Source organism: Biomphalaria glabrata, chromosome 16 (genome assembly GCF_947242115.1).
Source record: "Biomphalaria glabrata chromosome 16, xgBioGlab47.1, whole genome shotgun sequence".
In the NCBI taxonomy this organism is placed as follows: Eukaryota; Metazoa; Mollusca; class Gastropoda; family Planorbidae; genus Biomphalaria; species Biomphalaria glabrata.
In genome coordinates, this window is record NC_074726.1 from 31,035,167 (window position 1) to 31,107,255 (window position 72,089).

Sequence of the window (72,089 nt, forward strand, 5' to 3'; positions counted from 1 at the left end):
AAAAATGTTTTGCCAAGAAGAAAGACAAATGAAGACAGGAATGATGACTCTGAGGTAGAGAAACTGAAGGAGGCTGAACAGAAAAAATGTGACAATGAAAGTGGTGATAAAGTTTCTGACAGCCTTGTTGAGTAGGGAATGAAGATTGTCCTGCTGGTTGCCTTACAAGAAACAAAGGCACTCTTTAGGTTCTATGTAAACAAATGAAGATTGTCCTGCTGGTTGCCTTACAAGAAACAAAGGCACTCTTTAGGTTCTATGTGAACAATGCCATCAGTGGTGGCACACTTGTTGCACAACAGTCCCTCAGAATGCAGAAGAAGGATTAGAAAAATTCAACCTTCTGTGTTCCGCCTGTTGCCCCGATCAATATCGTTAGTTCACATAAAACTTTTAAAAAAAATGTTATCATATATAACTCTTTACATTTCTATATTAAATACTTTCATTATTTCATGCTATATTATAGCATTCATAATTATTGTTATTGTGATATTATTGTTAAAAAGTTAAAGATGGTCACTTTAATTTTATTTTTATTTATTTTCACCAATTGTGAATAATATTGAAATTGTAAATATATAAATTTGAATACAGCTGTATATAAATCTTTCTAAGCCTGTAAAAAAAATAAAATAAACTACAAATTAATATAGGCTACAATCTTCATCATTTAACTCTATTCAGTCATACAATATAAACTGATTTTAGTATGACAAAACTACTTTGAAATTAAAAATAAATCTATATTGTCTTATTGGAAATGCATGGGGTATCTTAGAATTAAGTTAATATTAATATAAAATTAAAATCTGAGTTTATTGAAGCCTGAAATAAATTATGGTGTCCGAAATCAAATAAACTGTGACAAATCTGTCCGAATTAAATAATGACACATGGTCTCTTTGACCTTAAATATAATAAAAAATATAGGATAGGGGTACAAAAATAAGTAGACAACCTTTTCTTCTTAAATTAAAGAACATTTTGGTACTTCATTTTCGTTTCTATGTCAAACAATTATCAAATAATGCGCTGTCAAAGTCAAACTTTGAAATTTTGGCCTCTGGTGTCCAAAAAGCATAAACTATTCTAATAATTTTTAACGTTTACTCCAATTTTTGGCTGAGTCTTACTCTGCAAGTGACTGGTCTAAAATGTTTTTGTTATGAAATGGCTGTTATTTATTAACGTTTTGTTTTCTCTACCTACAGATCTTTAAATCAGCTTGTTGACTTTAAAATCATTCTGTATAAATAAATATAGAAATACTGTAAAATGTTTGACATTATTGTTCTAACAGAAGGTTACACCCAGCTGGACTCACAAGGTATAGACTTTATTTTTTTTCTTTGTTTTCTTGAAATCATTTTTTTTTATTCAAGAATACTTAAGGACTTAATGGTATTAATCATTTATAACTTTTAACCCATTGACATTTTTTTAATGTTTAAATATTACTGAAACCCTTGGATTTAAAGGTTCTGTTTTTTTGTTTTTTAAAACCTATTCTGTATTTGCCAATAGATGGTAAAACTTTTAATTTAGAGACCATGGCTTCTCAGCTCAATAAGTTGGCAGTTATCTATCCTTACATATTCTGACATACTATTGGGACCTACATGCACTCTCTCTCTCTCTCTGTCCTAGTTGATCTAGATCTAACTGCAAGATCTATATGTGATATAATGACTTCAATGATTTATTCTGGGTTTGATTTGACCCCCCCCCTCTCTTTCCCTTTTACCCCCCCCCCCCCCAATCATCACATAAGCTATTGTAATTAAGCTAGATGTCAAATCATTATAATTGCATACAAATGGTGTTATTATTGATAATTAGTGCTATTGTATTCTATAATCTACTTTTAAAAGGCTTCATCATAAATAAAGTTCATAATTTGATTCAGTTTGAAAAGATGTGGTAACACATATTTTTTTTTTATACTAGAGCAACATTTAAAAAAACAACAACCAATGAATAAGAAAATATTCATTCCTTTGATTTATAAAATTTTAGACCAATTTATTCTCCTACTTTAATATTATGAAATTTGCTGTATAATACATATTTTTTTTTTTTTCAAAATCTACAATGATGTTAATTAATATATTGTTTACTTTGAAGGAACTGTTAGATCATGTAGCACTGTCACACTTACTAAAAGGTCCCCACCGCAACATTATTGTTAATACCGGGAACCCTTGGGGAAAGGGACTTACTTCTCAAAGGTAAACTTTAATTTTACTTTCATTTTTTATTTTCCCTTTTTTAGGATATATTTACCTCTAGATGATCCGCACATCTTTGTGAATAGATTTGTGTCCGAACCTTATATAGGCCAGACTAGATTTGTATCCGAACTTTATATAGGCCAGACTAGATTTGTATCCGAACTTCTTTGGTCACCTACTGAATACATGTAGGATTGCTTAGATCCAATATTTTCCATCTAAATAGCTTTGTATTGCTAATTGTCTATAAATCTGTCTTTCATCCAGTAAAATCTTTTCTTATATAATACTGATACTTGGACTCATGCATTTCTTAACATTTTTACAGATGTTTAGTTTTTCATTTTGGCTAATTCAGACAGATATTTTATGTCTATTTGAACTATTTCTCAGAAAGAAAGGCACTTAAAGTATTAGACCATAATTGGAAAAAATGATTAACATGCTTTAATCTTTCACTAGTTCCTGTTTCGAACCTTGCAATCTATTGTGCAGATGATTATGTGGCCAGCACAATGACCAACTGCCTTTACTTTTCCCAACTAAGTTAGGTACCCTACCTATTTCTTCTTGGGACTGTGGGTCACACTAGAATTCTTGCTTAGCCTTTAAGATTAGTTTTCATCTCCAAACCAAGTATTTCTCAAATATTTGCTGGTTGAAAACAATAAGAATTTCATTTGTGCTGCCTTAAGTTGGAGAAATTTTTAGCGCTGTAGGCTTTTACAATGAAGGCTTTTAGAATGTAATGAAAAAAAAGACATATTATTATAAAACAATATTCTGATTTTATTTATCATAAATATTTACAATATGTATAGAATCCAAATTTATGTATTGGTATAAAATGTTCATTGACTCATTTTTTCAAATTGTCACTCCCCACAGTTTGAGAAATACTGTCCTAGCCAAAGCCTCTTGCAGGGATAGAAGCAGTCTGGTTGTAACTTTGGACCATAGTGGTGACATTCTAAAACACATACCAAAATAACTAGGCAGCCATCTCTTCTGTTTCCTAGTTGCTTGCATCCCTCTCTGCACTCAGAATGACAGTCACAGAGTCAGTTCTGTCCACTCCTTGCTTGATTCTTTCCCCCTTTATAATTCACCAGATGAAGGACAAATGATGTTGTAACATGACCATACATTGTTTATGGTTTTATCAGTAGTCAATAGGGCACCATGAGAAGGAATCAACTTCAAAACATTTGTCACAGTACAAATAATGTTGTTTTTTTTAAACTAAAACAGATGTTTAGACACAATTTATATTTGCCTTCATATTGTTACTACTTTAAAACATTTAAATACTGTACTCTTCCCTTTGAGGCCACATACTTTTTTTTCTTTAAGGTTAAGTGCATTTGTCTTTGAGGCCAAGTACCCTTTTCTTTTTAGGCCAAGTACTCTTTAGTTTAAGACAAGTACTCTTCTCTTTGAGGCCAAGCCATTCATGAGACAATTCCAGTACATCATTTTCTTGCGACTAGTCATCTGGCCTGCATTTTGACAACCTAAAATAACTTTCTCCAACATAATTCACATACATAAGATCTAACTTACATAAAATAAGAGTTAAGATCTTTTTTTACTATTTAGAATCTGTGTATGCTCTGCAGCTTTGAGTGACCAGGGTTTGAAACCTGAAGACATCCACTATGTTATTTGCTTGAATGGACACATAAAACAGATTGGCAACCTCAACCTCTTCTCTGGAGCTGTCCATTGTGTAGGCTATGATATTTGTCGACATGATCAGTACTTACTGCATGAGTTGAAAGAGGTATCTACAGACTAAAATTTTTTGTTTTTAGTGTTTTGTGCAGGCACAGTTTAAATTCTTTGTATTGCTCCCTGTGAAGAAACAAGTCCTTTTACGTTTAAAGTGTTTTTTTTAATTGTGGAACATTTTAACAAATACATATATATACATGGCAACGTTATGTACAGATCTCCTGCTTCACTCGCTGACCTTTCTCTCTCTCGTGTTTACACACTAGTCACTTCCCCCAAGTCCCCTAACTCTCGATACTCAACACTTGACCGTGTGTCACGGTTGACCACACAGCAACCGTGTCACCACAGTCCTCCCAGGGCAGAGAAAAATTTTGATCGTATCAAAATTTCATGAACCGAATAGTTTGGGTGTACATTAATAATGTTTAACATCGACAAGAAAAAAAAACAATGACATGTAATACAATGGCATCTTCAATTATGAGAGAACTGATAATGCCTATGACGACAAATAAATTTTCAATAATATGTTATTGCAAGGGACATTTCCAATTGAACTATCGTAGAAAGCTTTCCTGTTATATTATACAATCTTATATACAAAAAAAAATACACGCATTTAGTTTTTTCTCTGTAACAATAATCTTTTGAATGCCAACATTGTCAGGTGAAAAATGCACAATTAGTTCATACTTTATGTTACATCAAAATATCTTCCAAATTAAGGGAATTGTTTACTTTGTGTTTCTTTCATATCAGTTCCTACATGGACATCTATGACTACAATCAATGCAACAAACTTAAAAACTAAATTGTAGTACAACTTTCACATCTATGAATGAAATAAAAAAAAATTCAGAAGTGTAATGTTCATTCAATTTTGACAAGACAAATTTTAAAGTTATCATACAAGTTATTTGTTAATTTTCTCATCATCTGATTAATGAATTAACCTAAGTCGAGCGTCCCTAGACATCACCTGCTTCCTCTATTGGTTCTATCACCATTACTCTACAACTGTCTTGCGTGTCTTGATTAGCGTTTGTTGAAAGAGTAAATGGTCTGGGCATGTACAGCTTCAGCATATTGATGTGAAATACTTTGTCTCGGCCTCTGATGTTTATGCTGTAGTCGACCTTCGAAATCACCTTTGTGACTTGGAATGGGCCCTGCTATTTTATAAATAGCTGGTTATTTCTGTCAGGCAGCAGAACCATGACATTATCACCAACTTGTAGTGTTCTCAACTTTCGCCCCTGATTTAACTTTCTCAATAGTTCTGGTTTCTCTCTGTTTGTTTGCTTTTGGACAGTTTCGCATGCTTTGATTATATTTTGTCTTGTCTTGATGACAAGATCATATCCTGTGTGTACGTCATGTTCTATGTTCCTATTTACTAGAAAGTCTCTGTATAGTGACATGGGTCCCCTAACAGGTGAGCCATAGAGCATCTCGAATGGTGAGAAGCCCGTTGTTGTGTGTGTTACTTCTCTGTAGGCGAACAGTATGGGGTTGATCAGCTTGTCCCAGTCTGTTGGGTTGTCCTGTGCTACTTTGTTCAGCATTGTTTTCAGCGTTGAATTCAGGAGTTCGCACATCCCATTTGCTTGGGGGTGAAAACGGGCAGCAAATTGTTGTTTAATATTCAGAGTTTTGCAAAACTGTGCGAATTCATTTGATTTAAACTGGGTGCCTTGATCACTCAGTATTATGCGAGGGTAACCTGTTCTTGCAAATATTGCTGTAAGTGCGTCTCCGACATCTTCGGAAGAAATTCTTTTCAATGGTATTGCTTCTGGAAACCGTGTGCACATGTCTACAACAGTCAATATGTAGCGATGGCCTCTTCCGGATATTACTGGCATTGGTCCAATAATATCTACGGCTATCTTTTCAAATGGCATTTCACTTAAGTCTGTTGTTTGTATTGGAGCTTGCATATATGTTCCCTTTGCTCCATGTATTTGGCAAATATGGCAAGATTTTATGTAGGCCTTGACTTCTTGTGTAATTCTAGGCCAAAAAAATTCATTCAAGATTCTATTCAATGTTCTCTTTACTCCCATATGTCCGGCAAACAGGGTGTCATGTGCAAGCTTTAAAATTGTTTCTCTATACTTCTTTGGAACTAGCAATTGTTGTGTCTTGCCTGCTTTCAGATGAATTTCTCTCACATAGGCACCATCTTCGCCTATCTTAATTAACCCTCGTCTTGGTGGAGCTTCACTTTCTATGAGTTTTATTAGATCTGGGTCATTTTTCTGTTCACTGACAAATTTTTCTGTTTTAATGTGTAGTGGGTCTTGACTTTCTGTGGAGATTTCATTCGGGTTGTTCACTTGATTATGGCTTCTCATATCGCTATTTTCTGTTTCTGTATTTTCATTTTCATTGCTATAAGGAACTTGTATGTTATCGTTTGTATTTAGCACTTCTTCTGCTTTCTTCTGAGCTCTTGTAGTAACCATGGAACATTTCTGTGTGTATTTTTCTTTCCACTTGTTCAATTCTTCTACTGTGCAAGGTTTAGAGCCTTTGATACAGCCAATGATAAGACCAATGTTGTCAGGCTTATTGTCTAGTACTAAAGCCTCATGCCAACCACTGATGAACGGTGTGTGTATGTTGATACGTGCTACCAGATGTGTAGTTACTTGACCCGTGTAACCAACACAGTCTTGTCTTCTTCCGGTGTACTCTTGTGGGTTGACGTATTCTTTTGCGACTAAAATTGCAGTTGCACCTGTATCGTACAGTACGTTGGTCATTTGTTCTCCCACAAAGCCCGGGTATACCTGCAGTTTATTAGCGTGTTTGGCAGCAAATGCTCTATCTCTGGGTCTGTTGTTCCAAACTCTATTGCGTCGGTTGTAGAAGCAAGTGTCTGTACTGTGGTTTGTTCTACCGCAAATTTGACATTGGAAACGAACCTTTTGCTGGTTACGTCGGTATTCTCGTTCCTTGTAGGTATATGTTGGGCTCTTATCTTCATCTTTCCCTCTTCTATATGTATATGTTGGGCTCTTAGCTGTGTCTTTCTTATATGTATATGTTGGGCTCCTATCTGCGTTCTCTCTTCGATCTCTATATGTTGGGCTTATTTCTTCATCTTTCTCTCTTTGATATCTATATGTTGGACTCATTTCTTCATCTTTCTCTCTTCGAGGTCTATATTTTGGGCTTATGTCGATATCTTTCTCTCTTCTTCCTGTATATGGTGGTCTCTTGTCAGCGTTCTCTCTTCTATATAGAGGGCTTGGAGTCCTCATTCTTGCAGCGTTGTTCACCATAAAAGCTGATGTCGCATTTGGGTTCTCTCTAGCTAACACTTCCATTGGGTGTGCGGCCTTATACTGCCTTAGTTGTGCTATCAGGCTGCTGATGGTCTTTGGCTCTCGCTCCGTGACGTATGTTTTCACATTATTATTGTAAGCTTCCATCACAGCGTCCATTATGATGTGTTCTCTGAGGGTTTCATATTTGTGATCCACTTTTGACAGGTCTACCCATCGATCGAAGTATATCGACATGTTGGTGACGAATGTTTGAGGATCGTCGTTCGCCAGAGGTGTCGACTCTTTCAATCTCCTTCTGTATTCGTAACTTGTGGAGCCAAACTGTCTCAGCAACGCCTCCTTCACGGCCACGTACTCTTTTCTTTCTTCATCTCTCATTTGAAGACAGATGTTGATGGCTCTACCTTTTAAGCGCCCCATGAGGCTTCTTGCCCATTCTGTCTGTGGGAGGTTGCATGATGTTGCTATATCCTCAAATCTAAGTAGATATGAGTCAATGCACTCATTCTGGCTCTCGTCAAATGGAGACATTCTGTCTAATTGTTTGTATTTGTCAAAGTGTTCCTCCTTTTCATTTTGCTGTTCTTTGTCTTTCTTTTCTTTAAGTTTTAGTTCTAGTTGTAAGATTTCCTTCCTTCTACTATCTTCTTCTTTCTTTTTGGATTCTTCTAGTTGTAAGATTTCCTTCCTTCTACTATCTTCTTCTTTCTTTTTGGCTTCTTCCCTATTAAATCTCCTTTCTTCCCTTTCTTCCTCCTGTGTTATTTTTAGTGTAATGAACTTTTCAAGTTCTTCGCCTTGTAGGCCATTTTCCTTGCCCGCTTCTCTAAATATTTTGTACATCGACATTTCCACTTACTTGTGCCTCGTCGTATCTCGTCGTGGTCGCCAGTTGTGAAGAAACAAGTCCTTTTACGTTTAAAGTGTCTTTTTAATTGTGGAACATTTTAACAAATACATATATATACACGGCAACGTTATGTACAGATCTCCTGCTTCACTCGCTGACCTTTCTCTCTCTCGTGTTTACACACTAGTCACTTCCCCCAAGTCCCCTAACTCTCGATACTCAACACTTGACCGTGTGTCACGGTTGACCACACAGCAACCGTGTCACCACACTCCCCTATGATTGTAGTAGTTGCATAGATAAAGATTTTGTAGACATAATAATGCAACTAGCGAAGCTTCCCTTTGCTATCTTAATATCCATATAGCTGGTGAAGTAAAAGTTCATCAGTCGCTGGGCCATTTGAAGAGCTCTTTGTCAAACTCAGAGATTATTCTAATCAGGTCTTAAATGTAACTTTTCTATGGGAAGATTGGACAGACCTCTTAATGTAGACAGAAAATGTGATTGTTCTACAAATTTATTCTTAAACACTCAAACATTCATAAATGTTCTCAAATCTTAAGGCATTTCTCAGACAGAATCGAACTATCCAACTCATCACATTCCATTTAAATTCCTCTTCTGCTATACCATGGCATTATGATGTAGCCTGATTTAGACATTTTTAGTTTTTGACATGCTGAAGTTGAAGTTTTGTTTGTTGACTGGCTTGCATTTTGAACATGTTTATGTATTTGTATTGATGATGTTTACTTTTGATATCCTTGAGTTAGTTTTGTGTCAAACAAGATAAGAAATAGAAAACTTCATTGTTACACTGACTGTTTAAATAGAGCTAAGTAATTTTTTCCCTATTTCATTCATTTGTTAGTAAATAAAGCCATTGGCTTGTTTTATCAACTACTTTTCATTTGTCATTAATAATTGCATACAATGTTTAATTTCTTTAAATATCTTTGCGTGCTGAACTACCTAGAATGTCATCATTATCCTTTCCTTTAAGTTCCGGGGCAACACAGAGTATGATGAATTTATATGTCAGATCCTTTCTATGTGCTAATTTCTTAGTATAAAAAAAAATAGAACTTAGTATAAAAAATCAGAACAAATTAATTTCTTAATAAATAAAAATACAAATCATTTTGTTTGAATAAAAACATCATTTCAATCTTGAAATAGCTTGAAGAAGCCATCAGTTAAGTGCATATCTCATGTTTACTTTTTTACAAATATCTTTCTGAGTCCTACCCTGCGTCACTGCACATTATGGATAAACTTTTCTTTATTTATTCTTGATACTGCAGGTCTTATTTGTTCTTCCTGCAGGGGATGCCCTTCAACATAGATGAGGATGTAGAAATAGGGCCAACACCTGGTCATACAGGAAATGATGTGTTGGTGGTGGTGAAGAAGGCTAATCTTGGAGTATTAGCAGGGGTTGGTTGGTTGTTTTTTTGTTGTTGTTGTTAGGTGGTGTAAGAAAAGTACAACCTTCTGCTTGACACAGAAAATCATGTTGAAGGATTGTACTATCCAGCTTTAAAAAGTATGGTTAAAGTTCCCTTTCCAACCTTGCAATCAAACGCAAGATGATGTAAAGGTCATATGTTTCTGTGGCCCCTGGTTCGGAAGCCAAGGGCTTTACTGTTCAGCCATTGGGCCTCCTGTTTATTTTCAAACTGATGTTTAATGTTTTTTCAATTTTGTTTTTCACAGGGGATTTATTTTATTGTTAAGGTGACCTTTTCTCCCCCTCACTTTGGCTAAAAAATAGTGAGCGACCACATCTCCAGGTGCAATCAAGATATACCATATTGGAAATGGCTGACTTTATCATACCAGGACATGGACCTACGTTTAAGGCGCATTTAAGTTGTTTTGTCTTTCCCTTTGGCATGAGTCTGTCTTATATGTTTACAGCATTGTCATTTTCCTCTTAAATGATGTGCATTCTTGAAAAGTTTATGTTTGATTTTAGTAGTATTTAAGTTGATTTAAAAAAAAACAGTTGGATATAAAACCATTTTTTAGATTGATAAGTGTATTGCCAGGCCTAAGGCATTATCTGTTGAGATTATGTGAGACTCCATGACCTGGTACATTACAGTTTGACCACTCACAATCTGTTGAGATTATGTGAGACTCCATGACCTGGTACATTACAGTTTGACCACTCACAATCTGTTGAGATTATGTGAGACTCCATGACCTGGTACATTACAGTTTGACCACTCACAATTGTGATTTGTTTTTAATCCAAAATGTAATATCTGCAACTTATAGAATGTATAAAAAAGTAGCCATTGGACAAATGTTCAAACTGAAATGTGCTTGTAAATAATAATAATATGGGATTAATACATAATATTAAAACCGTTTAGGCACCAGTATCCAACATTAAGTCTGATTTGAGCTGATCAGATTTTTAAAGACTGAATTAAGAGACAAAATAAACTAGTGTAAAAATTAATTTTTTTTATTCTGAAATTTTTTCCTTCTTTCAGGTCCCAAAAGGCTATAAAAGTCAGAGGATCTTGGACGAACATGAGGAACACATCAGCTCTCCACAGATGACAACATCCACTTCAGAATGTATTATTATTGAAACTGATTAATTGTTTTTTTGTGTGTTTTTTTTTGGACAAGTTCTAGATTTCTAGATTATGAAACAAGCAAATAACTATGCATACAAATATATTTTTTTTTTAAATATTAAAATTGATATTTCTTGATTTCAGAATCTAGAATGTAGTTGTATTTTAATCCAGAATGCTTTACTAAGCCACCTCTTAACATCTTTATGTTTCCTATAGTGGATGAAAAATTATACTGGACGAAAGGAACTGCTGAAATAGATGAAGGAAACAGAGGCGATGGAAACGAGGTAATCCTTTTTTTTTTTCCATTTACAAATATATTCTGTTATCAGATGTAAGGCTTGCTAAGAATACATCATATGGTCTATTTCTAGGGGTGCACCAGATAGTACTTTTTTATATTTGGCCAGAGCTGAATATTGTTGAATAGTAAAATATGATATTTGGCCGAATCTGGATACCTACATGTCTTGTAAATACCTTGTGTTGATGAAAATTTTGCAAAACTTAAATAACATACCTATATTATTTTTTTTCCTTGTATATACCTTATTGTTTTAAACTCTTGTTACTGGTTAGGGTTAGGGCCCTAACCCTACCCTGCCTAATTAACTAATCTGTGTAGCATGAGTGTCTGTGTATGTGCGACCAACTGTAGAGTGTGTGTGTGGGAGGGACAATGTAAAATATGTAACTAGTTACTAAAGTAAATTTTTCAAAAGTAAAATCTGGCTTGTATAGTGGGTAGATGTATGTATTCATGAATTTCAGACCAACAGCTGATCATCAGACTTTAAATTTAAAGTCCAAAGACCGCTTCTGGTTCTGGTTTCAAGGGATTTATACTGATAATAGCTGTTAGTTAATAGTTGGAATCTGAAGCATTGTAGATCAATATTTATTGTTTTAGATTAATCCATTTGATGTAAATGATATTAGGTTAACAGCGGGAGCATCAATAATACCTATTTATAGCTTGAACCTTAGATGGTGCCGAAACATAGTTTTAATTGTAGTCTTTAGGCCTATTATTGAGATCTGTTTAGATCTACAGTTTTATAGGTCTAAGAGCATTAGGAAAACCAAATATAGAAGAAAAAAAAAACTCTTCCACACCCTCCCTACCAAAAAAAAACCCATAAATAGACTGTATGTTTGACTGATTGTAACAACCTGGTCAGATAGATGTAGTGGGCTTACACATATAGTCCTAGTGTAGTTTGTATTGTTGATGGTGTTGACCATCACACGTTTTTTTACCTTGGGCATATGCAACAGTGTTGAGTGGTCGTCAGGCAAAAGGATTGGCCTGGTCAATCAAGCATGTAGACTTAGTATACCCGCACACTAATTACAGGGGTTAAGTATTTCTTAACACTCCAGTATATGTTTGTTATTTCTTTGCTAGATATAATTGTGTGCCGTAGATCAATTTCTTTTATGTGATTTTAAAATTTACTGTAAGCTTTTCCATTATAAAATAAGTCAATAGAATTAAACAATGAAATGAACTTTCTTCACATGCACATCTTTGTTTTATTTTATTGTGCAAAGAACCTATGCCTATGTAAAAAAACACATCTTCCTTAATTATTTCTGATTTTATTGTGGTTTCTGTAACTGTAACAAAATGGCACGGTAATAAGCCTATAGGTGTTAGGAAAATTAGATCAACCGTAATATTTATTTACAGTGTAGTATGCTTCCTTAGCACATTGTGTTTTTCCATTCTGGCTTAAAAATGGTCAATTCTATCAGTAAATTGAGTGAAATAAAATAGGCCTGGTCGTGTCTTTTACGCTAATATACACAAATCTGAGACTTGTACTTTTTCTACAAAATAATTAGTTACTGGATAACTGGGCTATGCTTTGAGTTTGTTCTGTGTAGCAAAAGGTCACTCATTTAGTTATTCCAGCTAACTGAGATTTATATCCAAGTAACTAGGCACACAGGAAGAGGTGTGGCCACTAGTACAGTCACATGATTGAGATTTTTCTACAAATAAGCAAACTTATTGTCCAGTTACTCGTGTAGAGGTGTGGCTCCCTAATTAAGATTTACTACCAAGTAAACAAACTCAGTTCCCCCATGTGCCCCTTTCCATCGTATCTGACTTGTGGTCACCTGTCAATCATTGAACTCAATGTGATGGACTAAAATAAAAGGGAGTGGGAGTTTTTCATCTCTACCCCTGAAGATATACCTGGTTACCCGTATAGAGGTGTGGCTTGAAGTCCACCCACCTACTAATGATTTACTACCAAGTAAACAAACTCTCTCGTAAGGTGTGACCTCTAGAGAGTGTCAATATGCTGGCATTAAACCTACATCCATCGTATTTGAATTGTTGTCACCTGTCTATCAATAGACTCAATGTGATGGACTAAACAAATAAAGAGAGGGGTGGGAGTTGTTCATTTCTACATCTGGAGATATACCCGCACAGCATGACGTAGTCAAGGGATATAACATCTTAACATGTTAACTAACCCCCTCAAAGGTCAAGACAAAATGAAATTGCATACCATTTGTTGCTCTATATGTAAAACACATATGTAATGTACAGTTTCATTTCTATTTATATTAACACACCTTGTCTTTATAATATTTGATGTTTGGTACATATTCATGTAGGCTCTATTTTTAGGCACATTATTATGTTTTAATATTAACATTAATACATTCTATAACAGACATTGATGGAAGGAGGTCCACTTTGTGCATATTAAATAGGTGTACTTTTTACTATTCGGCCAACTACCTGGCAGTGATATTCGACCGGAGCCAAATATGGCAGAATGGGGAAAAAAGGCCAAATATTCGACGAAAGCTGGAGCGACTATCCGGTGCACCCCTATAGGCTATCTATTACATTGCTATGAATTCAAGAAGAGGGTCTTTTACTTTGTGAAAGGTGAAAGGCTTTGTAATAGACTATAACAACAAGAGTCTCAATTAACACATTGAATTTTTTTAGTCTTCCATTTGTCTCCTTTACTCCAGCATCTTGTTATGAGTCTGACCCACTTTTACACACAGTCCTGACTTACACACTTTCTTTGCTGTTCACTCAACCATTTACAATGAAGATCAACTGGTCATTTCTTACACAGGCACACACACTGCACTACCAGCCACTCAAAACACATTCACTTACTATCACAGGTTTTTCTATGACCTTTCGCTTGTAGGCCTTCATTCAATTCTTTTTCTTGATTTTTCTATTGATTTTCATGTGAGCGAAGAGCTTTACCCTCTTTTAATACTCAAGGTAGCTTACACATATGATGTGCTAAATTGTAGAATGTAATTCTTATATTAAGGACTGCATCTTAATTTCTAGGCACCTCTTCTCTTTGTCTTGTATAGATAAGTCTAATCAAAGGAAACACTATAATAAGGAAATAACACAGGTGTAAGGCCAAAAATATTAAGGCAGTTAACGCTGATGAACAATGTCGAACAAGAAGTTTAATACGTAATGAAGGGAACTGTTGAATGTTGTATTATCTAAACATCTACTACTTCAGAAACTAAAGCCGACCTGACTCAAGAGCTGCAAAAAAAGTCTTCTATTAACCTTTTGCTCTACTTCCTAAATCTAGTCCTGGATAAAACACATATGAACTGTGTAAAAGTATATCTAGATTTATCCTTGACTATCAGATGTGTTATTTGTTTGCTAGACAACTCAACCCTATTATACACAAGGAAAAACACCTGGCAGTCTTTTCATCATTTAAAGCAAATAATCGACTAGACTAGAATCACTAGACCTATCTGACCAATAGACCAATACAACACACATTTATGGTCTACTGTCCAACATTTAGTGTTCTAGCCTGTTTATTTTAGGGCAGAGAGGGAGGGGTGTAGATGAAAGTGTTACTTTTTTTTTCTAGGGTTGATTACCCAGATGCTCTGAGCAGATAACTGTAAATGTGTAAGTCAAGAAATCTAGATCTCAGTACTGCAGACTATAGAATCTATTATATAGGCCAACGCCATCAACAATACAAACTACACTAGGACTATATGAACCATCTGTCAAATGTTTAACTATCTGTTTTAAGTTGAAACTATAAAAAAGATAAACATCTAAGTTCTCCTATTATAAACAAATTATAGTTTGGCACTAATTAATTAATTAAAACCACCAATTATTGTTCTAAAACACTTCAGCTTCCCACTGTAAATTAACAAAAGTAAGCAGAGCATGAGATGTAAACACAACCATGTGATGTAAACATAACCATGTGACTCAGAAGAAATTTGGAACAACCCCATTTGCCATCACTGTTCTAGATCAACAAATATTAGATTATAATTTAATCTAAATTTTATACTAATTACTAAATCTAGTAAATTTTAGGATCTAATCATTCTATCATTAATTTAGATCTAGTCATATAGACTAGCGTCACGATTACGCTAGATGTCTAGATCTGGAAAATCTAGATTACTCTAGATTTAGACTTAACATAGTGACAGAGTAGATGATATAAAAATTTGATAAAGATTTTTAGAATCTAGGTAAGATCTAAAACTATAAGAAGATCCAATACTATAAGAACTACTCTGAATTTAGATCTTAACTTGGTCAGAGTCTCTATATTCTATCATGGAGACTATCTAATTTAGTCTAGTAGTAGTAATCTAGATTAGTTTCTAGCTGTATTCTGTGTTTAATATATACTTTATAGACTTTTTTAGAATGGTAGAAATATTTAGTATATTATTATGGAATGTATACACACTTCTGGTTAGTGTGATTCCAGCCCCCACCTCATTGTGGTTGCCCTGGGGTGGTCAAGAAGAACTGTTTTTTTTTTTTTTGGTTGTGGTTTCATGGCCACGACCAATGTAAAATAGCCACGCAGCTCTGTCCCAGCTTGGAAATATGGCAAGCTTAGTAGCCACTGTACCTGACTCACCAGGTTCGGAATGAAGGCAAAAAGCTGGAGGTCAATGTGCTAGCTGAAGAAGACTTGAACAAGTGAGCCCAGCCAATTTCAACATTATAATACCATTGCACTGAAAGACTGCACAAAACAGGAAGAGTTGAAGATCACCTTAAGTTCCAGCTCCTAGAAGAGGAGACAGTAGAAAAGACATGGCAGAAACTGAAAAAAAAAAACCAGTAACCTTCACATGCCAAGAAGTACTGGGTCTCAAGTCATACACCCACAAGGAGTGGATTTCAGCAGAAACTCTTCAGAAGATCAAGGAAAGAAGAGAGAAGAAAGCAGGCATGAACAACAGTAAAACAAGAGCAGCAAAAGGAAAAGCACAAAAAAGAATATGCTGAAATAAATAGGAGTATCAAGCATAGCATCAGAACAGACAGGCAAAAATACATTGAAGCACTAGCAAAAGAAGCAGCTCTTCAGAACAGTACCAAAGAACTGTAACCAGTCATCAAAAATATATCTGGAAAATTTGCCATGTCAGAGAGGCCAGTAAAGGAAAAAAATGGTGACTTGATAACAGACGAAGAAGGACAAAAGAAGAGACTGGTCGATCATTTCCAAGAGCTTCTTTACAGACCTACTCCTGTCAACCCACCAAAGATACCGCCAGCTGTAAGAGACTTATCAAGTGCAGTGCACCCACTAAAGAAAAGTAAAGTAAAGTTCCCCTTTCAGACCGTGTGGTCTATAGGGCAGATGATGTAAATGTCATCTGTTTCTGTGGCCTACGGTTAACAAGGGTGTCATGTGTCCAGCACAACGACCAACCGCCTTTACATTTCCCTAACTAATGTCTGTCAGGTACCCATTAGAGCTGGGTGGACTCAGAGGCGCCCGAGGATCCCGAAATTAAAAATCCCAGTCTTCACCAGGATTCGAACCCCAGTCCCCAGTTCGGAAGCCAAGCACTTTACCGCTCAGCCACCGCGCCTCCACCCACTAAAGAGCTGACTATTTATTTGAAGAAGTAGTAGATAACAACACAAACCATATTCATCTATTGGAATCTGCAATAGAAAAATTTGATGTAAGATTCAAGCATATATTGTATTTGTCCTCACTGTCATGAGCTCTTTTGCAGAGTAGTATTGTCTCTATTCAATCACACTGAAGAAATCTAATTAGAATGTATCTTTCTTGAGTTTAATTTCTTCAAACTTGATTCAATCAAATAAGCTATCCAACAATAAAAAAATTAACATGAATCACTTTAATGAAATAGCTGGTTATCTTACAATATTGTCAAATAACTGAAGTATATAAACTACTAGTCGAATAATGACCACTGAACAATGACTCATCTAGGTAGCTTCGTGTCGCCTGGCCTTTCTTGCTACATAATTCTTAGTCTTCTACCTAATCCTGACTACTCATGCATGTTTACCTAAACATCTCTTCAAGGTCATCTAAAAGAATGACCTATTTACCTAGTCGTTCACTCACACACTCCACTTTTAGCCCACTTGACTAGTTAACTTATTCTTGGAATTAAGGCACTTAACATTATTTCCTGTACCATGAAAAATAAAAATTGTTTTCTTCCTACTTGAGCTATGATTGTACAGAATGTTACTGGTCTCTGCCCAGATTTTCAACTAGTAGTAGTATTCACAAAACTTTTTTTTTTCTAAAAGGCTTCCATTCTGTATTCTGTTTGTTCATTTGGCTTCAAACAATCTACAGAATGAATGTCTGTCCTTGTGTTACTTTCATCCCTAATAATTTCAAGATCTCCATCAAATATTTCACTTACACCACTCTTGACGATGTCTTGAATCGTTTCTGTGTTCTCCTCATTATCTTCTGTACTCTCTCTTCCACATCCACGCTCGCTTTATAAAGTCCGTTTAGTGCCACTCGGACAAATACACCGCCATGTCTCACAAAAAACTTTTCCATCTTGAAAGACCAGGTCCCAACCATCTTTCTTTGCCTTCACACTTGTAAAAAACTTTGTCACCATTTTGAAACACCTTCTCTGATGCTTGAACTTTAGAATGCAGGGCTCATTGTATTCTTTCACTTGAATCAAAAATGTTATTCTTAATTAGGAGAGAAAGTTAAGTCTAAAGTACACTTTTTTTCTTAAGTTTATTAGAGAATAGAAGTTGCTGTTTGTTTTGAAAGGTGCAACTAAAGGAGCTAAAAATAACTAAAGAAAACAGTAAGAGAATATATGAGGAAGAGGAAGAGTCAGCTAACAATCTGTGAGTCTTGAAAAATATATTTATTTAATTTTTTACCATGTTTTTATTAAATATATGAATATGTTTTTATACTTAAAAAGTGAGACAAATAAAACAGGGCTCTCAATTCTATATGAATAGAACAATGTCTTCATTCAAGAGCCTTTTTATTACCCTCTTTTTGTTCTGAATATTGTCTACCTTAAGATTTAAAATTACATGGCCCCCCCAGTAAATGTGCATTTTGGACATAAATTATAATAGGATGTCTAAATAAGATAACTTACTAAACTTATGAGTTGCAATTTCCTACTAATATCAATTGATGACACTCTTAGACATTGTTTATGTAAAAAATAATATCCTAGGATTAGCAAAAAACAAGAACACAATTTTTTCAATATTTACTTTCATTCTGAAACAGTAAAAGGAACATCATAATATATAAAGCAAAACATTTTAGCACATATTTTGTATAATGGTCAAGTCACTATGTATCCTCCTAGCTCATTCATCCCAAAAACAAACAAAATTTAGGCTATCATTTATTGACTTATTCAGATAGACTTAGCTTGAAATACATAAACAAGTGAAATTAAAATATTATTTTTTTTTAAAAAAAGCTTATCAGATGATGTAATCATTGTCAGCTGTTGTCAACTATAGTAGAATAATGTTGAAGATACTAGAAAAAGATTAGCATTGGCCTACTATAAACATATACACCTTAGTCAAGAGTGAGACCAACTCATGATCTTTTTAATGCCTATGAACATGTCTTAGAAGAAACTGCAACAATAGAAAAATTAGATTTTTGTTAAATATTTTAACAAGATTTGGACAATCAGTAGAGAGAATATAAAAGTACAACCTCCACATTTCTATATTTAAATTCCAGTGTTTCTCATACTGGGGAAGGAGGGAGGGGCTTAGAGGTCCTGACAAAGGGGGGTGGGGCAGTCAATTAATTTTTAGAAGCAAAATTCAATGTCATTATAGTTATCACTCCATGTTTGAATATTAACACACAAAAAAAAAATGTCATTCTTACCATTGCTTCAATAAATTAAAATACTTTAAATAAAAGGCATCCTTCATCTTTTAAGAAGGACCTTTTAAAAATGTATACTGTTTCGTGAGATGTGACCGAAAGAAGGCATTTCAAAGTAACTCAGCAAATGTGACTTTATGTCTGAGTGTTTGAAATTCTCTTGACTTTTGCGTGGCAAAAAAATAAGCTAGTGACATGACATCATAATTACCACGAAGATGATCTTATGACAATCATGCCTTAACATTAATAGTCTTTTTTATGCTTGAGGACAATTGTCTTATTTGTGTATCTGTGTTGATCTCAGAAGCTGTTTTTAACTTAAAAAAAAAAAGAAAAAAAAATTTAGTCTACATTCACTTTTGAATAGTTTCATTTCAGTTTTCTAAATGATTCAACTAAACACTTTATTTCAGTTTCTAATTAATTTTTTGATTGACAATGTTTAAAATGAAACCAGTATGTCCAAACTCTATACTTCACTGTAATAGGCTTGGCCAGAAATGTCAGCTAAAAGTTTATTGCATAGGCATCAGAAGTTTCTATTTAGTTTCAATTTTTTTCTTGATCTCAGGGTCAAGTCTCTAGAAAGTTCATTGAAAGAAAAAGAGCATGAGGTGAAACAGGAGCAGCAGAGAAACAGAGAGCTGGATGCCAAATTTAAGAATCTACTCCAGGAGAAAGAAAATATTGAAGCTCAGTGAGTGTTCTCATTATTTGTTGATGAACTTAGGTTGAAACAAATTCACTTTGAAGAGGACTGATTCTAGATTGGCCTTGAGGGATTGTCAGCTGTAGATGGAAATGTTTTCATTGTCGCTGAACTCTGCAGTAACTTATATAACCTATATATAAGAACATTAGTTACATGCTAGGAAAATATTTTAACTTTCTGCAACATCTTATTTTAAGTCGCTGCTACAGGCCAGTTTACAAAAGGGGGGGGGGGAATAGGACCAAAATTTCCTAAAATTTTTGTAAAGTCTATTCCCATCACTGGTATGTGTAACCACATATAAAACCACACTCCAACATAATCGTTCAGAGACAATACTATATTACTATATTGATTGTAAAGTATTTTATTTAACATTATGTAAAGGATCAATGAAAACAAGGCAGTTGAATCCTTGTTACATAATTCCCAAAATGTTTGCATGATAGAAGTGTGCTTATTATATAAAAAAGTGAAAAAAAAAGGTTGATGATGGATCTAGATTTTTATAACTCTTGTGATTCACTAGGAATGTTAACTTTTCTTTTCTTTCAGGCTTCAAAAAATACTTGATAATCATTACACAGAGAAGTCAGAGTTGAGTTCTAAGATTAAAAGTCTTCAAGAAGAGAAAAAAAAACTCAAAGATGTAAGAATTTAGTAAACTAGAAATAACTTTTATTTTTTTGTCTTTGTCAAATCTATGACTACAGACATTACAGCTTATTGTTATCAAAAACTTTCTGAACTGAACGTTAGCAAAAACATACAAGCTTGGAGTCTAAACTTTCTTATCAAACGCCCAAAATATGTAAAAGTGAACGGGTATGTGTCCGGCACGAGAGAACTTAGCACTGGAGCGCCGCAGGGGTGCGTCCTGTCACCAGTATTGTATACCATATACACAAATAACATTCAGAGCCTATCAGCTGACACTCCCATCATAAAATTTGCTGACGACAAAGCAATCATTGGCCTTATTTCAGGTGACGAAAATCTGTACCATTCAACAATTGACACCTTTTACCAATGGTGTATTGACAACTTTCTAATTTTAAATGTTCAGAAAACTAAAGAAATGATTATTGACTTTAGGAAACATTAAGGCTATATTGCAGAAATTCAGATGAACAATCAAACCATAGAACAAGTACAAGAATATAAATATCTAGGAACAACTATCAACAATAAACTGAAATGGAGTGAACACTGTCAAAACCTCTACACAAAAATTCACCAGTGACTCTTCTACCTTAGAAAGATAAGAAAATTTAACATCGACAAAACCATTATTTCACTTTTTTATACAGCAACTATCAGCAGTCTAATTAACTTTGCCATCACCTGCTGGTATGGTAATACTTTACTGGCACAAAGACTTAGACTAAATAGACTAATTAAAAAAGCATCGCACATCACTCAAATACAGCTACCATCTCTTGAAGAGCTTTTTCATGAAAGATGCCTTTCCAAAACACTCTCGCTTCTTAAGGACAACCTGCACCCATTAAACCACTGTTACATAAAATCTGAATGAAGTGGTCGTCTCCTTTCCATTAGAACTAAAACAGAAAGATTTAAAAACTCCTTTATCCCACTTTCGGTCAGGGTGTTACAAGATCAGCTGTCGTCATCGAGAAGTACATAGAAGTTCAAATTCATAAAGTGCTGGTTGGGAATGTGTATGTGTTTCGTGTGTGAATGTTGTTCGAATTCTTCATCTGTACTGTTATTGTACAGTAGTTACGCTGATGTTGTCAATTGTAGTCAAACTGAATTTCTATTTGATTGGATCAATAAAATTATCTTATCTTATAATATATAAATTGAACTGATGTCATTCTATAACATTGGTATTGCATTGATCAGTTTTATGTTTCAATGCCAGGAACTTGCTGCTCTTGAGGAGCTAAATGCCCAACTAGTGGAAGAAAGCAATCGTATTATTGATCACACAGATACCAACCAGAAAATCCAGCTGTGACAAAAAAAATCAAGAAAACAATGAGCCAACAAAGGTATAGTTTATTGACACTTGACACCTTAATTTCTCTTGTAATAAAAGCAATAATGAGAAGTGCGTCAAATGATATTCATATTGACTGGTAGAATGTATTTTTATATGTAGATTTTTATTAATCTATTTTTTAAAGTGAGTGCTTTGATTTTTATTTTGATAGAAGCACCAACGCCAGAAACTTATTTTGAACATTTATAACGTTACCCATCAGCATGTTAGTTTTTTTTTTTTTTTTTTTTTTTTAAAGAATTTTACTTTCTTATCCTACCCTTCTAGATCATTATAAACATCATTCATTGGTAAATATCTGGAGCTTGTCTGTATTCTTAGTTGTTATTGTTCAAATCTTTGTGCCAAAGAACTGCTTTCAGATTTTATTGTGTAGGGACAGCCTTGTATTACTCCTGTCTTCAATTTGAGGATAAATAAACATATAGTAACAACTATTTCAAGTATAGCGCAGCACATGGATTAGGTAATAAAATATCTGTCTACAATACTTAGTGCCAAAATGACTACTGCATCAAAAAGCCTTGTTTTAAGGATACTATTAGTTTAATGTGGTCTGTCTGTCTATCATATGTAGATCTTAAAATTTGAAAAGCTATTGAAAATCCCATTTCATGATATTTTGCAGCTTGCAAAGGCTACATTTTCTGTACTGAAAGCAAGCGCACCATTTTGTTTTCAAAATTATGTATTGTTGTCATTCTGCATGCACAAGGCGCAACAGTGCACTATTATATCACTGTATATGAACTGGAGCAACTGGAATTCCATCTAAGTGGAAAAGGAAGAATATAATATTTTAGATGAGAACTTGGCTTGATCCCCCTAGAGTAATGGTTCAGCAAGGTTCTTTGTGTGGGTTGTCTAGTCAGGAAGTTGCCTAGGAAAACTGTGGAAACGGTGTTCTAGTGAGTGGAAGACATTCCTGTTGGTTTGTTATTGGAAAGTGAAGACAGAGGCGTCGACAGTGAACCCTGCAGGAAAGAGTTTGAAGATCTAAAAACCAGAACTGACATTTATGTTCATTGTAATCATCTCACATTTTTTACATATCAAAATGTTTGTAAAATGTTTTGTAAAATGTTTTACATGTTTCGGATGTTCCTTCAGAGTTGAAGATAATTACTTCCTAGTCCAAACCTCCCGCAGGACGACGGGGGATGGGAGCGGGCAGGGTTTGAACCCTGGACCATCGATAAATCTGAACGACAGTCCAGCACACAAACCGCACGACCAGGCAGTTATATCTATCTGTTTATCTATATATATAGGGCCTATCACATCTCTCTCTCTCTCTCTCTAACCCTGTTATATGGGTTAGTAAAGTTTACCAAAAATATTTTTTTTTTTTAAGAATGCATATTCTAGTTGTAAGCACCTATATTTATTCATGTTTTTAATCAAGGCATCTTTTAGTGTTATTTATTACCAGCTTCTATAATCAGTAAGCTTAGCCAGTGGCCATTTCAATTGTATCCAAGGAAAGGATTTTTTCCAGAAGTCAGGAATGAGAGTTTGGCCATTCATCAGCTTCTTGGTTAGAAGATCAACCATCAACAATAGATGATCATTTAATTATCTGTATTGTGTGATCAATGCTCAGTTACCCCTGCCATTACAAGGCCAGAAGCCCAGCATCTCAAGGGGCCTTCATATTCTACAATTTAGCGGGGGAAAAAACACCACAATTAGGGGTCAGGTTCTGCTTGAATAGATGTATTTAACGATATATACATGCATTCATCATACAAATTCACTAGGTACTGGGCCTAACACCTATTGTTACACCTATTAAAGTACCTAAGAAAAATCAAAAAAATCTTGGAAGACAACGGCCACTCGCTCCATCAGAACTATGTCAGGTCGTCGCGAAGTGGGCAACTGCTGTCAATCAAAACAAGAACGGAGCGGTACAAAAACTCGTTCGTACTTCACTCGGTCAGACTCTATCACCGCCACTCATTGATCAGGGAACATGAAATGCACCAAGATACATGTGTGTAGTCGCTGAATGAACTCTTTTTGTTGTGTCTGTTGTAATTATGTGTATTTTTCTGTTGTGTTGTCTTTATATGAGAAAAGAGTCCTTGTAATCACAAGTTTCCGTAAGGATCAATAAAGCAGTCTTAGCCTTAGTCTTGTGTGCATTCTTTTCAACATACAAAAACATTATTTTATGCTATAAGTTTTAAACAATAAGAATGTAATTCAGAAAAGTACAATCATTAGGTTAGGCTCATACTGAACTTTATCCTCATAACAATCAGTTCACTGAAAAAAACATGTCAGGTAATCTAGATACCCTCAGTTCAGAAGCCAAGAGCTTGACTACCAAACCCTGTTATTAATATTAAAAAGTTACCAAAACAAAAAAGTAACGTTTACCTTTCAGACCTTGTGATCTATGGGGCAGATGATCTTAGGTCATCTACTTCTTAAACCAATGGTTAATGAGCAGGCTGTAGCGCCACTGGGATGGATGGATGGTTATTTGGCCAGCAAAATGACCAACTGCTTTTACTTTCCCCAACTAATGTCAGGTACACATTAGAGTTGGTTGGACTCAGGGGTGCCATAAAAATCCCAGATTTGAACCCAGGATCCCAGATTTGGAAACCAAGTTCTCAACCACTCAGCCAGGGCGCCCCATTATAAATATTAAGAATGTAATAACAATAATAATACCTCAGCAGTCAGCCAAACAAAATACTTTCTCCTGCACACATCTACTTTGTATAGAAGGAGATAGGATTGTGGTTGTTGATAGTTTATACCTATTGATATTTCTTTTTTACCTGCCTAGGTGGATCTAGTGGAGGGCTCCCTCTGATCTTATGTGAAAACACAAACTCTCTTTGAAATTTATTTTTAAAAATTATTATGGCGCCTGTTGGTATTTTAGAAATACATTGAGCTGCAAAATGAACACTCCATATAATACCCCATCATTCTGCAGGAGGTCTGGACTAGGAAGTAAATTATCTTCAACTCTGATGTAAAACATTTTACAAAAAAAAAACATTCCAATTCTGACTCTGATAATGCTTTCTGCTTCTACTTCAACTTAGCACATAACATATGTTGTTTTTTGCACAGGTCAAAGAGCAAAACAAACAATGTGAACATTTGAGCGACTCTGACAGCACTGAAATAGATCTGTGAGTGTTGATTAAAAATTACAAGTATTTTATCAAATATATTATTTTGTTTCTCAACTTTGTGAAATTACATTAAGCAGAGCTGACTGGTATATTCCAGTCTTTTTATTACCCTATGTTCTGTTCATTGTCTGCTCTAGCATTACTTGTATGGTGTATCTTTTTGTTTATATTTACTCACACTCTGAAACAACAAAAGGAAAAAAAGCAATTTAAGCTTACTGAATTCAGAAAGAAAATAAATAATTAGAAAACAATTAGAAAGAAATATTTTTTTTTTAAATCTTGAATGGATAAATCAGTATCTAACTTCTTTGCACATTTAATATTTTACAAGAGACAGTTCAATTTTCCTGCAGGAAGTTGTGGGATGGCAGCCAATAGACCATGAACAACCAAGCAGCCATTCCGTGTAAGCCATCATTTATTGAATTATTCATTTATACTTATCTTGAAATATTTTTGAAAAAAAAAACAAGTAATGGTCAAGACAAGCAGTCATATATATAAATATGTATGCATATATAGAGAGACACTATTATACTGGTCTTTAGTTATTTGTAGCCATCGCTGAATTTTCTGTTAGTAATTATTTGTTTTTGTTTTTTTAAAACATGATTAGCTCAGAAAAAAGTAAGAGGCAGGGGCAGAGATACTAACCTGATAGAATCCCAGACTGCCCAGCCAGAGGTCAAATGTTTTTTTTTTTAATTTTCTCTATAGTGTTGTCACAGTGTAATTTCTAAATGTTTATTTAAATTTTTTAAAATAGTGTTTGTTGTGTATTTATATTCTTGTTGTGTGTTGTGAACTGATCTGTTCTTGTGTGTTGTGACAAGAGGGACAATAAGGGTAGCTACTTTATTTTCAGTAAGAGTTAGCTCCCTTTAATATACTATTTAATTCTCGGTTAACTGTTTCTTCTTCTTCTAGCCAGCTTTATTGCTGCTGAGCTGTCAGCTCTTTTGCAGACTGTGCCAAGGAAAAAAAGTGTGCTGTTTTCTTCAGTTGTTCAGCACTGCCGTACAGGGTGTTGGTTATGTTGGGCTGTAGTGGAAGTAGGGTCTGCCTAAGGTGGATTAGGGAGGGGCATTCAAAGAGGATATGGTTTACGGTTTCAAAGGGGTGGGCGCAATGTCTGCAAAGGGGTAGTTGTGTGGAGTTTATTTTGTTCAGGTGGTAATTTAATAGTGGTGTGTGTCCTGTTCTTAGTTGGAAGATTGTAGATTGTTCTTTGCGGGGGAGGAAGTTAATACTGTCCAGTTTGTTAGGCGTAGTCATTTCTCTGTACATGGCTCTGCCTGTGTTTCCTGATGCCCATTGGTTGAGCCACTCCTCTTTGTGATTGTTGACTAACATTTACCTTAGGGTGAGGTAGTTAACAGGTCTATCTGGTTGTTCCATAGATGAACCTGCCTTTGATAGCTTATCTGCCTTTTCATTTCCCATGATGCCAATGTGTCCAGGGATCCACTGTAGTGTAATATTGATATTTAATTTTGATATCATCTGGTGGATTATCACAATGAGTGTTGTCAACTCTCTTGGGCTGTTTGAGGTGCTGCTGTTAAGTGCTTGCAGAGTAGATTGGGAGTCTGTAAAGACAACAATATCTGATGGTGGTTGCACTCCTTCATATAATTTGTTTTCCACTGTCTGAAGTGCTATGGTAATTGCCTCAATTTCGGCTTGGAAGTTTGAGCAGTAATCACCACAGGGTGCGCTTATCTCAAAGTGTTTATTTTTAGGGAAGACCAGGAAGGCACCAAGACCTGTTACAGATGTCCTGAAGGTCCGAGAACTTCCGGTTCCCTTTTATGGACCTCTTGACCAGGGAAAGGCTTTTATCTATGGCCAGGATGAGGCATCGGCTCTTCACCAATCCCTCTGTCCGAAATCCCGCCTTATCCGAAACGATCATGTACTCTCGTCCGGTATGTCGCAGGACACGACCCCCTTGAGCCCCACACGAGTATCCCCCTCTCGTGCGAGGCTGGAGGCGTGGGGGCCTTTCGTATGCCTATACTGTCCCACCGAACCCGTGCGAGGGTCCATCACAGCGCGTATGGCCCCCGTTGGGGAACGAATCAGTGGGGGGTTGGACGGGTTAGCGAGCCTTTGTTACATCCCTACCACGTGCAGTGTACAGTCTCTCGACCGTACGAGTGGTAGCTCACTGAGAGCTATGTGCGCTACCATTCTTTGCCTATCCGCATCCCCCGGCGGACGTTTCCAGCATTGATGGTAGCTTTGAAAGTCTGTATAAATATGGATAGCTGTTTTTTTATAGCTTTCGATTGTTTCAAGCGTGCCTACTTTGAGCTCCAGTGGATTTGATTCTTTTGTTAAGGTGTTATTTAGTAAATGTGTTTTGATGGTTGGTTGTTTGTAGTTTAGTCCGGGTGTAATGTTTGAAAACCTGGTAATTTTTTCTCTGTTATTGGGTAGGTGGTGTTTTAGGGCTAGTTCGTCAGTAAGTTGGATCAGAGTCCTTTGCTTTTTTTGGTTGTTTTTCCTATTTCTCTGTGTTAGTAATTTATTTGGATGATCGTCCTCCAACCTTCTGTATCTCTCAATAGCTTCTAATGCTGCTCTGTTGCGCCTTAACTTAAGAGGTTCAATATTGGAATCTATTTCACAGGCTGCTGTGGGAGTAGTTCTCATACCTCCACTAATTAACCGCAAGGCTTGGTTTTGGATTGTATCTAATGAGGATTGATAGGTTTTGTTGGCAGCTACTTGTATGGAGAGAGTTATCCATTACAGATCTGACATATCCAGTGTATAACTGTCTTAAGGTTTTCTTTTCAGCTCCCCAGGATGTTCCTGCTAGGTGTTTTATTATGTTTAATCTTTGTGATGCCTTTTCTTTTAAATCTGCCATAAAGTGTTTTAGAGACAGTCTTTGGTCTAGTTTTACACCAAGATATGTTGGATTTTCTTCTTTATTTATTGGCTGAGAGTCTATTTTTAGGATGTAGTTTCTTTTTGCTGTTTTGTTGCTGTTGCTAAAGATTGAATAAACTGACTTTTCTTTGTTTATTTCCATTTTCCATAATTTTGAATATGTGGAGATAGTTGTGAGGGCTCTATTTAATTTGGATCTAGTCAGCACTGGATATTTCTCTGTAGTCCAATAGCCACTCTCTCTTGAGCTGACCAGTGCATTTTGAACGAAATCTCCATCCATAATGTTTAACTAATACTTGTGTTGTTGTGCTCTGACTGTGTTACTTAAGAGGAGTGTGCCACTGTTATGGGAAGAGTGTTTTGTTAATGAACTAAGTAGACTTTATTTATTTGTTAGTAATAAGTTGGTTTATGTAAATAGTATGTATGTTGTTTTTTTTGTAAAAGACATCTTTTGTTTTGATATGAGACAGTAGTGTGTCTCATGGATGTTGTCATTTGATTATGACATTTATTATATTATTGTAAACCATTGTTTTGGTTTTTGAGATGAGACACTATTGTGCCTCTGTGATGCTGGTTCTTTGATTATTTTGAACTGAACCTGTCCTACTATTTTGAATTTGTTTCATTATTTTATTTTGTTTTGTTGGCCTTTATTTCCATTTGTATTTTACATGATCTTTTTCTTATGTTTCTAAACAAACTCTTTTTTTTTTGTTTTTTGTTGCAAAAGAAAAAAGGTTCAAGACCAGAAAAACAAGCAGTACTTAGAAAAAGCTCAAGGTTGTTGTGTATGTAAAATCTTTGTTTCATGAAGTATCTCTTTTTTTTTATATATAATATCGTCTATCAAACTTTTATAAGCTCTCTTCTTATAAATTTCTGATAATTCAATTTCCAAAAGTTTGTATAAAGGGTAGTTTAAGAGCACTGAAAACAAAGGAGACCATGAACGTGTTGAAGAAAAGTATCACTAGTCAGATGATTCATACAAAGATACAGCAATTGAAGTAGTGAAAATGTCTCTTAATAAGAGAAGTAGTGCTGAAGAGATTTCATTCTGTGTGCTGCTTCTAGTGTCCATCCTACAGTTGCTGATTCAGAAAGTTTCTTCAACAGCTTGATGATTTTGTCAAGCTGCAAAGAAACTGCCCACGTAGTTTTCTCTCTTGCAGACCACCTTGTATTACTGTCCTTTTTTTAAACTCCAGGCTCCAGCTTCTTTCAGTTTGGCCCATCTCTGGGGTGAATTGGAAAAAAGTTGACTTCATATGGAGATGAAGGACAAATTCAAAGTCTGGAAAACCATTTGGACACCTTTGGGTTTCTTCTTGAATAATGACACGCTGATGAAAAACTGTTACTTTTTCCTGTTTGATGAAATACAGGCAAAGTGCTTAATAAGCTAAAATGTTGTAATTTTTGTTGCCTTAGAAAAAGATTTAATAAAACTACATCTCTATGTTATAGCTAGGAGTGAAGAGAACTTGAGAAACACAAGCAATGAAGTTAGTAACATAAAGTCAAGGTTGATAGTAAGTATTTACAAACTTATATCAACTCTGTCTGTCCAAAAGTTTGTACACAATATTTCTCTGACACCCAATCTTAAGCTGAAATTCGCACAATTATTTCTTTTACCTGAAAACACAAGAATCAATTTAAAAAATTAATCAATTAGTACCCTAACCCGCACCCATGAGGGGACCTTCACCACCCATAGGGGTAACAGCGGTGGGTTTTGAACTGGTTAGCAAGCCTTTCTCACATCCCCACCACGTGAAGGTACACTCGCTAGATCATACAGTGGTAGCTCACTGAGAGCCATGTTTGCTCACGTACTTAGCCATCATAGTGGGTAACAACTGGCCACTTCAATACATGTGTACTGCTCCGAGTACCAAAGACAACTGACTTAAATTGAGTTTAGTAATAATCACTTCCTCTTCTTCTTTGAGGTTTTTCTCATGCTATCACCTTTTTGACCCAAGGTGAACAAATAACTTAGTGGCTGAGTGGTACAGGACTTGACTTCTGAACCAAGGGGTCATGGGTTCAAGTCCTGATGAAGATGGATTTTAATTTTTGTGATTTCTAGGACACTTGAGTCCACCCAAGTTGAATGCATACCTAGCATTAGTTGAGGATAAGTAAAGGTGGTTGTTTGTTGTGCTGGCCACATGACACCTTTGTTAACCTTTGGCCACAGAAACAGATGACCTTACATAACAGGTTTTTTTTTTATAAATAAACAAACAAAACAACATTTAAACCCATTAGCCACTTCTGCTGTCCAGAACGTTTTAGTCCTATACTGTTTTTATTAGATGTTCCTAAAACCCCTTTTCAATATTTGAAACTTTTTAAATTAAAAATATTTCTTCAGTCTCATTGCTAGGTTAATTACAAATCATTTTGGAGAAAACTGATTTTATTTTTCATTAAAAGGAAGAATCTTTATACCCTATTTTCAGTTCTAATCTCTATTTTTCTAGCTGTAGTTTGTATTTTTATATTAAATACAAAAATGTGACCTACTTCTCTTTGCTTAAGATTATAAAGGTAATCGGGGGTAGGACGTAGTGGGTTTATACAATGTTCAATATCAAATGGTTAATTTTTGGTAAACTCTTTAATTTCTTCAAATTTATCAGTCTTAGAGAAATTGATTTAAAATTTTGTCTTGGGAAATGCTATTAGGATGTAGCTTATATCTTTCAAGACAATTTGTCTATATTTTAAATTGCTCTCATTTCAGGATGTGGAGCATGAAAAAATCATGCTCTGACACAATTTAGATCAGTAAGTTATATCTTTTGCAATCAAAGTTGATCTTAAGGACCATACAGAAAAAAAGTAAAGTTTCCCTTTCGGACCTTGAGATCTATGGCCGCAGATGATGTTAAGGCCATCTGTTTCTATTGCCAACGGTCAAATAGCAGGATGCCATGTGGCCAGCACAATGACCAACCACCTTCACTTTGCCCAACTAAAGTCAGGTACCCATTAGAGTTGGGTGGACTCGGGGGTGCCCTAAAAATCCCGAAATTTAAATTCCCAGTCTTCCCTAAGATTCCAACCCAGGACCCCAGTTTCAGAAGCCAAGCGCTTAACCCCTCATCCACCACCACCCCTTATTCCATATGCTTAAACAAATTCCTGCAAGTTCTCCTTCTTCCCTAGTGCCATTAGAGAATGGAAAGGGTTGCTCAAATCATCCAGGAAAACCGAGGACTTAGCAAAAAGTCATTGATTAACATGCATGACTAGTTGGAAAGGCGTAGGATCTAGTTACCTTTTTATTTGATACAAAGTCTGTAAGTAAAATTGTGATAAGAATAGAATAAGAAAATGAATCTGATTAACAAATATTTGTTTTTTCTCTTCAGAAATACAACTACATAACCAGACAGAAAGACAAAGAAATCCAGGTAAGAATAAAAAAAAGCTATGAAAATTTTTAGACAATACATTTTTTTTTCTTAAAGGTGTCAGAGAGAGAAAGAAGATTAAATCTTTTTTTTTTTTTTCCAGAGACTCAAAAGTGAACTGGAGCGGTAAGTATCTTGCCTAACACTTTCTTTTTAGCACTTTTTTGTTCTAGATTAGTGCTGGTTTTTTTTTTTTTGTAAAAAATATTCACTTGTGGTTGAAACAGACAAGTCTTGAAATGGAGAAAAGGGATTGCTCTTCTTCTTCTTCTATAATACAGACGTTACTTCAAAAAAGAAGAAGATTACATCCCACGCGTCTTGCATTCAGTCATGCATATTAACCAATGACTTAAATTAAATATTAGACCTAGACTATAGTCTATAGCAGGGTTAGCAAATTATGGGCTGCAGGCCACATGCGGCCCGACAGAATATGCGGTCTGTGGACACATACAGAAATCAGGTGTGTCCACAATATATACATATAAAAATGCAAATAAATTAAAACTAATTTTAAATATCTTTATAAATATTTGGCAATGTCTCATAAAATGGTTCATGTAAATGAAGATTATTCTTATTGGCTATATTTCAATACATTCAGTTAAAGCAGTAGTGGCCTTAGGGGGTAGCTAGTGGGGCAACCGCCCCCCTGCAATTAGAGATTCTATTGTTTTAGTCAACTTAAAAAACCAGATCAGTTCTCATAAACTAAGATATTTGATAGTATATGATTTGATTTTAATAAGATTATTATGTAAGTTCTTAACATACTTTTGGTTACAAATTCTCATTCTGTTTGGAAAAGACAGCATCTTATAACCTGCAGTATTTTTTTTTAAACCTTTTTTTTTTAAAATCTTATTAAATTTCTTTAAATTACAGTGTACAAATTACAACTTGTAGATTGTCCTTTGCATTATCATTACATGATACATTTCATGTGAGGACAAAGAATCCGCTACTAGCCCTAAACTTTTATAAACTCAACACAGCATCACATCTTCATTTAATATACTCCAGCTATATCATGCTTTGGTATTCAATGTAGTCTAATGTTTAAAATAAAAAAAGCTAAATAAAATTATTTCTTTTTTTTTTCTTTCAGCCAATATGAAAAAGAGTGAGTTTTCACAGCATGACAGTTTTTTATTAGAAGACTTTTCACAGTGTCAACTTTGTATTGTGGCTTTCTTCAATTGTCATAAAAATCAGTGAATTCTGTTAATTCTAGATTTGAAATTTTGTAAATTAATACTGTGATTAAATACTGCAATGTACCTCACCCATGTTGCTTTTATCTGTACAGCCAATGATTATGAATGTTAAGAATTCCATTTTTTTCAAATTATGAATTGGGTACAGGCTGAGAATATTATTTGAATTATGGCTTTAAAAACAAAATAGTTTAATTTTTATTATAACAAAATGAGTTTGATTATTGATTGCACCAAAGTTTTCAACTAAAATAAAGTAGTTAAACTAAAATTTTATCATGAATTTCAAAATATAGTTAACCAAACTTTTCATAACTTTTGTATTGGAGGGGGGGGGGGTTGAATTTGACCTATATAGGCCTACAGTTCGATCTTATTCTTTTTACTTTGTACAAATATTTATCCATAATAAAATCAGTAATAAGGAAAATGTTTCTTACATAAACATTAATGCACAATAAAATAATGTTTAAAATGCTAGCACAATACAAATGTCTAGAATAAAAACATAGAGCCCGGAAGCTCAAAATTGGAACCAGTGAAATCTGCCCGTGTGGAGTGTCACCAGATAATGCCGACCATGTCCTCCAAAACTGCTCTCTTTACCAAGAGGCCCGTACTAGACACTGGCCCCAAAACACCTCAATAGAAAGAAAACTATACGGAGAGCTCCCTGATTTGGAAACCACTGCGCAGTTCATCACATTTATTGGTATAGTCACCTGAACACTTTAACATAAAATGAGAACGAAGAAGAAGCATAGAACCTACTGATAACATTTGTGTTAGTGGAGCCACGAGAACCTACGCATAGCTTTTGTGGAGATATCTACCTTCTACAAGTTTCATTACAGATCTACTTGATAAGACCATATACACTTTAAACACTTATGTACATTTGTACATACACATATGTGATTCAATGTAGTTAAGACTGCCCAAATTAAGCTTGTCGCAGTTAGTAATGTTGTTGAGTATATTTGTAAAAATGTACACTATCAAATAGTGCCACTTTCTTCTGTAGGCGATGACGTCATTCATGGTATTAATATTTTGTGCAACATTTGATTCCTTGTGGCATTGTCATGAGTGACGTAAATTCATCAGCTGTTATTTTGGGGGCATTTTCGCCTTATTGTAATTGATAGACAAGATGTACTTTTTGAGGTCCTGAATGAATCTTCGTTTTATACTACTGGTCAGCCTTACCATATTGCCTTGGATTAATTCTTGTTAGGTCTATTTGACCCCTGTTTAGGGTGAGTTGTATTTTATATTGTAACAATATTCTTTAAATGGATTTGTTCGTATTTCTAGTTTTAGAGATTGTTATATTTATAGGGTTTCAGTTCATTATTTCATCGTTGATTCAATGCTGTGGGTTTTTGGTATTACCCTGGACATTGTCGTCGTCATCTTTGTATTGTTGTTCAGAAGTTAATGACAGTTCTAGTATGCCGCTATCATGATTGATGTCCGTTGGCAGTTTATACAGAACTTATTACAGAGACGAATCTTTGGCATACGATATGAAACTGTGATGTTGAAGTCAGTGTTTTCAAGCAACATATTGGTGCTTACTTTATTTATGCTTTTTTAAGTTATTACTTACAATGAATTTATGACTTTTTATCTTTATATTTATTTGTGAAAAATTATCATTCACATTATTCCTTTCGATATTATTGTATAAATATTATTCTATTAAATTCATATTTTATTTTAACTTATCATACATATTGTTTATTATTTTATGAACAAACTGAGTGTGTATGGTATGTCTGTTAGGCTGAACTTCGAGACTATGTTTAATCATCAAGCAAAAGATAACAATTATTCTTTAATACACACACATATTGCAATTAAAATTTTACTTAATTACCTAGACATTTAAAAATCTAATCATAAATAAAGTCCTGACAGGACAGGCATTATTTAGATTGTCTTTACAATAATTTTATAAAAATTTTAAACCATATAAATACATAAATAACCATTGGCAGAACTAATTCACAACAATAACAACTGAATCATAGTTCTACAAATGACAAGAAATAAAATGGCCGCCACTAGAATGATTGTAGGAATCAGAACACAAAAGAGTTCTGTCAATATACAAGGTGTTTAAATGTAAAAAAAAAATATGGATTAGTAACAGTGATGAATAATAATATATATTACAAAATTGTTTTTGTTTTAATGTACTAATCACAAATCTGAGATAAAAGAATATTTCAAATTAAGTCAACAATAAAGGCTTTAGAAAAAAAACAACTAAAAAAACGCTACCAAATACAATTTATATTTATAAAAAAGTATTAATCAGATGTTCCCTCAGCAGCTTGTTTGGTTTCTTCATACTGGTACTTAGAGAATGAATAGCAAGAGAAAATAAATGTCAATTACAATAAAGCATACAACAAAACAACATAGAAAATACTTTTTTGTCCCCCCCCCCTTTCCACTAAAATGACATTCAATGAGTGGCTGTGTGCTAGTAATCTAGCTAATTACATTTTTAAAACTCCCTCACAATTGTATCTATTTTAACAATGGTAGTAGACATGGCTAAGAAAACAAAAATGTTTCATTACTTTTCTATGATTAACGTTTAGTAGATTTGAGAGTGCAAAAGTTAAACAAAAGCATAAACTAAGATGAACTCTTTTCAATAAGAGGTAGAATCAAGGTGATAGTCCAGCCAGCGAAACCAATGTTTTGATGAAGCAAGTTTTATCCAGCAAAACGTTTGCAGTTTGTCTAATGAATGGAATAATGACAAATTTATGTGGTCAAATAAAAACAAGTATCATCTGGACATCTAATACAAATGTCACTGGTAAACTTTGAGAACAGTTCTAGAGAAAAGAAGATGTGTGTTAAAATAAATAAAGATCTATACAAACAAATATACACTTATAAATGTATGAAATAAGAGTAATTAGCCACAGAGAAACTGAAGTGAAACTCGTTAGTAAAAATCATGAGCTATTGTAATATACAATATTTATATAATATTCAACTTTTTTTTTCAGTTTATGTTGTAATAAATGTTTCTATGACAAAATAATTCACACTTTGTTTTTCATATTGAGAATAATTCAAGTTGGAGGTGATGACATTTTTAAAATTGACCTTATAAAACAACAAAACAATTTGAAGTCTCAATAAACTAATCTTTTTGTAGGACTGAATACTATTTTTAAATACTAGTCCAAAAACTTAAGGGTACAGAGCACCCCACCCTGAAAAAGAAAACTTTTTTTTCTTTCTGTTCTATCAACATTTAAAAAATCCAACAAGTTTTTTAGGTCTATGAAAAATTGGACAGGAAATAAAATCATGTATTGATGTGGACAAAACTCAAAAGGGATGATTTAGGTCAGTGCTGCCCAACCTTTTCCAGCCTGAAGGCTGAATTTCTTTTACATGTCATGAGCCACATAAAAAAAAGGCAAGTCCAATGAAATTGGTCTCTGCACCATGAGCAGAAGCTTCAAAAGCCAAACTGCACTGCATCATGGGTCAGATATGGCCTACAGGCTCTAGGTTGGGTAACACTGTTTTGGATGCATACATTCTTTTTAAGAATGCAAAAAAAAAGACATGAAAAAATATGCATCTATTTTTATTATTATCTCGGAATGCCAATAGTGGTTACCATGTTCTAAGATACAAAACAAAACAGTTTTAACTCTTTCTCTCCTAACTGACGATACCAGCGTTGATTCCACCAGAATGTGGTAAATAATTATGGAGAGAAAGAGTTAAAAAATGTGATATGTTAGTTTTAATTTTTTTTTTTTATATTTCAAAGATTTGATAAAATATTATCATTAAATAAATAAACTTGAGCTAAACAAATAAATGTGTCATTAGCAAAGATGAAAATGAGGAGAAAAGAAACAAAGAAAACTGCCAACAAAATTATTGTTTGTATTTATTTAAGAGAACTTTTCCCCTCTTGAAAACATGCACAGGCTGAAAATCCTTTGTATATTGTTTGTTAGCAATAGTCAATAAATACTATTTTCCTGTGCATTAGCTTATAACCAATATGCAGTAGTTCCTTGTGTATTGGCTAAGATAATCTGCCACCCAAACCTTGAATGCAATTAGCTTTTGAAAATGAGTCATCTTTAAGATTAAAGGAAATTATTTAAAATGCTCATTTTATGAAAGAGACTAAATTCCTAGGGCACTGGCTAATCAAACAGAGCTCCCAATAAACAAATAATGCCCAAGTGGACTTATTAGACATTTGAAATACAAACTATTACACCTGGTTAAAATTGATACTTATGAATTAACTCAGTTTAATTTTTATTGGAACCAACTTTTTAAGAAGCCTATCACAAACTTCATCCTTTTAACATGCTGCAGGTTACCTTTGTAAAGAATTGAAGAAAGTGGGCCTCAATTTTGGTAGACATTTGTGTTTTTCAAATACAACAACAACCAAACCATCTGTTTGTTATGTCAGCATTGAAATAAAGGTTTCAGGTCGGAATGAGAGGTCAATATCCGGAGAGGATTTTTCACTCATAGTTTCCAAGTTCTGTTTTGGGCTGGGCAGAGGGGATAGGTCACATGTGTTCTCCACATCAGCACTGACCTGGGATGAGCATTTGCTGCTACAAGTAGCATCACTGCAGCCACTATTACAGCCAAAGCAAACATCATTAATGTTATTGTCTTGATTTGATGAGTGCTGCTTTTACTTACAGGAAAAAGGTTTTGAGATTGGCGAGTGCCTAGCAGCAGAAGTGGATGTGTTTTTGCTACAACGAAATTGACGTTTTTTAATGTTGTTAACCTAGTCTCTTGCCCATCAGCTTCATCTTCACTTCGATACTCCCTGATTGCAGTGGCAGGTCCCAAAAAGTTTAATGTCTTAGGATAGGTCAGTAGGATGAAGCCCTGCAGGGTTTAGTTTGTCTGATGTTTGGGTGTCCAGTGAAGCTTCATATGTAGATTGAGATTTGAGCGGAGAGGTAATGTCTTTCATAGATCCTCTGCTGTTATTGCGACGATGACGAGACTTCCTGGCACGCATTTTCTTAGGAGGTGGTGGTACCAGCTAAGACCTGGTTGTCATGCTCCCTTCTGTGTTTTTTATAGAGTCAGGCCTAAAGTCAAAAGAGAAAAAAAAAAGTGTCTTTATTTTTGTTGTCTCATCTCTATCTCTTAAAAAAAAACTAGATGTATAACATTCTAAAATTCTTTTTTTTCTTTTTCTGAATATCAAACTATTGGTCCTAATAGCACAGTCCACAGCAGCACTTTCAAAACTTAAAATAATATGGAAAGACAAGGGCTTAGCCCTCAGCACCAAAATCAGACTGATGTGCTCCCTGGTCATGGCCACATTTTTATATGCTTGCGAGTCTTGGACGCTGACTGCAGAGCTAGAGAGGAGGATCCTAGCAATGAAACTGAGATGAGACAGAAGGATCCTAGTTATCACATTCAAAGACCACATCACAAACCACGAGATTTGAGACAGGGTTACTGCAGCGATCGGACCCCATGATGACCTGCTAACTATTGTAAAAAAAATGCAAGCTTAAAATCTATGGCCATATAACAAGATCTACGGGGCTTGCAAAGACCTTCCTTCAGGGAACAGTACCCTGCTCACTACGTTTGAAAGGAAAATTCTTCAACATATCATTCATCAATGTTCATGCCCCTACTGAAGATGCAGATGATAACACAAAAGAAGCCTTCTATGATGGACTGGAAAGAATTTATGATGAAGCACCAAAGCATGACATCAAAATAAATCCTAGGAGATTTCAATGCAAAAATTGGAAAGGAGCCAGCATTCATACCAATAATTGGCAAAGAAAGCTTACATGAAGAGACCAACAATAATGGCATAAGATTAGTGGATTTTGCATCAGGAAAAGGAATGTCTATCAGCAGCACAAAATTCCAACATAAGAATATTCACAAGGTTACCTGGATCTCACCTGATGGCAACACCCAGAATCAAATAGATCATATACTCCTAGATAAGAGACATGGATCAGATATACTAGATGTAAGAAGTTTCAGAGGAGTAAATGCTGACTCAGACCACCTAATAGTAAAAGCTAAACTTAGACAAAGAATAAGTACCATACACAATTACCAAAGACAGAGAGCACAGCAATATGATAGTCAAAAACGCACAAAGGATCCACTTGTTGCAGAAACTTATAGAATGGCACTCCAAACGCAACTAACAACATTAGAAAAGGACAGCGAAAATAACATAAATGAGCATTGGGAAATAATAAAGCATGCTATCAAAACAATAGCAGAAGAGGTAGTTGGATTTAAACAAAAGAACCAGAGAATGGGGTGGTATGATGATGAATGCAGACAAATTATAGAAGAGACAAACAATGCTCTGATGATAATGCTACAGAGAGAAACCAGAAACACTAGACAGCAATACAATGAAGCAAGAAGAAGGGCCACAAAAGTTGAGAGAAAGAAAAAACAGGAATGGGAAAAGTCCAAGATTATTCAAATTGTGGAACTAGCAAAGGAGGGAGACATGAGAGGAATGTATATGAAATTTAAAGATGAAAAGAACGGATTTCAAGCTAGATCACACATGTGTGAGAACAAAGATGGTCAGCTTATTACAGAAAACAGCAGGGTAATTGAAAGATGGACTGAATACTTTGAGGAGATCCTAAATACCAAAGAAGATTCAGACAATGGAGAATATGAACTGCCACATGGGGGACCAGATCCCTTAGTGAACCCTCCAACACTCATTGAAACATCAGAAATAATTAGGACCATGAAGAATCACAAAGCGCCAGGAGAGGACCAAATCACAGCAGAACTAATTAAATATGGAGGGAAAGACTTACATTCCCAAATACACAGACTAATATCAAGAATTTGGGAAGAAGAAGTAATACCAACAGAATGGGAAACGGCTCTTATAACCCCAATACACAAAAAAGGATAACAGATGTCAGATAACAGAGGAGCGAAAATCGTTTACAGACAAAAACCAAAAGGCAGGTGACTTAAAGGCAGACCCCGAATGTGATGGATTGATGATGTAGAAGCAGATCTGAAGCAGCTTGGGGTCAGGGCAGTGAGATGAAAGGCCCAGGAGAGATCTGAATGGAAGGATGTGTTGAAGCAGGCCAGAGCCCTCCATGGGCTGTAGCGCCACAGGGATGAATGGATGGATAAAGATTTTCTTTATGATTGCTAGTTAATATTTACTTAACAGTGTAGTAAATTACAAGTCTTATCAGTTCCTCAATTGAGGACCCTAACTTTGACATTATGTCTACCTTGTCATTTCCCTTTAGCCTAAAAGTCCGCCTCTTTATTTCCTTTTGTAAGTCTATCTTTTCATTTCTCTTTATGTCTACATGGCTAAGGAGCCCTGGTGGTATGGTAGTGGAGTGTGAGCTATAGATTGTGGAAATAAAGATACACTCACACAACAAGAAAATTTACTTACATGGTGACTTCAGACTCTGACCTATGTGTCAGTTTTTTACCAAGTCGATCTGGCTTTTCTAGAACTTTTATGACTGGACGAATTATACTCTTTCTAGTATTATTGTACATATTGTTCTCATCTGATAAAAAAAAAATCATTTTTAAAATTGAATGTTTGCCATGATACAAAATAATCATACAGAAAAGAAAACATCAACATCATAAATAAGTAAGGGTCAGGTTAGGGGGTATTTAAACTTATGAATGAAGAGGTGAAAAGATCCAAAATTATTTCACATAACTTGGGTTCTTGGGTTCAAAAGCCATTTGTTAGCATTGAACTTACCACTGCTGGGTCTAATTTAAATAAGATACCGGGTATGCACTTCAAGGACCCAAAGTCATTTTTTTCAATATTTTGATTATAACAACAAAGTTTATGCTAAACATAAATTCTACTACAAAATAGAAAATGTGTTTCAAAATATATATTTTACATGTGAGGAACATTGTCAGTGTTCTTAATTATATATATATACTGCTGCTATGCTCTCTTGTTCTTGTGTTTCTTGACTTGGCTCATTAGGGGGTATGAATACTCAATTACACTTATCAATACTTGTTTAGTTACTCAAATAAGAACAGTTACCACTAGATAGCCTACACATCAACTCCAACTCCAAATCTCCAAGAATATATCAATATTTTAATATCCAATATTGCTCAAGTAAATATTAATAAACAAAAACCAGTCCATCAACTTATAAATATATAAATGCATAAATACCAGTCCAGGAAGTAAACATCCAGCCTTCCTGGACCGGGAGCAAGACCTTACTGACTAACACATTCTCTCGCACATTCAACGAAGACTTAATCACTCAGTTCACAACATGTGCAACACTTCGCATTCATAACATTTAAAAATTAGATAAATGTTAAGCTAAATTTTTCCTATGTGCAAAAATTTGTTATTAAAAAAATTTGGGAAACACTTATTTGGATACATTTAATGATACATACATAAATAAACAGCAGCACATGGGACCGAGTTTTTAAATGAGAGAAAGTAGTGAATTAAATGTGACGAAAAAAGGGACTGCGCCGACCAAGGATCGAACCAGTGACAATTGACCACTGGGGTGGTAATTTGCATATAGGCGAATGACTCTGGACCAAAAGAATGTTTTTTGGACATTCCAATGGTCTAGAGGTTAGAGCGTTATCGATAGGCTGTGTTGTTGTTTGCAGGTTTTTTATCCATATATTGTAATTAGAAAATGAGAATACCTCAGATCCTTTCTTAGACTATCTTGATGATAATGACAGAATCTGTGTCTTTCAGTTAAGGACTTCATTGAGATTCAGAAAAGTCCTCCCAACTGAACCTAAGTAATTTAGCAGAGGCAATCTCAAGGTGCATGAGAATTGGTCTAAATGATGGTCGATTTTTGAGCTTTGCACTCCTGAAAAAAAGAGAAAGATATTTACTATTCTTTGGTGATGGTCTTTTTTTTTTTATGGAGTGTGTTGATGATTTTATACATTTCATTTATATAGAGTGTGTGGTAAATATTGCACATATTTTAGTCAATTAATAGTAGTAAACCTTGTTTGCATAAAAGTATCAAACATGACAAAGATTTCAGACACGAAAACTAATGTACAGCTGTGTCTGCTGGTTAAATAGATCATTTTTGGGTCATCTTAAAAATATCATTTCTCATTTTTGGTTCTAAAATGTCAATTATAATGTTTATTCTGACTGGCTTTATAACAATGTCATTGAAATTATATATACATCTTTATCTAAAAAAAGAAATTACAGCAACAACAACACACAAGAAATGATGAAAACTTAAGGAATCATATCTTGCATATCAATACTAAAACTAAAACTAAGACTAAGACTAAGACTGCTTTATTGATCCTTATGGAAATTTGTTGTGATTATGCTAAGACCATAAAGTCATATCATAAAATACAGGTAAATTATTTTTTTAGGCAGGAGAAATCGCACCAGGCTACTTACCAAATGTCTACTTTTTCATTTCACTGCACATTTTATTTCAAATGACTTCTGATGCCATTCAGGTCACAGTGCCAGCAAATGACATTTTAGTGCTTTTTTTTTCATTCCACTCTCAGCTGGTTCCTGACAATATCATTGGATGCCACAAGAACACTGCAGACAAAAAAAACAAAAAAAATAATTTTTGAAATAATTCTTTTTAAACATAATCACACAATGATTGCTGAGAGGTTGGTAGTGACAGCATTCCAAAAGTAGGTAGAAACACACATATTAGTTCTAGCTAATTGCACTAATAGAAAAACTCAGTTTCAGGTAAAACTAAGAAAACAATTTACTACTACATCATTAAAGAATTTTAAAGAATTTCTAAAACAAGAAGGATGTTTCTCTCTGCACTTTCAAGTATGAATGAAAATCTCTGACAAAGGAACATAGCTACTGTAGTATATAATCTGCATGTTTAAGTTCCTGCATAGGACAATTAATATAACAATATGTTTTTGTAACAAAATAAACTTAGCTTTCAGCATAGGAAACTTATTGCTATTACTATGACATCTTTCATAATATAATATAGAGGTTTGGAGATAGATTCAAATAAACAGATTTAGAGGATTAAGATAAAAAAAACATAGCATGTATAGTTGTGCAAATAAAATTATCAAACCATACAGCTAAGAATGTGATACAATCTAATCAAGATTCCAATCTTATGTGAGTCCTTACTGCTGCTTAATTACTCAAAACTTCAGAAAGTAAAATATTCTCATTTTACATCTGACAATGTTTACTGATGCAGATGGAAATATGTTGTCTTTTGTCTATCCTCTACAGTTATTTTCCTAATTCCCTGCCTACCCCATCACCTCCCTTGGTTTATAACACAATAAAAAAAAACCTATTTTCTATGAGAAGATTCAAAACTGGATCACACTCACAATGACCTGCTGACTACAGTCAAAAAATGGGTACTAAAACACTTAATGAACAATTACAAGGTTCTCAGGGTTTGCAAAGACTCTCTCTTCAAGAAACAGTACCAGAAAAAAGGAAGAGGCAGAAGGAGAAAGTGATGGGAAGATAACATTAAAGAATGGATGGGTTTGTCACTGAAAAGACAAGGCAAAAGACAAAAAAAAACAACAGATATACTAAGGGACAGGTGAGGATGATATACAGAGATAAATATACAGCTAAGAGATTTTTTAATTAATAATGAAAATTATAACTTGCTGCTTTGCATACATTTTTAAAAAGATAACTTTAAATTGACTTTAAACCCAGCTGTCACTGATCACATCCAGGGAACAATAATGTTTGTTTTTTAGCAGGAATGTCTAAAACTTATTGTTTTAAATTTTTAAAAAGTCTGACAGATTTAGTACTGGTGTCGATTGTTATTGCTAGTACTTATATTACAAATTTGTGTTTTAGTCATGTTAGGAAAAAAATACATTTTCTAAAAAAGTATCTTTACAAAAACAAAACAAAAAAACACTGCAGTCAATGAGTTGAAAGACAAGGGAAAATGCAAAAATACTACAAGAAAACCTACTTGAAAGCTATGTTTGGGTGATTCAGTTTCCTTAAGTTCCTAAAGGCAGCATGAAAAACCAACTCCTAGATACCCCCTCCCCCCACTGGTCCACAAATGAGATTGGACCAAAAGCGCTCTGAGCATGCTATAAGCATGAAAGTAGGGCTATATAAAAGCTATAATAATAATAAAATAATAATAATGATTTTTTTTTTTAAGTTATCCAAGAAATAGTTGCCAACCAGGCAATTGATTTAACAAGAAATATGAACAATTTTAACTGCCTCTATGGCCTAACTTTTGGCAAACCATGAAAACATTAGTATTAAGTGTGTATGAGTGCGAGGTAGAACTTACTTGTTACACCAATTCTTCTTGTGTCCCTTGCAATACAATTAGCAAGTATTATGGACCACATACTGGTCTTGCCTGAACCACTCTTCACCATAAGAACTACCTAAAAACAAACATAAAAGTATCTATTTCAGTTTCAGCAAATAACTTCTTATAATCTTGTGACAAAGCAAGACATAGCAAGAGATCAAAACAAAAGAATTTCAAGAATGGATGGCTAACAATGCAGGGGAGATAGCTGGAATATAAAAGAAATGAATAGAACTACTCAGCAGATCACTAGTGGTGCTTAACTAACTACAAGATAAGTGTAGATTTGGCCTGCTCATTTTTCCCCTATTACAATAAAAAAAAAAAAAAAAAAAAATTATTCACTACTTAACAACTATTATTTTTCACAAACAAAAACACAAACACTTGTTAGGCCTATCAGTTTGGCCATTGTAGATAATCTTATGAAACAGCTGTCCTCAAATTCTAGAAACACATAGCTATATCTGATACCCATGCTGCGCTACTGTTAAAATAGTTGCTACATGTGTATATCCCTTTCAACACTTTTGAATCCATCAATAAAAAAGCCTGCATATAAATGCTACCCCACAACTAACACAATTTTCTAGCCCTCAGATTTATAAGCCACCTTTATTTTTTGTCTCTTTGATCATTCAATCGAATGGCCAGAAAACCCATATTATGGAATATGCACAAACTCTTCTTAGGTTCATCAGTAGTAGTCTTATCTACCTACATTAAAATGCCCCCAAACACACATATGATATTTTTAAAGAAACACCCCCTCCCCCAACACTACACTTTTTGGCCCTTGTATATTCAGTGGAACAACCAGTACTGCAATAATTTCTTTATTTGCCACTTAGTCAACACTCACTTATTGATTTTTATTTTGTCATAGATCTGGATCTAGAGAGGCACCTTACTTAGAATAACCCATCTTTACAAACCGTGTTATACCCCCACCCACCAAACACATACACCTTTACACTTTTAACAGGCCCTTATATTCACTGTGACAATTTTTTGGAATTTAAATTTTTGCTTTAGAATAAAGGCCTACTTGAAGATCTACATCTAGTCATTAAAAAGTTGTTTTTTTTACACACACATGCTTTCATACAGATTAAAAAAACAAAACAAAAAAAAGTTTAAAATGCTGGCTCTCAAATATTGATAAGCTTGTAGAAATTGCAAATAAAAGTTTATGGTAAATTTAATCGCTGCAGTTTCGATCTAGACAATAGCTTAGTTGTCTAAGGCTTCATTAAAAAAGAATAGGTTAAATATTTGTATTTTATCATCCACTGCAAGTGTGAGAATAATTGATTTAATGAGTGAATGCATTTGTCTTCAGGACCAAGAATTTTAAATTGTATATATATACCAAATACCACTCACCCACTGACTCATAACTAATTATTAAAAACAAAATGAAATGTATGTAGTCCATTATAGGGCTTTAGATTGTTGTTGCAGGTGGAGGCATGCCTCAGGCATGGGATACTAAAATTCATGGCTTGAGGAGGGGAGCATTAGGATGTATTACATCGATGTATGGTATATTAAATATTATGACATATGATATATTGTCAGATACCACAAATTTACAATCTAGTCTTGTTTTCTAGATCTAGATATGATCAGATGTGTATATATACTAGATCTATGTCTATGACTTATGACTGTCTATGAAGACTGAAGACCAATGTGAATGTTAATGAATTAGTTATTAGACTTAATTAGACTATCGTCACTATCTATATTATTAGAACTAAACAATAAGTTTAGGTTTGGAGTCTAGAAAGTAGAAATAAACTGACACATTGAAAGAAACGCTGCTTTATTTGCATCAACAAGTTCTAGATCTAATAATTATTTTAAATCTTTGTGAGACAGCGCGTGAAAAAAAGATAGATTCTAGATCCAAGATTCTATAAGCTAAAGCTAAACACACCAAAATCAGCTGATATGCCATCCATGATCTTGGTTGACAACAACTGTTACAAGGGATGTTACTCCTAAACACCGAGTGGTGCAACCTATATAAAACACACATCAACTCGAGTTTTAAAAAAAAAATTCACATTTTTGTAGTGTTAAAAGAGATCTCCATGTCTAGTCTAGATATAATATGTAGGTCTGTGGTGCAGATGACCTCCATGACAGTTCTAGTCTGTCTTGTATGTTACTATAATTATCTAGACTTTGCTATTAAAATTACGTCACTTTTAATGTCGCGTTAACATTCCGTCCATTTTAGCGCACTAAAATACTAAAAAGTATTTTAAATACAACACAAGAATTAAAACATTTTCAATAAATGCTTTTTCGTTGGTTTACAGTACAGACATTACTATTGAGGGAATTAGAAAATGTTTAGGGAGAAATTTTAAGGATTTAAATAATGTAAAACTACTAATTGCTTCCGAAATTCGACGAATTTCATTAGAATGGAATACTACTGATAAGCCATCAGGTAAACTGCCTGATCTCCCCTTGGATGGGTCCATAATCCGGTGAAAACTGAGATTCTGAACTTATTTTTAAGACACCCTGTGTTTACATAACTCTACTTGAAATCATACAGACTTTTTTAAGTAAAGGCGGTTGGTCGTTGTGCTTGTTAGATCTATATAATAGGCCATAAAAACAGATAATTCCATCTTTATGCAATCCGGCCCCCAACATGCCAAATGAGGGAGATCGAATTATACATCTCCTCAAAATCATTATGCCAAGCTTGATAATCTGACAAATACTGTGTTGAGTGTTTCTAATTTCACTCACTAATTGTAGCTTCATGACCTTTTTCTTTGGGGAGTATAGCATATTGAGCACATCAAAATAACTGAATCTCATTTTTGTTAGAGCATCCTTTCTTGATGACCACATTGTAGGACAAAACTTTTCAAAGTGTACTAGAGACTTTGCTCTCCATAGTAGATTTAAGACGCCCCCTTCTTGCTATGCTGTGAGCATAAAACACCTACGCATTTTTTACCAAGCCATAGACAGCAGCAACTTCTTGAACACAACTGACAGAATCATTCAAGATCAAGCTTAAGTTGATGTTAACGCACATTGTGATTAGGGCTAGCCACCATTTAGATAGCGGGATGAAAGCAAAAAGAATATTATATCTTATCTTATATAATACAGACGTTACTTCAAAAAAGAAGATGATTACGCATATTAACAAATGACTTAAATTCTGCCAAGTAGGCTAACTGGTTTTCCTGGCTAGCTCAGGCAACCCATTCCATGCTCTAATAGCGCTAGGGAAGAAGGAGTATTTGTAAACAGGGAGCAGCCATCTTGCAAAGAGCGCGTATAATCTTTTTACAATTGAATACGAGTCTTGGTGGCATTCATGCTTCCCTTTCACTGCCCCTACCGGCCCAATTGGGTTCCGGCCCACCGGGCATTTGCCCGAATGCCCATATAGCCAGTCCGCCCCTGCTTGAAGGCATTACACTACCAGCGTTTTAACTCTCTCCCTCTCTCTCTCTCTCTCCTAAATCGTTGATTTGACCCCATTGAATTAAATTAATTTTTGGTTTTAGAAAGTAAAACGTGTGTTATATGAAAAGAGCATGCATTCTCATATAATTCTATACCAAATGCAACATTTTCTGATTACAAACAAAATTAAATGTTATTAAAGTTTAATCATAACATAACAGGGTAGAATGTACCTCCCTAGCCCAGTTCCGAGTCGGCCACTGTCCAATTGGTGTCTACTTCAGATGGCTCCGAGAGAACTACGACACACGGTGCCGCCACTGCATGGAAGATGAAGAAACAGTCAACCACATTCTTAAACAATGTCGCGTTATGCATAAAGGGCAATTGGGAGAGGGATGAGAGAGGGGGGGGGGAGAGAGAGAGAGAGAGAGAACTGGTTAATGTGCGACAATGATTCATTCTATCTTTGTACGGGCACAAGGCGATCTTAAAACTCACTTCCCGCTTCCGTTCACGTGCTCTAAGGGAGTAATCTCAGCACTAATGAGGTTTCTGATACGACCCTTTTGGAAGCAAACATTTTTACTGATACGTCCGTTTTGAAAGAGACAAAGGATGGGCCCACATGGATTCCGTGGGAAACTATTCTCAGCCTTAACGTGTCGCTCTGGTGTTAAGGCAGACGAATGGGCCAATAGGAAGGTGAGGCAGAACCGCCATTGGGGTTCCAAATGGAATGAAGGAGAGCATCGCATACCGTTCCTTTAAGGGACTTCCAAGGGAGAGAGGATCAGCCTCGTTATCTCTCCCGACTTCAGATTGTAATTTATACAGTGTTTACAGCCGAAATTCCCTCTTGTTTGGATCTTTTTTAATCAGATCAAATTTGTTTTATTTTAGGTGTAGATGAGTTTCCATGGGCTTAAAGTGTGAATTTATTGTCAACCCTGGTGACAATCACAAATGTAGAGTATATTAGCTTTCTAGGACTAAACAAATCAGAGACAGAGAAGGTGCTTTAGTCCATGCATGAGACCATGAGTATGCCTCTGTTTTTACAGCTTATCAAATTGCGCACAAAATAAAAAACAGGAAAAATTTAAACTAGAATACAATGTAAAATACGTTGTTTTTATACCATTCCTCTATTCCAGTAAGAACTTCATGGAACCTGGAGCCTGGACTCGGATCTCAAAATGGCTCTAACGGCTCTACATTTATTTTTTTTAACTTGAAAAATGATACGAGTCAAACTAGAGTTTCCCCCCGTGTGGCTATCATCATCATCTTTCCTTTGCGCTCTTCATGGAACATACGGCCTCAGTAAAAACACGCCCCTCTCCACGGTCTCTTGCTAATGTTTTCAATGGCTATTTCCTGTCTCCTCGGCTTTATCTAGTACACCACGTCGCCACTTTCTTGTTTGGTCTTCCACTGCGTCTAATGCCCTGGGGGTTTCACTCTAAGGTCTGTCTAGCGCTTGTGTTGGTATCTGTTCTAAAGCTGTGACCAATCCATCCATTAGTGTGGCCAACGAGCTAGTAATTCTTTTCTCAGCGATATACATCAACTGTTAAATTTTTAGGAAAATGGTTTGAGCCGTTTGTTTGAGATCCGCGTCCAGGCTCCATCTTCCACCCTCCGCCCACACTCCAATTTCCAGGTTCCATGAAGTTGTAACCTGAATAGAGGCATTTAAAAAAAACATAGTTAAAATCTCATGCGCTAATCTACTCATTATTATAGAGATTTTTCCTATTCTAAATCACGTACATACATACCACAGAACCAATATTTATCCAATTCATATTTTGCATAGAGATGTATAGAGATGTTAAAGGGAGTTTATCCGAGTGTCATTTTAAGTCAAGGGGAGACAATTGATACAGTTTAATTTATTAAATAAAACTAATTTCTTAACAGAGTTCCACATTCTACTGTTAAGATGTCAAAATATTTAGAATAGAAGGGAAAATCTTTTTTTTTTTTTAATTCAAAGTCTTTATAGTGAATTAGATGTGATGTATAAAATCAATATATACATATTGTAACGATCCTCTCTCCTAATCAGTCTTCTGTAAACACTGCTAAACACACACAGCACATCAACACATCAAGAACTTGACAACAAGGCTCCAAATAATCTGGTACTTTAATAATGGTCAAATAAAACAGCCAATACGACACAATTGGCAACACAATCAACGGCTACAACGTTAGACTGTATATCACTGTACTAAACTCATAACTCTACTGTCTCTTCCTGGACTCGTACGTTTCACTGGAGGACTGCACCAGGACAGACTTCATGACTAACAGTCCCGGTCTCAACGCTCTCCGGTCTTGAACTGCCACTTTCTTACACACTGTGTCTCTGGTCTGCGCAGGCTTATGATCAGATGACCATAACACGGGCACTATTCACGTGCAAAGTTCATGCCAGTACTGTCCCATGACGTTCAATATAGCACGCTAAACTGTATTACTGGCCTGTGTCACATATGTCAGCTGATCACACACAGTTAACCCTATTGCGTCGTGAATAGGGTTATAACAATATTTTATTACGCAAGTTTCGAGCAGTAATAAGTAAAAACTTTATTATTTGTTTATTTTTTTAAATTATAGATATGGACTACCATAGCATATACCCATCAACGTTTGGTAACATACAACGACCAAATGCCTTTACTTATCCTTATGTAATATCGGGTACCCATTAGCCCGGGTACGCTATTCTGCATCAACGTGGCACTCTGGTGGAAACGATCTTTTGAGGAAGTAATTAGGCTAAATGAATAGCAAAACAAAACGCCCAAGGGAATGCGAGAGCTTTCCCATTGCACGGTGCGGAGTTGAAAGAGAGCTTCCACGTCCCTGTCGATAATCCATGCGCCGTTCCTCAACGGACCGTTATATTAATGGCGAGTCCTGCACGGTTAGCTTGGAACAACATAGGGAAATGGCGAGGTTCCAGGTGTGCTCGGCTTTCGACCATGTATTCTAGTCCATGCGCCCGGAGTGCCAGATACGTCGGAAATAGCAATGTCTTACATAGGCATTGACTTGGACTTCTTCCACACAGCACGGTTGTTCAAGCAGGCTTACACGCATAGAGTTCGAAGAGCCTTCGGCTTAACTCTTTTGACAATCAAACGGTACCTATTAGAGTCTTTAGAGATGGTTGGACTCAGAGGCTCGGCTCCCTTAGATCCCGAGATTCTCTCCTTCTCCCTCTTTGTATCTCTCTCTCTCTCTCTCTCTCTCCTCTCTCTCTCAAATTTACATCAAATCAAAGTGATCCACCATATGTTTGTAAATGCCTATATAATATTTGCAGTTACCTCTAAAATCAATACTCGTAGTCACAGGACAAAGTTGGATATACTAAATTGTATGATTATACTAATCCCGAGAGCTGTCTCAGTCAATCTTACTTCGGTTGTCTTGTTGTGGTATTTCAGAAGTGAAAAAAACTCAATGAACATACGTCTGTGGGTCTCGAATTAGTTACGTAAGGAGGTTTTCAATGTATTCATATTATTTAAACTTGTTTTGTTTGTGAAACACATTCACGCTCGTCTTGTCTTCAATCTCTACTCATCTACAAAGTAATACATCTTTAATCTGTAGTCTTCAATCTCTAGTCTTGTTTTCAATCTCCAGTCTTTTTTTCAATCTGTCGTATATTCTTCAATCTATAGTCTTTCCTTCAATCTCTAGTCTTTTCTTCAATATCTAGTATTGTCTTCAATCTCTAGTCTTGTCTTCAATCTCTAGTCTTTTCTTCAATATCTAGTCTTTTCTTCAATTTCTAGTATTTTCTTCAATCCCTAGTCTTGTCTTCAATCCCTAGTCTTTTCTTCAATCCCTAGTATTTTCTTCAATCTCTAGACTTTTCTTCAATCCCTAGTCTTTTCTTCAATCCCTAGTCTTTTCTTTAATCCCTAGTCTTTTCTTCAAACCGTAGTCTTTTCTTCAATCCCTAGTCTTTTCTTCAATCTCTAGTGTTGTCTTCAATCTCTAGTATTGTCTTCAATCTCTAGTCTTGTCTTTACTCCCAAGTATTGTTTTTAATCACTAAGCTTGTCTTTACTCTCTATTCTTGTCTTCAGTCTCTAGTCTTGTCTTTACTCCCAAGTATTGTTTTTAATCACTAAGCTTGTCTTTACTCTCTATTCTTGTCTTCAGTCTCTAGTCTTGTCTTTACTCCCAAGTATTGTTTTTAATCACTAAGCTTGTCTTTACTCTCTATTCTTGTCTTCAGTCTCTAGTCTTGTCTTTACTCCCAAGTATTGTTTTTAATCACTTAGCTTGTCTTTACTCTCTATTCTTGTCTTCATTCCCAAGTATTGTTTTTAATCACTAAGCTTGTCTTTACTCTCTATTCTTGTCTTTACACTCTAATCTTGTCTTTACTCTCTATTCTTGTCTTTACTCTCTAATCTTGTCTTCAGTCTGTATTCTTGTCTTGAAAGCTTCTTTACCTTATAGATGTATTTTATTACTCATCTTTCATTCGTCTGTCGCCTGATGAATTTGGGTACCAGCTCACAGGGCAATTGCCAGAATGCCAGTCCGCCGCTGGTTAGTGGCTGTCAGTTGCTGCAAAAATGAGTTTGTTTCTTCATTGGGTTGCTGTGTGGAAACTGGCGAGTGGGGGTAATGGGAAATAAGAAAGACAACTCTACAACTGAAACATTGCTACTGCACTATGGAGACTAAGGTGGCTGAGTTGTAAAGCGCTAGGTTCGAATCCTAGTTGAAGACTGGGAATTTTAAAAATTTCCTCATCTTTAGGGCGCCTCTGAGTCCACCCAACTTTAATGGGTAGCTGGCATTAGTTTTGGAGAAGAAAAGGCGGTTGTATGTTGTGCTGGCCACATGACACCCTTGTTAACTGTCAGATAGAGAAAAAGATGATCTTTACATCACCTGGCATGGTTTTAAAGGGGAACTACTCTACTGTACTGGATAAAAAAAAATAGTTTCCGATAGGTTATAGACCTTACTTCAAAACTGAAGACAATTATAGCCTACTCATACATATGGGTTAATCTACTTATAAATGTCAAAATAGACACGTACAATCTGATATTGTTTTTTTGTGGCTGATTTAAGCAACCCGTGCAATTCTGTATGGCTCCGGAGAAGAACGAGTACCTGTAGAAATTTATTCTACCCTTCATATTTGTGTCTTTCCGAGTATTTACAAAGTCACTCTGTCTGTCTGTGTGGTAAACAGTTTTTTTACGCGCGTTTTCTCCCATATCCAATATCGGATCAAGCTGAAATTTCGCACTTTTTTTTTCTTTTACCTGACAACACATGCATCAATTTTTAAAGATACCCAATTAGCTAATTAACTATCGGCAATTACTTATTTTGTATAGTATCTCGAACAAGGTAAAAAAAAATTGTTCTTGACTGAAGTGGTGTTATAAGTTGAATTAGTTCCCTTGAATACTTCGTTCTCTAAGACTTAGTGAGCACAACCTGAAAACTAGGTGGAGACTAGAGAAACAATACATGACTACAATAGGATGGCTGCCTGGTTGTGTGGTTTGCGCGCTGGACTGTCGTACAGATTTAGCGATGGTCCCGGGTTCAAACCCTGCCCGCTCCCATCCCCCGTCGTCCTGCGGGAGGTTTGGACTAGGAAGTAATTATCTTCAACTCTGAAGGAACATCCGAAACATGTAAAATAAACAAACAGACAGTGTTAACAAGCTCTCTACTGGTAGAGTGGTCATCATGTTGGCTTTAGAAACTTGAGAAGGCTGGAGCCATAAGTTCGAATTCATGTCTCCCCCCCCCTTTTTTTTTGTTTCTATAACAAATTGTATTCCATGACTGATCCAAACTAATTGATACAGCTGTGCGTCAATATAAGCCTTGTTTTATTTTTAAGTATTTTAAAAATATTTTCTTATGTTGTTTGAGTTTGTAAGTTGTGTTGTTTGTGTTTGTAAGTTGTGTTTCGGTGTTTGTGTATTATAGCTACTTTACTTTGTAGTGTTCTGACCTGAAGTGTCTCTAAATTTAGTGTTTCTACTTATTGTATTACTCTAGAAGAGGAACAAATGTGCATGTTCCTTGTGATCACTAGGTTCAAGCAAAAAAAAAAAAGGAAGAAAGAAAAAGAGAGAGAGAACGAGGGAGAGAAAGAGAGAGAGAGAGATAGAGGGGAGACAGCAAAAGAGAGATAGTGGGATAGAGAGAGAATAGAGAGAGAAAGGGGAAAGCGAGAAAGAGAAAGTGAAAGAGAGAGAAAGAGAGAGAGAGAGAGAAAGAGAGAGCGAGAAAGAGAGATGAGAAAGAGGGAGAGGCGAGAGGGAGAGAAATGGAGAGAGAAAGAGAGAACGAGAGAGAAATAAAGAGAGAGTGATAGATAAAAAATGAGAAAGAGAAAGAGAGAAACGGGAAAGCGAGAAAGAGAAAGTGAAGGAAAGAGAGAAAGAGAGGGGTGAGAGAAAGAAAGAGAGAGAGTGATTGATAAAGAAATGAAGAAGAGAAAGAAAGAGAGAGAAAGAGAAAGGAAGAGAGAGAAAGAGAAAGGAAAGAGAGAGAGAGATAAAGAAATGAGGGAGAGAAAGAAAGAGAGGGAAAGAGAAAGAGAGAGATATATAGATAAAGAAATGAGGTAGAGAAAGAAAGAGAGGGAAAGAGAAAGGAAGAGAGAAAATGGAAATTTTAAAAAAATTCAGAAAGAGTTTAAGATAAAAGATTGACAGAAAGAGTATTTAGTGTATTTATTCTACACACTCTCTAGTATCTACATTTTTTTTTTTACTCATTTGAGTTATAGTCATGTCTGTAAAAACCCAAATCCACACATCAGTAAATAAACAACAAAACAGGTTAATAAAAAACAGTTCATAAAATGATCACAAACACTCATACACACCCACACTCATATACACACAACCCATCATCACGCAATCATGGCAGACATTAAAATCTTAACTCTTAACATCCGTAGCTTAAATAATAAACATAAATATATAGTACACCTCGCTAGAAAATATAAACCGGATTTTATTTTCCTTCAAGAAACAAATACTTCTACCACATATCAAGCAAAACAAACTACAACACACATGGGATTCATGGGAGGTTATTTTAGCTTAGGTAGAAACTATAAGGGGGTAGCCATCTTACAAACATCCGATAGATACAAAATCACACACACTCACAACGACAACAATGGGAGGGTAGTAATACTTAGAGTAGTTTCACAAGAACAGAAATACACATTAGTCAATATCTACGCACCCGCTCAGAGAGGGAGAGAAAAACGTGAGTTTTTCCAAAACTTCAGTGACACACTACAAATCACAAACATAGGAGAACAACTAATAATAGGAGGGGATTTTAACTTTATAGAGGCATAACTGGACAAACAATACACACACACACAATATCCATCCTCTCAGCCGGTAGCAGAAACACACAACTAAATGGGAGAAATAGTAAACTATTTCCACCTGGTAGATGCTTATAGGAAATTAGAGCCGAATGGCAAGGAAACTACATTAACACACAGGTCCTACCAGGTTGAAACCAGAATTGACCGTTTTTACACACCCACGGACACCAACATACTTAGTGTGACACATTTAGAAGAAACCCTACATTACTCCGACCATAAAGGTGTACTTTAGGAACTTGGAAAAAAAATAATAAAAAGAAAAAAAAAACAAAAGAATCCCATTGGAAATTAAACAACAACCTTTTGGAAGACCCACTAATCAAAAGAGTAATAAACCAACTCCTGCTAGCAACAACACAAGACATAGAAAACGAATACAAATTAACCCAGACGTGGACATTAATAAAAAATTCCATCAAACAACAATTTAAAATTTTAGCAAGAATCAAACAAACAAAGAGGGTAAATGAAGAAAACAGAATTAAAAATCTGCTTACTCAAACGCAGGATGAAATTGAAAAAACAGACCTAACCACACAACTTGAAGAGTTATACAAACACAAATATAGAGGAGCCGAAATCAGATGCAAAAACACCCAAATATCAGAAGGGCCAAATAAATTATACTTGGCGCTAGAATAAAATACACAAAAAAATAGAATAATAACCAACATAACAGACAAAGAAGGAAACAAAATACAGGCGGGTGACAAAATAATAGAAATTTTTACAAAACATTTCGTCAACATGTATAATGAAGAACAAACAGATACAGACGCACAAAACATACTTCTAAAACACTGTAAAACAATACCTCCATCAGAAAAACAAAAGACAAATAGACCCTTTACATTAGAGGAGCTGAGGGCTGCTTTAGACACAACACAAAATAACAAATCCCCTGGCCCAGACGGTTTGACATATGGATTCTATAAAACCTTTTCTCCCAAATAGGACCCCTACTACTAAGACTATACAATGACATGTTAGAAACAGGACAGACGCCTACAGACTTTAATCTTGCATACATCACACTATTACCCAAAAAAAAACCCCTGAAAACAACACAACAATTAGTGACTTTATGACCCATTTCCCTTTTAAATGCAGACTATAACCAAAATGATTTTTTAAAGAGTTAGGCCCCTTATACCCCATCTACTAGGACAAGACCAGTACTGTAGCAACCCGGAAAAAAATATAGACGAACTGAACCACTTTTTACGAGACATCATATATTACTGTAAAGACAAAGACTTGAAAGCAGCCCTCATGTCTATTGATCAAGAAAAAGCTTTCGACAGAATTAACCATGACTACTTATTCAAAATACTAGACAAGACAGACATAGACAAGACTTTGATAACATACATAAAGCTAGTCTACACCGAAGCCAAAAGTCAACTTATAATAAATCAAACACTAAGCAGCAAGATTTCTATTAGAAGATCTGTTAGGCAAGGTTGTCCCTTATCCCCCTTTTTATACACCCTTTGCCTAGAACCCCTGTTAGAGAACATTAGGTTAGACAAAGAAATTTTAGGAATAAAACTCCCCGGTCCAACCCCCGTAGTGAAAATTAAAGCTTATGCCGACGATACCACACTTTTCCCCCCACCTCAGAAAAAGACGTAGCTAAAATTATAGAGAAATTTACATTAGGTCCAAAATAAACATGAATAAATCCTCAATTATGGGTCTGGGTAGGTGGGAAATCCCCCCCCCCAAACGTCCCCTTTAACCTTAAAATACAGAAAGAAAGAAAAGTCTGTGGCATCGTGTGGACTAGCAACCCAGCACACTATTGCCATGAACAGTGGGCGGAGATTCTGGCCCACACAAAGAACGTGATTAGAATGTTTCAGTACATGGCGACAACCATATTTGGGAGAGCTATATTAATAAACAACTTGGTCATCCCGAAGATAATCTACTTAGCAAATATAGTAGAACCCCCTCCTAATTTCATAAATAACATCAATACCACTATCAGAAATTTTATTTTCAAAAAACACAATAAGGAACATAAAACATACAACACTCATACAAGACAAAAAAGATGGAGGGATAGGCTTACAAGACATTCACACAAAAATCAAAACGCTTAGAATAAAATTTGTAGAGAAAGTAGTAAGGTCTCTCAATAACTTCCCCTTAGTATTATATTATTTTGCACTTAGATTAAAAAAACTCCTCCCCACTCAAAACAACACACCCCATCATTTTGGTAACCATATACATCCATTCTATAGATCACTCATAAGACACCTACCCAGCAATGAAAACATAACACACCACGACTCAAAAACAATATACACTATACTCAGAGACAAGTTGAAAGAAAACCTAGAAGTCAGAATAAAGTGGGTCAGGGAGTTAGGGGTTAAACCAACCAACTGGACAGACACATTCACGCATCTACACAACATAACACATAATACATAACACCCAAAGCACGAGAAGTGGCCTACAGATTACTCTTCGGGATGACCCAAATAAAAGGAAGACTCTCAACTACAACAGGGTCCAAATATACCTGTGTAATTTGTAAAAAAGAAAACCAAAACCCAGAGAAACACGTATTTAGTGAATGTGAGTTGGTGGAGAAAGCAAAAAAAAAAAACTTTAGAAGATATTATTGACGCAAACAGTCAAACCTGTGCAAATGTAAATACTGCTATTTTCTTTAATAAAGTACCTAAAGCCATAAATAAAAAAACTAAAACATCAATGTAATTATTTTATCAGATTATAGAAACCTTATTTGGAATACCTACCTACAAATTGTCTACCATAATAAACTGTATAGTAAAGTATTATTAGATCACATTTTAAAGAAAATTATTGAACGCAAAGTGAAACAATATAGCGCTAAATAAATATACCAAGATTGTCCATTAACTTAAAGAAAAGGAAATATATATATATATATATATATATATGAATATGTGTATGCGAGTGTGTATGCGTGTGTATAGATATATATCTCAAATGATCCTTTTTATATATTTAAAGACCCTGTAACCATAGGCTATAATTAAAAAAGCTACTACTAAAAAAAAAAAAAACAGTGATCGCCCCTTGAAATCGGCTACGATTAAGACAACCCAAGACAGTTACAAAATCACGAAGGCCACGCCTTGACCTTGTGACTGTAAAGACTTAAACCAAAGTTTTGATCTACAAAGACGAGAGAGTTAGGGAGGAGAAAACGAGAGATCTCATTCGATTAAAACAGAGAATCATATCGAAATGGAACATTAGGCCGCCAAGTCAAGGAACGAAAACACAATAAGGAACCAGGAGCGAACACGTGAAAACCCAAGAAAAGGGAAAGAAGAGTAACTCCAAGAAATCAAGAACAAGGGCAGACCTTTACGTTTTATGTAAACACTGTTTTTCTTCTGTTGTTCCTGTATTGAGAATCAAGCATGACCACGTGATATCTAAACAAACAATTCCTTGTATAAATTTGTATTTTTTAACAATTATGTCCATAGTGGCTTCTTTATGAATATTGAAAAAATACCACCACTATCCGTATTGTGCATACCTGTGCAGTCTACATACAAATATATTATTTCTTACTACCTTGCAGACGTTTACTTTTGATACAGACATTACTATTCTTCTGTTGATCTTATATTGAGCATCAACATAACCTCATATCTTAACAAGCTTCTACATCTAATTGTTACTAAATTAGTATTTAGTTTCATTTTTTTTAAACATATGTCAAAGTTTTTACTAATGTTAAAAAAAATAAAATTTCCACCACCATTGTCAATATTGCGCATGCTTGTGCAGTCTACAGAGAAATAATATATTAAAGAGGGGAAGAGGAAAATTTAAAAAAAAAAAGGGGGGGGGGAAATATTCAAGAAAAAAAAAGTATATATATATATACACATATATATAGATACATATAAAATAACTTTCAGTACGACTCTAATTGACCCCTGTGACCAAAAAAAAAAAAAAGCCACAGAGAAATTGTCTCAAAACAGAAACTCCCGATATACTGACTCTAACAGACAGGATTTCCACCTTGATGATGAGGAAGTAGTTTTCAAATCTCAAGGGAGGAAATCAAAAATTGTCATATGAAGGGAGACAACAAAAGAAACAATATAAATATTTAAATGCCTATGTTCGCACAAGTGTGTACACACATAGATGTGTACGCAAGTTTGATAGAAGTTAATATTAAGAACTGGGGTAATGTAGCAATACACAAGGGAAACAACCATAAGCAATGTGGACAAAGTGAAAAAAAATGTGACTACGATGTTTAAAATGTTTTAATATCATTTAAGTTTCTACTTTCACCTTTTGATTGTTTCTATTTAATGACCTATTGTTGACATTCTCATCACATGTATTTTAAGAACCTTAAATTTCAAAAATATTCATTATATGCTATTAGAAAAAAATAACGCCATATACAAAGCAATTTAAAACGTTTAAATATTATGACAACCCGATTGTAACTACTTGCATTGCCATGTTTGCAATTATTGTACTATAAAATGTAACTATTTAATTTGCACGCTTACTAATAAAATATGCATCTTTTTGTTAAAAAAAAAAAAAAAAAGCCCAAAAAAGAGGCAAAGAAAAGAGGCAAAAGCCCAAGGATTCCTAGGATGTAAACAGCTCGACAACTGAAGTCAAAAGCTAAAAAGCTGAGGTATCCTAAAAAAAAGAAAAAAAAAAGAAAAAAAAAATACTGTTAAGGCAACTTCAGAAATATACTTTACATTTGCTATGGCGGCAATGCCTTTTTTTTTTTAAGTAACAGATTCTCTTTCCTTTATACTTATCTTTGGTCTGTGTGTGTGTGTATGATTAATTCAGCTCAGTAAATGCAGGTCTGATTGTTGCATGAACTATAATGTGTATGATTAATTCAGCTCAGTAAATGCAGGTCTGATTGTTGCATGAACTATAATGTGTATGATTAATTCAGCTCAGTAAACGCAGGTCTGATTGTTGCATGAATTTTTTTTTTAAACTGTATGCCCATTGTTTATCATTTTAATCAACTGGTGAAACCCAGGTCATAATTACTTTGTATGATCCAGGCCTGTTAAGTCAACTATGTATGAACTTTGAACTTCATTCGGAATTGAAACCAAATGTCTTTTGATAACTATTTGATTTCCATGCTACTTGATGTAAATACAAACTTGTAAACTTGAAAATCAAAAAAAAAAAATTGATTATTGCTTAACAGCCTAAGACAATTCTAATCAAACGATAGCGAATGGAATACATTTACCTTAATGAATCACAATTGTATTGTTAATACTTGTTGTTTCCAACTGCTGGTAGACAACTAAATCGCAGTGAGCGTATCAGATGTTAACTTAAATAACTTCTTTGAGAACAATATTAAATATAACTTTAATTATAATAAAGACAATTTCAATTTGTGATAAAATAAAATAAATGTAGTACACTTTAGTAATATTATAAAATAATACATCCATTTCCCAGAGGCGGCTTTAGGCGTGGCAAGTGGGACAAACACCCCAGGCCCCACGCCTCAGGGGGGGGGGGAGGCTTTATAAAGAGAATCTTTTTTCACCGTCACAGTCCGTAAGCCCATCATATTGGTAGCCCTGATATGACTAACACTCTCTCAGTGCCGCAAGCACTACTAAGGTCGCCTCTGAACCATTGGCGTTTCTAGGGTGGGGGGAGGAGAGGGGAAATTTTTGACCCCCCCCCCAGGCACCCACTTAAGCAGGCCCTCCAAAAAAGTGTTTTTCACATTTGAAATTAAATATTACGCAAAATGCAGGGGCCCACGATGAGTCAAGCTCCCCGGGCACCCAAACGATGGAAAATTTCTAGCTACGCCAACCGTTCTGTACATTGATTCCAGATTCCATGTCGAACTTCTGAATATGACCAGATTAAGGGTCAAAACAAAAGCTACATATTAGCACGTAGAATACAAACGTTATGGGGCTACCTGCTACAACATCACCCTCCATCCTCATTGATGAAAACATCTAGTTTTGTGCACCTTTCATGTCATCTAGTTTTGTGCACCTTTCGTATCACCTAGTTATGTGCGCCTTTCCTATCACCTAGTTTTGTGCACCTTTTGTATCACCTAGTTTTGTGCACCTTTCGTATCATCTAGTTTTGTGCGCCTTTCGTATCACCTAGTTTTGTGCACCTTTCGTATCACCTAGTTTTGTGCGCCTTTCGTATCACCTAGTTTTGTGCGCCTTTCACATCACCTAGTTTTGTGCGCCTTTCCTATCACCTAGTTTTGTGCACCTTTCGTATCATCTAGTTTTGTGCGCCTTTCGTATCACCTAGTTTTGTGCACCTTTCACATCACCTAGTTTTGTGCACCTTTCGTATCACCTAGTTTTGTGCACCTTTCGTATCACCTAGTTTTGTGCACCTTTCGTATCACCTAGTTTTGTGCACCTTTCGTATCACCTAGTTTTGTGCACCTTTTGTATCACCTAGTTTTGTGCACCTTTCGTATCACCTAGTTTTGTGCACCTTTTGTGTCACCTAGTTTTGTGCACCTTTCGTGTCACCTAGTTTTGTGCACCTTTCGTATCACCTAGTTTTGTGCATCTTTCGTGTCACCTAGTTTTGTGCACCTTTCGTATCATCTAGTTTTGTGCGCCTTTCGTATCACCTAGTTTTGTGCACCTTTCGTATCACCTAGTTTTGTGCGCCTTTCGTATCACCTAGTTTTGTGCGCCTTTCGTATCACCTAGTTTTGTGCGCCTTTCCTATCACCTAGTTTTGTGCACCTTTCGTATCATCTAGTTTTGTGCGCCTTTCGTATCACCTAGTTTTGTGCACCTTTCACATCACCTAGTTTTGTGCACCTTTCGTATCACCTAGTTTTGTGCACCTTTCGTATCACCTAGTTTTGTGCACCTTTCGTATCACCTAGTTTTGTGCACCTTTCGTATCACCTAGTTTTGTGCACCTTTTGTATCACCTAGTTTTGTGCACCTTTCGTATCACCTAGTTTTGTGCATCTTTTGTATCACCAAGTTTTGTGCACCTTTTGTATCACCTAGTTTTGTGCACCTTTCGTATCACCAAGTTTTGTGCACCTTTTGTATCACCTAGTTTTGTGCACCTTTCGTGTCACCTAGTTTTGTGCACCTTTCGTATCACCAAGTTTTGTGCACCTTTCGTATCATCTAGTTTTGCGCACCTTTTGTATCACCTAGTTTTGTGCACCTTTCGTATCACCAAGGTTTGTGCACCTTTCATATCACCTAGTTTTGTGCACCTTTTGTATCACCTAGTTTTGTGCACCTTTCGTATCACCTAACCTAGTTTTGTGCACCTTTCGTATCACCTAGTTTTGTGCACCTTTCGTATCACCTAGTTTTGTGCACCTTTCGTATCACCTAGTTTTGTGCACCTTTCGTATCACCTAGTTTTGTGCACCTTTCGTATCACCTAGTTTTGTGCACCTTTCCTATCCACACGTTTTGTGCAAGTCTTTAAGTGATATCATTTTTCATACTCTGAACTGTCAGAGATAGAGTGACCTCATCCTTGCTTGGGGAAAAAAAATCTGAATATCTTCCACCTCAGGGCAGATAATGTAAAGGTCATCTTTTTTTTGTGGTCCAAGGTGAATGATGGTGTCATGCGGCCAGCACAAGGACCAACCGCATTTAGTTTCCCCCCACTAATGTCAGGTACCCATTGGAGCTGGGAGGACAGAGAGGCACCCCAGATAAGGAATCCCTTTTTTCACCAGGGTTCGAGACCGAGTCCTCAAATTCGGAAACCAGGTGCTTAACCGCTAATCATGAAATCTACTTAGAATGCGTTAACTGTAATTGATTTGAATATTTAAAATGGAATATCAATATATGATATTCCTAGATGAAATAGAATCCATGACAGTAATGCAATACAAAGCAGATAAAAATATATATATTGCAATCAGTACACAGAAAAAGTAAGGGTGTTTGAGAATGAAAATTTAAAAAAAACGTCAATTTAGTCATTCTTACTTTCTCTTTCTATGTCAGATGATTCTCTTGACCCGAATTGAACATACAATAGGCAATGTCAACCGAGACTGTGACAGATATTAGTTTTGTTAGGCGCTCCCGCTCCTATGCAGATAAATCAACCGGAGGCAGGGAAGTAACACTCAAATAAAAAAATCTAATAACACAGGCGAAAGGCCAACTTAGTATAAAATAGTCCACGCCGATAGCGAATGTCAAACATGAAGTGTAGTAATAACGAAAAGAATCAGTCGAGCTAAATCTCTACGCTTCCTAAAACCTGCCTCTCTCTAAGGCCGTCAAAAGTCGTCTGCTAGCATTCCACTTTTCGCTTTTCTTCCTTAAATCCTCGTCTCGTTTTTTTACTTTTCGCGCCATTGTCTCTAAGTCAAAACTTGCCCTATTTATGAAACAAATAACTTTTCCCGCCAGATTCCTAAGCGTGCCATAACAGTATTATTATCAATAAGTGGATTTGTATTAAAGGTTTCGAAAGTGTCGGGGGTTTCCACACAAAAAATGTTTACCTGGAGCCTCCATATACTAAGATCCGGCCCTGACCATAACTGTTCCGATGCCGCTTTCTAGTATTTCGTAATGGACTATTATTGAATGCCTTCAGCGTAGGAAGGAATGCGTGTGAAGATTCTGTGTGTTCTTGAAAAGGGGGAGAGAGAGAGAAATGATTCTAAAATTCACAGGCTCGAAGTCTTTTGTGTTTGCGAGCCGCACCGAGTCAACGTAGCACAAGATTTTACTGACCAAAAGAGGGAGCATTGTTATTGAAAGTGCGATATAAAACAATGGGGTGCTGGGGTTTCGAAAAATAGTTTGTCCAATATATTTTGAGGACCAGTGGAGGAGGGAGTATCTGGGAGAAATTTCCGTGACGCAATGCTGCCTAAAAGCGCTCAGTGAACATATTTCTGCTCTAGTCGGGTTTCCCACTTAAGACCGTACGGGCGTTGATGATAAAGTATAGTCATTTTTAAGCTTTTCGCCTCGTGGGCTCGGCCTCCGGCATCTGTTAGGCACTTAGTTTATATTATTAGTTAGTTAGAGACGCACCATAGAAGACGTATATTGAACGGGACTAGTGAGGCTTGGGATATTTTGGGCTAGAGACTGGAAAATCAGTTAGCGATAGGATTCTCTATTGTAAAGACGTGTTTTATTTGACAGAGACCTTGACTGTGGCCTTTTTCTTGGATTAAACATTATATTTACTGTTCATCAGTATTGACCACATCTTTTCTCTAGTTAAAATCGGTGGTGTTAATTTGTGTTGTTAGTCTACTGCACTGGAATACACGCGAACAAGAATCTCAAACACTTGCTGAGTAATTTGTCATATAGTTGACAGCAATACAGATTAACTCTTTCTCTCCTAATTGACGATACCATCGCTTATTTGACCTCATTATATTAGATTAATACTTAATTTTATAAACTTTATTTTGTGTTACGTAAAAAGAGCATGCATTTCCCTTTAATTCTATACCAAATAAAACATTTTCGGATTACAAACAACAAAGTTATTGAAGCTTAATCATAACAGGGCAGTGAAATAGTAATGAGCAAAATGAATCGTGTAAAAATAAGTACGGAGAGAAAGAGTTAAACATCCATCACAGTGGCGATTAAGCCTAAGGGACCGTTACCCATGTTAAGATTGAATTATCATCTAGTTGACAGAGGCCTTCAGACGTAAGGGAAGATGAAGAGTTTATAAAAAAAAACCTATATCGGGTCATAAAGCGGGCGGGGGGGGGGAGGAGGAGCTGTAATTTAAGTGTACGTACTGTTCCAATTCAACTAAATAGTGAGTAGAATTCTCGTGCCAAAGCAATGCATAAAAGAGCGGAGTGGGTGAGCTTATACATGTGGGACTTCCCGTGTTTGTTATAAATTCGGAAAAAAAAACAGTATTTAGTCTGGGAATGAGTCAACGGACCTAACCGTGTATAACGCTAGTTATTATATATATATAATTATTATTATTGTATATATATATATATATATATATATATATGCTCCTTCTTCCCTAGTGCTATTAGAGCATGAAATGGGTTGCCTAAGCTAGTCAGGAAAACCATAGACTTGGCAGAATATAGGCCAGTGGCTAATATGCAAGACTGAATGCATGACGCGTAGGACATAATCATCTTCTTTTTTGAAGTAACGTCTGCATTATATAAGATAAGATAAGATATTATATGTATAACATAGATCTAAATTCAAACCAGTAAATCAGTAATACCAAAACTAAGGTTCGCAGGCCGCAGGTCATATCCGTCTAGTTATATTCGTATTAAATTACACCTGTAGTGAACAAGCAAAGTAGCTAATCGAAGTTAAATCTATTAATGTATTATGAAATCTATTATCTATCAATGCAATGTTTTATTTAAATTTTACATGTTTTAATACTATTTTCATTATTATTATTATTATGTTAGAAATGAACGAGTAGTCATTCTCTGGCGCTGCCAGGGTCGAGTTTCGCTAAAGAGAAACAAAATTCATCGTAGTCCCTTTAACAGTTTCCACTGAGGAATTTTCTGGTGATGTGGCAGGTCTGCAGCAGTACCGCCCTCTGACAGGCAACGAAGATGTTCCTAGGAATGTTAAGGGCCTTGAAGGTGTCTGTGAGGTCAGTTGTTATTATCCCCTCGGTTGATATAACAATGGGGTATATTGTTATTTTGGACAATTTCCATAGACGCTTAATCTCCAAGCCTAGGTTCCCATATTTTCTTTGTTTTTCTATCTCAGTTTTTCGTAAATTATGAGACAGTGGTACGGCGATATCGATAATGGTAGCGGTTTTTTCTTTTTTATCGATGAACAGCAGATCCGGGCGATTGAAATCTACCGTTTTGTCGGTCAGAATAGGCCTATCCCAGTACAGCAGATATTCAGTAGACTCGAGAACCTCTTGCGGAGAGTATTTATAATAAGGGGGAGTGTCCTTATCGATCAATTTGTACGTCAAAGCCAGGTGTTGGTGTATTAACTTTGCAACTTGGTTATGGCGACCTAGGTAGGCTGATTCTGATAGGGCTGGACATCCTGCCATAATGTGTTCAATCGACTCGCCCACATTTCCACATTTTCGGCATTTGTCGACAACATTGAGTTTCAGGATATGCTTCTCGTAATTTTTTGTCCTGATTACTCTGTCCTGTATTGCTGTAACAAAGCCTTCTGTTTCAGGGTAGAGATGACCTGCTTTGAGCCATGTTAAGGAAGCAGCCTTGTCGATGTTGTCCCCATGTAATGAAGCCGGAAATTTTCCGTGGAGTGTTTTTTCTTCCCATTGGCTAATCTCATGCCCTACGTCGTCCAAACCTACATTGACATCAGCATTGTGTAGGTTCAGAGGGGTTGCATCGGAGTCGTATTTCCGTAGGAAGGAAACTAATTTGTTGCTGGAGGCGAGCAGTTTTGATCGTATTTTTAAAACTTGCATCTTACACAATTTGAAGATATTCTGCAATCCACGACCCCCATCCTTCCTGGGCAGGTATAACCTTATGGTGGAGGACTTGGGGTGTAGGCATCGAAACTTGGTTAGTAATTTTCTAGTGAGTCTGTCAATGTCATGTAGGTCGGTGTCAGTCCATTTGATCACACCGAACGTGTAAAGGAGCACAGGGACGGCCCAGCTGTTAATTGCAGTGATGAGATTACTGCCAGACAGTTTGGTGTTGAGGATTTTATTAACTCTTTGCCTATATTTGCCAAGAAAGTCCTCTTTTAATTTCTTATGGTTTATCTTGGCATTCTGGTTTATTCCAAGATATTTATAAAGAGAGGCAGAGTTCAATTCCTCGATGCCTTCAAATGCAATGTTGGTGTTCGTTGCCTTGCCCTTTTTAATGCTTATAATGCCACACTTATCCAGGCCAAAAGACATACAGATATCGTCACTAAAGCATTTTACCGTTTTGATTAAGGTGTGTAATTTTTGCTCGGTTTCTGCATATAGCTTTAGATCATCCATGTATAATAAGTGGGACACACATTTTGTACATTTAGTGTCAACCCTAAAACCGTTTGTAGAGTCTTGGAGTAATGTAGATAGAGGATTAATCGCTAGGCAGAACCAGAGTGGAGATAGTGAGTCACCCTGGTATATACCTCTTCTTATGTGCACAGAACCTAGTTTATCACGATTTAGGTGCAGGTTTATCTTCCAATTATTCATACAGACTTTTAATAGTTGTTTTATTCTTGGGTTGATTCTATGGATGTCCAGGGTTTTTAATAGCCAATCATGCGGAACTGAATCGAAAGCTTTTTTGTAGTCGATGTAACACATGTGTAAATTTCTCTTTCTTCTATTAGCTTGATGCAATATAATACCATCTATAGTTAGCTGTACTTTACAGCCCATCGACTCTTCAATGCAACCTTGTTGTTCATCTGCTAGTAGCTTATGGGCAGAACAAAATTTATACATTTTACTTTTTAAAAGTGAAGTTAATAGTTTATACACCACTGACAGACAAGTGATAGGGCGATAGTTTGATGGTTGGTTCGGATCCCCTTTTTTGGGGAGGAGAGATGTTCTCCCTTCAGTGAGTTCCAACAGCATTGAAGACGGTTCTGATATTAGCTCGTTAAAACTTGATGTTAGTGGTGCATGTACGGCTGTAAGTTTTTTCAGCCAAAAGTTGTGTATATTGTCCGGTCCAGGAGCAGTCCAGTTGTGGGTTTTTGAAATAGCTGCGGAGACTTCCTCAGCTGTGAAATCCTCATCAGGCATTTCTGGTATTAGGTTGTTTTTAGTTTGGATTTCCTCAATCCAGTCAGCCTGCACATTGTAATGTAGCGGGTCGGACCATAGCGCCGCCCAGTAGTCGGTAAAGGAGCCGTGTTTAGTGCTATCAATGGTTTGAATTTTGTCAGCACCATTATCAGCTAGTTTACGGAAGAACTGTTTTCTCGTGTGCTGAAATAAAGCGTTATGCTCCTTTCTTTTGGTGGTTTCGTTGTAGCGCTTTAACCTAGCTCCCTTTAGTTTAGCTTTCTGTCTCAGAGTATCTTTCAAACATAAGAGTCGTGCGTGGCTATCACAGTCCGTCAATTTGATTCCAGTTGTTTTTAGTATTGTCTTTATTTTGTTAAGTATTTTCGCGGAATGGTTGTTTCCCAGATATTGTCCAATTGTATCCATTTGGCTTCTCAGTTGATTAATATTGTCTTCAAGGCGCCTTTTCCATGCTGGCACATGTTGTTTTGGTCTTTGATTAATTGGGCCTAGCTCGAAGGTCTTTTGTCCAGAGAGCTCCGTGACAGCCACAGCGGCGCAGTATATAGCGAGGTGTGTCTCAAACAAGTTTCTTGGTGTTTCAAAATGGTTGGCTAAGACTTTATTTATTTCATTAATATATGTGTTTGTCTCTTTCTTGACGTTTAGCTTGGGGATACGAGGCCTAAAGTTAAGATTAGTGTTTTTATAACGGTCTATAAGATTAGAAAATTTTGAGTGTAGCTCATTACTTATTGCCGATGTTGGGTCATTCTCTTGTTGGTTGGGTGTTCTACTAATGTCTTCGTTGGTCGGCTGTGTGGGCGTGTCGTTTATGTCTGAGATGAGCTCTTGTATATGAAGCTCATGACCTACTTCCCTTCTTATCACGTCAATTTCTGCAGGGGTCAAATAACATTTTTTAATTATTACAGATCTTCTGTCTACAACATTCTGCTCTGTAAGGTTTAGATTAGGGTATAATTTGTTAAATTCCAGGGAGAGTTTTTGCCTATAACCTGGGAGAGGTTTATCATCACAAATGTTTACACGGAAGAACGATTTGATGATGTCTATATTCATTTCTCTCGTCCATTTGATCCTTTTGGCTCCTCTTGTTCTACCACCAACAGCACCTCTCAATTGTGTGGGGTGCGAGTCAGGGAGTAGACCGACCTCTTGTGTTTGGTCATGAGGTTGTGAATTACCTTCAGTAAACACTCGACTCATTGGTGAATAATATTTACCGCCTAATTTATTTCATATTCATCGCTGTCCTGGAAGAAGCAATGGGTCCGTTCTATTTCCTCAAAATTCAAAAATGAAGATAAAAAAAAATGAACGTGCGTTAACTAGTTTATTTTGATCTACTGTCTCAGTACAGAAGCTTTTTAGATCTAGGTCTAGTAAACATGGAAGTGACGCAGCGAAAATGGCGTCCCTAGCCTAGGATAAGAGGTGATCTTAAAACCAAGAAAGTTTTCAAACCCAATGCATAAAAACATCATAAATATATGCAGACCTACAACCATGTAGCAGTACTTCAGTATTTGTAAAGTCTAGAGTACAAATACCTCCTTGATCTCGCTAAAAAGTGCACTGAGTCAGAGAGAAGGAAAACACGCCATAGCTTCCGGCGGCCATTATTATTATTTATATTATTTGTAAACAATGTAAAAGTGGTCTTTAGTTGTTATTATACAAATATGGTTGTTTTTACTTTGGTCTTATATTTTCTTTCATTACGGTGCGTATACACTATTTTAGACAAATAAAATAAATAGTATGAGTAAACAATAAGCGATAATCATTCATAGTGTTAAACATTATTATGGACTGTTCAATTATACTGTAATGATTGTGCTGATAGCACATCATCCAACCCAGTGATGCCCAAGATGCGGGTCTAATCCGGCCCGAGACTTCGGTACTAAATGCAGGAATCTCCCTTCAAAACACACAAAAAAAAATGTAACTTTACCTACGCTTGAGCACTCACCTTTTCTCGGATGGTTTGATATCATGATTTTTTCTCTGATGGTTTGATATCATGATTTTTTCTCTGATGGTTTGATATCATGACTTTTTCTCTGATGGTTTGATATCATGATTTTTTCTCTGATGGTTTGATATCATGACTTTTTCTCTGATGGTTTGATATCATGATTTTTTCTCTGCTGGTTTGATATCATGACTTTTTCTCTGATGGTTTGATATCATGACTTTTTAACATTGGTGTGTTTATGAATTGCAACTCTGACTGTAGAATCTACTAGGAAAAGTGAACATATCTTTACTTAATAACATAATAATAATAATATTTATTTATTTTATAAAGAAAATTTGGATCTTTATTAAAACAACAACATAAAAAAATGACATTATAAAAAATATGACGGCATTCTTGGTTTTGAGTCGCAAATAAAAGATTAAACTATGCCCAGTGATTGGAGGATCAATTGGAATATTTACCAAAATGAGACCACAAAATGATTCGATGGTATTGCTACCTACACTGTTGCTCATATTTCAAGTAGAGATATGAAGCCATTTTCTGACGAGTAAAAGGACCTATTAATTAAGTATGAAATCCACAGGTTTCTAACAATATCATTTCGTTTTTGTTCTTTTACACGTTAAATACAGTAGCGCTCAATCTGGGTACAGTCACACTCAACGGAAAGCGCCCCAACGTCGGTATTCTTGAAACCAAGCCTCTCTCTACGCTTTCTCACACCATCTTTCTATCTCTCTCAAGGTATCCACCCTCTCTCTCTCTTTCTCCCTCTCTCTCTCTTTCTCTCTCTCTCTCTCTCTTTCTTTCTCTCTCTCTCTTTCTCTCTCTCTCTCTTTCTCTCTCTCTCACTCTCTCTCTCTCTCTCTTTCTCTCTCTCTCTCTCTCTCTCTTTCTTTCTATCTATCCCATTCTCACCCTCTCTCTACGCTTTCTCACACCATCTTTCTATCCCTCTCAAGGTATCCACCCTCTCTCTCTCTCTCTTTCTCTCTCTCTCTCTCTCTCTTTCTCTCATAATCTTTCTGTAAATTGTAATGTAGGAATTGCATTATCTCTTTGTCTTTTTTTTAAGGTAGATTCACTACACAGAAGCTTACTTTTACAAAGCTTATTTCATCTCTGTCTGTCTTGTACACGTTTCCAACACGCTATTTACTCTGCTTCCCAATCTCTGATGGAACTAGAAGCGGAACATGAATCAATAGAAGAACAACAACAACAGCAAAACAACATATTTACTCCGCACAAAAGTTTGAGGAGGCGAGGTGGATGAGCGGTAAAGCGCTTGGCTTCCGAACCGGGGTCCAGGGTTCGAATCCTCGAAGACTGGGATTTTTTATTTCGGGATCTTCGGGCGCCTCTGAGTCCACCCAGCTCTAATGGGTACCTGGCATTAGTTGGGGGAAAGGTAAAGGCGGTTGGTCGTTGTTCTGGCCACATGACACCCTCGTTAATCGTAGCCACAGAATCAGATGACCTTTACATCATCTGCCCTATAGACCACAAGGTCTGAAAGGGGAATTTTACTTTACTTTTTACAAACGTTTGAGTTAAAGCAGCTTATGATGGCTTAAAGGTAACACTTCTCGTGTGATAAGACCACAGAAAATACCATAAATCCGTGTTTCCCTTAACTGTCTTCCACGGAACCCTAGTGTTCTGCGTGGCCTGTATAAGTGTTCCACGAACTACAGGAATAATTAACTAGTAGGCCACTAATTGAATTAGTCTCTCTAAAAAAAATAAGTAAAGTGTTCCGCTAAATACTCAGATTATGCGAAGTGTTCCGTTGAGGAAAATGTTTGGGAAGCACTGCCGTGGATAATGCAAAAAATTTCCGCAGATAGGATTAGCGACAGTAACACTGAGAGATATGATTAACAGTAGCACAAATAATACCTCAGTGCCATAAATATTACCACATATAGTACTACAGTACTCCGAGAATACCAAAGATGATACCGAAAATGGTATCATAGATATCACGAAAAATAGTTTAACAATGCGAAAGACTGACTAAAATAGACAGACAGACAGACAGACAGACAGATAGATAGATAGATAGATAGATAGATAGATAGATAGATAGATAGATAGATAGATAGATAGATAGATAGATAGATAGATAGATAGATAAATGAGTAGATTAGATAGATTAGATTAGATAGATTAGATTAGATAGATTAGATTAGATAGATAGATAGATAGATAGATAGATAGATAGATAGATAGATAGATAGATAGATAGATAGATAGATAGATAGATAAATGAGTAGATTAGATAGATTAGATTAGATAGATTAGATTAGATAGATAGATAGATAGATAGATTAGATAGATAGATAGATAGATAGATAGATAGATAGATAGATAGATAGATAGATAGATAGATAGATAGATAGATAAATAGATAGATAGATAGATAGATTGATTAGATAGATAGATAGATAGATAGATAGATAGATAGATAGATAGATAGATAGATAGATAGATAGATAGATAAAAAAAGAAAGGCAACTCTATCAAAGATTTGTAAGTCACATTTATGTTACGTATATTCCTAACAATGATCTACCAAATAAACTTAAAAAAAAAAA

General features: G+C 35.6%; 1 protein-coding gene and 1 pseudogene across 1 annotated transcript; both read left to right on the plus strand.

Moving 5' to 3' along the window:
• Window positions 1–667: 667 nt before the first annotated feature.
• LOC129923513 (metallo-beta-lactamase domain-containing protein 1-like) lies at window positions 668–9,732 on the plus strand (annotated as a pseudogene).
• An 887-nt stretch (window positions 9,733–10,619) lies between these two features.
• On the plus strand, window positions 10,620–32,428 carry LOC129923512 (chromosome partition protein Smc-like). The gene is made up of 12 exons (XM_056014817.1): window positions 10,620–10,712; window positions 10,934–11,004; window positions 17,818–17,897; window positions 19,502–19,627; window positions 20,198–20,291; window positions 24,768–24,829; window positions 25,167–25,241; window positions 28,476–28,525; window positions 29,213–29,277; window positions 31,132–31,173; window positions 31,277–31,299; window positions 32,285–32,428. The coding sequence occupies exons 1-12, from the start codon at window positions 10,691–10,693 to the stop codon at window positions 32,301–32,303; spliced, it is 729 nt and encodes a 242-aa protein (XP_055870792.1). The 5' UTR covers window positions 10,620–10,690; the 3' UTR covers window positions 32,304–32,428.
• The last annotated feature ends 39,661 nt before the right edge of the window (window positions 32,429–72,089 follow it).

Bases quoted from the DNA above. Each gene is read 5' to 3' on its own strand.
- LOC129923512 (XM_056014817.1), top strand. From the start codon at position 10,691: ATGACAACATCCACTTCAGAAT. The intron at 17,898-19,501 runs GTGAGTCTTGAA...TCTTGATCTCAG, and splicing joins GAAGAGTCAGCTAACAATCT to GGTCAAGTCTCTAGAAAGTT. The intron at 29,278-31,131 runs GTAAGTATTTAC...TTTTCTCTTCAG, and splicing joins ACATAAAGTCAAGGTTGATA to AAATACAACTACATAACCAG.